Genomic DNA, 72089 nt, shown 5'->3' on the forward strand with positions numbered 1-72089 from the left:
ACCAGTGCTTGAACCATGTTTTCAATCAAGAATTGCTACCTTCAGTACCCCCTGGCTTTCAACAGTGGAGACCCTGACCCAATAATTTCCTAAAAAGGCTTCTCTCTTTATATGGGTCTCTCTTCTTAGCAGAGCTTATTTATTTTGTTTCCAATGTACCAGAAAAGAGATATGTTTTTCTGTTGCTGAATGGATTAATCCAAGTATTTTTATTTGTCTTAGAGCAGAGTTGGCAGCTGGTTCTCACAGGAGAGGGGATTGGCAGGTAAATCGATTTTAAATTAGGCATTTGTCATGATTTAGCCTACTCATAAACCTTTAAAAAATCCCAAAACTTAAAGGTCAAAACTAACAGAACTAAGATCTGCCTGTTTTTTTTGAATTAATAAAAAGAGTTGGTGGTTCTTTGCCTGCTAACCTGTATTACTACCCAAAATAGTTAACCTTTTCTTTATTATTTTATTATCCTACATTTTCCTCTACACTTTTAAATTTTATTTATGTCTTCTCTTTCTTCCCTTGTTTCATACTTTCCCTTGCTCACTGACTCATATCTTTCACTTTCTACATCCTCTGTTTTTTGCTCACTCAATATTGTGTGTTCCAGATTAGCAGTAGGGTGGGAAGCCAGTGGAAGATAATGCACTTTGGAAAGGAGAGTGTTCATTTCCAATCTCTATCTGTAGCATTGTTCACTTCTGTCTTATTCTATTTTGTTTTGCTATAATAAAATATCTGAGAATTGATAATTTGTAAGGAAAAGAGGTCTATTTAGCTCCCTGTTCTGCAGGCTGGCAAGTTCAAGACTGATCGACTACATCTGGTGGCTTCTGATGAGAGCCTCATGCTGCATCATAGCATGGTGGAGAAGTGAAAGGGGAAACAAGCATGTGAAAGAGGACAAACAGGAGAGGCAGCCTGGCCGTATAACAGCCCATTCTCAAGGGAGCTACTCCATTCCCATGAGAACTAACCCAGTCCCAAAATAAAGACATTAATCCAACTTAAGGACCTAATTACCTCTTAAAGGCATCACCTCCCAACACCATGACATTGGGGGCCAAGTCTCAACATGACATTTGGTGAGGACAAATCATATTCACACTGTAGCAACGTCCACATAAGAAATTTCTCAGCAGCCTCCACCTGAGCACTAGCCTTTCTGTTGCTATTGCTTTCCTTCTTTATTTTCATTGTTTTCTTCTTTTTTTCTCTCTCTTTTCTCCTCTTCTATTTTCTCTGCTTCCATTCCAGAGGAAATAAAAATAATGATTATTTATTGATTACTGAACATAAGCTAACTATAATATTGCACACTTTTAAATTATGTCATTTAATAATAACTAGAATCCTAAAAGTTAAGTGATTCTCTTACCATTTTATAGATAACGAATCAATGTCTTGACCAAGCCAGTGAGAAAATGGAATAAGGACCACACCCCAGCTTGCCCCAGTACATGTTGCCTTTAGAGATGAGTTCATTCTCCATTTTTGTGCTGACTTCAGGCCTGAAGGTTCCAGTTGCCATAAGGGTGCTGGGTTCAGGCCCTTTCATTTAAGATCTAGATTCCTGGGGCTTGAGACCTTGACATTTAGGCTCAAGTTTCCTTTAGGTATGTTTTCAGCAAGGATACCCCAAGGCTAATGGGAGTGTAAGAGGAAGAAGGAGTCCTTTGGTTTTCTTTTATCAATTGTTATTCATTTAGATAATTTTTATTTTTTAAATAGAAGAAATAAGATCTAGTATTTGGTAGCATAATAAGGTGACTATAGTTAAAAACAAATTATTTGTATATTTCAAAATAACTGGAAAAGTGGAATTGGAATGGTCCTAACACAAAAAAAATGTAAATGCCTGAGGTGATGGATCAGTTACCCTGATTTGATCATTACATATAGTATGCTTGTATCAATGATTCACATATACCCCATAAATATGTACAACTATTATGTACATACAGAAGTACAACTATTATATACATAACAATAAAAATTTTTAAAAACACCCAAAAATGAAGTTTGCATTTATCACAACATTTTAATTTTGCATTAGGATGTAACTCACTAAAAATGAAAATAAAAATACTTTTCAGTAGGAAAACACATTAATTTTAAAAAAAAGCCTTGTATAAAACATAAGCATTGTGATTATCATTGGAAACCATTTGATTGCCACAAATTCAAATGAAGTAGTGAATAAAAACCAAGTAGCATTTTATACCTTAAATAAATGAAAATACAACCATTTCAGGTTTAAAGGCAATAGGTCAAACATTGTAGAAGATGACAAGAGTTAAATCTTAAGTCTAGGAAATGGTTCAAGAACCTCTCTTCTTTTCACCATGAGAGCTTCAGAGAGAGACAAAAGACATCTGAACAAAGAACTATCTACTCAACCTCCTTTTAGAAAAGTTGCATTGATGATAGCTTTACTTGTAAAGATTTGGTGATGACTTTGCCTATTATAATATGATATTCTGCAAAAATTAGATGGTATTGAGTTTCCTTCCTAGCTTGAAGCAAGTTATGGTTATTGATTTCAGTATCGATAAGCAGACTTAAATAGGAGAATGAATATTCCAGTGACCTAATTGAATCTCAGATATTATTCATTTTTGTCTTTCATTAGTTTGGTGGGCCAACTGAATGTGAGTTAAATAATGATAAATTTATTTTATAAACAAGGAAATATTCATTTGTATATCTTGACTTGGCTCTGAACCTTTTTGCTGCTTCCACCAAAGTCAGCTAAATCAAGCATGGTTCATTTGAAGAGGTTCCATTTGATGCAATATATATTTATCTGTGACCCATATCTCATCCCGTGAGAATTCCCCCATTTGGGGGAAATGCATATTTCCCTCTCCTGGTGTTTCCTCTTATGTAAAGGGTATGCATTAATGCAACACTTGTGGCCTCTCTCCATCTTTTTGCTCACTCCTGGAAGGGTGGCGATAGAGGGGCAGGAAGTAGTAACTCAGTTGATTGGTGCTCTTGAGAAGAATTGGAGATGCTTAGCCCTGTCTCTTCCTTTCTCCTCCTCAGAAGAGCAATGTTCACAGGGTACATGTATTCATCTCTTTATCTCTGGGAACCGGCTTTGTTCCTGCAGAATAGGAAAACTGGTCCCAGTCCAGTGCTACAAATGAATATGTTGGTACAATTTTAGGGTCAAGACCAACTATCTAATTTTCAGGGCCCAGTGAAAGGTGAAAATGTGACTTCCTTTGTTTAAAGATCAGGAAAACTATGCCATTAAAGGAAGACATAAAGCTTTTCCTTTTTTCCACTTTCACTCTCAAGTTGTCATGGTGCTTTCTGTTTGCTATTCATTGTCATTCTAAGTAAACTGAAAATTTTAAATAATTATTACTATGATTTTTTCATTCATCTTCATATTCTGCAATAATAGTTTTAAGCAAAAATATCAGAGCATTTAACTCCTATGCAAAACCACAAAAATTCTCAATTTGTGTTTATTGGCTTATTCTTAGATGGTGCCTCAAGCTGGCCAGATGAGCTAAACATTCCAAATAGCAATAGAGAATGCTAGCAAACTAGAAATAAAGGACATTTTCTCAACCTGATGAAGGTCATCTATTACAAAAACAACAACACAACTAACATCATTCTCAGTGGTGAAAGACTTAATGTTTTACCCTTAAGATCAGAAATAAGCAAAGAATGGCTTCTCTCACCACTCCTTTTAACATTGTAATGGAGGTTTTAGCCAAGATAATTGGGCAATAAAACAAAATAAAAGCCAACCAGACTGGAAAGAAAGAAGTAAAAACATCTCTATTTGCAGATTACATGGCCTTTTATGTAGACAATCCTAAGGAATTCACCAAAAAACAATTAGAACTAATAAATGAGTTCAGCACGGTTTCAGGATATAAGATCAATATACAAAACAATTGTATTTCTATTCAGTAGCAATGAACAAATGGATATGAAATTAAGACAACATTATGTTTGCAATAGGATAGAAAAGAATAAAATATTTAAGAATAAATTTAACAACAAAGTGCATGACTTGTACACTGTACATTGAAAACTACAAAGCATGGTTGAAATAACTTGGAGATATAGTAAGTAGGAAAACAGAAATAGCTTAGGTCTAATGTCTCCCCTTCTCACCAGTCACTAGATTGATACACAAGGCCTTAGACGGGGGGGATGCCTGAGAAAATTGATACAATAATCTCCCCTTTCTACAAATCCACAGCCCTATCTCACAGCAGATGGGTTACTCCCAAAAATCTTTAAACCTCCGCAATGGGTCATGTTCAGTGTTTTGATTGGAGTGGTGGAATGATGGAGAGGGATTTGAGAGGTTCACCCCTCCTGAGATGTGGCCTCCTGCTTGTCACCCACCATGCACCCAAGCTGCTGCCAGCTCAGAGTGGGAACAGCCACTGCCAAGCCTCTCCAAAAGATGCCATGGATATATGCACTCACTCTTGATTCTTCCCAAGCTCACATCTAGGCCCCTGCCTGGGTAGAGGGTGGCAGTGATTATAGAGTGAGGAAGGAGAAGACAGGTGGGCAGGGGCTTGGGAGCAGTCAGCTGAGAACTCATTCTGACAAGGAGGCAGGAGTAAAGGCTGGGTATGAGACAAGGCTCCAAGCCCCAGAGCATGATTCTTTGTCACATTGAACTTCACTTGCAAAACACAAATTCAAAGATAAAATTGTTAAGAATTTTAACAATGTGACCACAGAACATTTAATCCCAACTGTGGGACTCTTAGCATGGGGCCCCATGCCACCTGAATGCATGTCCACAAAGCCAACTCTGTCTATGTTTCAATACTAGGAAGTTCAGTTGCCCATCAATTTAAGTTACTACTTTAATATTTACCTTTATATATTTATATATATATGGCATATATATATATGGTGTATATATATATATATGGTGTGTATATATATATGGTATATATATATGCCATATATATATATGGCATATATATAATATATGCCATATATATATATGGTATATGTATATATGGCATATATATATATGGTATATATATATATGGCATATATATGGTATATATATATATGGCATATATATGGTATATATATATGGTAAATATATATTTACCATAATATTTACCATTAATGGAGGTGATAGTTTGGCCCCCATTTGACCTGCCACTTTGTTTTATTTCTCAATTGTTTCAGGTTTCTGGCAAAGATGGGGACTCCTCAAAGATTCTAACTTCACCTACCCAATTTTTGCTTCTTGAAGGAAATCCAGAGAAAGCAACAATTAGGTCGTATATATCTCGAGGTCATGTTATATGCTTATAAGAGGTAGTATTAACTAGCAGTTAAAAACAAGGGCTTTGGAATCAAACCAAATTTGGTTTCAACTTCAAGTTCTATCCCTTTTAGTTAATGCTTCCTGGCAAATTATCTCCCTTCCTTTGCCGCATATATAAAGTGTACATGACAGTAGTACTTACTTCTAAGTATTGTTGTGAAGATTAATGAGATAATGTAAGTAAAGCATTTGGCATACACAAGCAATCAGCAGTGCTTGTTTTATTATGTAATCAACTTAATATAAACTGTATCTAGCCAGATTGAAGGTCTTTTAAGACATACTGTTGGGTAGGAGCCAAGATGGCCGAATAGGAACAGCTCCGGTCTACAGCTCCCAGCGCGAGCGACGCAGAAGACGGGTGATTTCTGCATTTCCATCTGAGGTACCGTGTTCATCTCACTAGGGAGTGCCAGACAGTGGGCGCAGGTCAGTGGGTGAGCGCACCGTGTGCCAGCCGAAGCAGGGGCGAGGCATTGCCTCACTCGGGAAGCGCAAGGGGTCAGGGAGTTCCCCTTCCAGAGGTGACAGACGGCACCTGGAAAATCGGGCCACTCCCACCCGAATACTGTGCTTTTCCGACGGGCTTAGGAAACGGTGTCCCAGGAGAGTATAGCCCGCACCTGGCTCAGAGGGTCCTACGCCCACGGAGTCTCGCTGATTGCTAGCACAGCAGTCTGAGATCAAGCAGCAAGTCGGCAGCGAGGCTGGGGGAGGGGCGCCCGCCATTGCCCAGGCTCGCTTAGGTAAACAAAGCAGCCTGGAAGCTTGAACTGGGTGGAGCCCACCACAGGAGGCCTGCCTGCCTGCCTCTGTAGGCTCCACCTCTGGGGGCAGGGCACAGACAAACAAAAAGACAGCAGTAACCTCTGCAGACTTAAATGTCCCTGTCTGACAGCTGTGAGGAGAGCAGTGGTTCTCCCAGCACGCAGCTGGAGATCTGAGAACGGGCTGACTGCCTCCTCAAGTGGGTCCCTGACCCCTGACCCCCGAGCAGCCTAACTGGGAGGCACCCCCCAGCAGGGGCAGACTGACACCTCACACGGCCGGCCAGGTACTCCAACAGACCTGCAGCTGAGGGTTCTGTCTGTTAGAAGGAAAACTAACAGAAAGGACATCCACACCAAAAACCCATCTGTACATCACCATCATCAAAGACCAAAAGTAGATAAAACCACAAAGATGGGGAAAAAACAGAGCAGAAAAACTGGAAACTCCAAAAACCAGAGTACCTCTCCTCCTCCAAAGGAACGCAGTTCCTCACCAGCAATGGAACAAAGCTGGACGGAGAATGACTTTGACGAGCTGAGAGAAGAAGGCTTCAGACAATCAAATTACTCCGAGCTACGGGAGGATATTCAATCCAAAGGCAAAGAAGTTCAAAACTTTGAAAAAAATTTAGAAGAATGTATAACTAGAATAACCAATACAGAGAAGTGCTTAAAGGAGCTGATGGAGCTGAAAACCAAGGCTCGAGAACTACGTGAAGAATGCAGAAGCCTCAGGAGCCGATGCGATCAAATGGAAGAAAGGGTATCAGCCCTGGAAGATGAAATGAATGAAATGAAGCGAGAAGGGAAGTTTAGAGAAAAAAGAATAAAAAGAAACGAGCAAAGCCTCCAAGAAATGTGGGACTATGTGAAAAGACCAAATCTACGTCTGATTGGTGTACCTGAAAGTGATGGGGAGAATGGAAACAAGTTGGAAAACGCTCTGCAGGATATTATCCAGGAGAACTTCCCCAATCTAGCAAGGCAGGCCAACATTCAGATTCAGGAAATACAGAGAACGCCACAAAGATACTCTTCGAGAAGAGCAACTCCAAGACACATAATTGTCAGATTCACCAAAGTTGAAATGAAGGAAAAAATGTTAAGGGCAGCCAGAGAGAAAGGACGGGTTACCATCAAAGGGAAGCCCATCAGACTAACAGCGGATCTCTCGGCAGAAACCCTACAAGCCAGAAGAGAGTGGGGGCCAATATTCAACATTCTTAAAGAAAAGAATTTTCAACCTAGAATTTCATATCCTGCCAAACTAAGCTTCATAAGTGAAGGAGAAATAAAATACTTTACAGACAAGCAAATGCTGAGAGATTTTGTCACCACCAGGCCTGCCCTAAAAGAGCTCTTGAAGGAAGCGCTAAACATGGAAAGGCACAACCGGTACCAGCCACTGCAAAATCATACCGAAATGTAAAGACCATTGAGACTAGGAAGAGACTGCATCAACTAACGAGCAAAACATCGAGCTAACATCATAATGACAGGATCAAATTCACACATAACAATATTAACTTTAAATGTAAATGGACTAAATGGTCCAATTAAAAGACACAGACTGGCAAATTGGATAAAGACTCAAGACCCATCAGTGTGCTGTATTCAGGAAACCCATCTCACGTGCAGAGACACACATAGGCTCAAAATAAAAGGATGGAGGAAGATCTACCAAGCAAATGGAAAACAAAAAAAGGCAGGGGTTGCAATCCTAGTCTCTGATAAAACAGACTTTAAACCAACAAAGATCAAAAGAGACAAAGAAGGCCATTACATAATGGTAAAGGGATTAATTCAACAAGAAGAGCTAACTATCCTAAATATATATGCACCCAATACAGGAGCACCCAGATTCATAAAGCAAGTCCTGAGTGACCTACAAAGAGACTTAGACTCCCACACATTAATAATGGGAGACTTTAACACCCCACTGTCAACATTAGACAGATCAACGAGACAGAAAGTCAACAAGGATACCCAGGAATTGAACTCAGCTCTGCACCAAGCAGACCTAATAGACATCTACAGAACTCTCCACCCCAAATCAACAGAATATACATTTTTTTCAGCACCACACCACACCTATTCCAAAATTGACCATATCCTTGGAAGTAAAGCTCTCCTCAATAAATGTAAAAGAACAGAAATTGTAACAAACTGTCTCTCAGATCACAGTGCAATCAAGCTAGAACTCAGGATTAAGAATCTCACTCAAAACCGCTCAACTACATGGAAACTGAACAACCTGCTCCTGAATGACTACTGGGTACATAACGAAATGAAGGCAGAAATAAAGATGTTCTTTGAAACCAACGAGAACCAAGACACAACATACCAGAATCTCTGGGATGCATTCAAAGCAGTGTGTAGAGGGAAATTTATAGCACTAAATGCCCATAAGAGAAAGCAGGAAAGATCCAAAATTGACACCCTAACATCACAATTAAAAGAACTAGAAAAGCAAGAGCAAACACATTCAAAAGCTAGCAGAAGGCAAGAAATAACTAAAATCAGAGCAGAACTGAAGGAAATAGAGACACAAAAAACCCTTCAAAAAATAAATGAATCCAGGAGCTGGTTTTTTGAAAGGATCAACAAAATTGATAGACCGCTAGCAAGATTAATAAAGAAAAAAAGAGAGAAGAATCAAATAGATGCAATAAAAAATGATAAAGGGGATATCACCACCGATCCCACAGAAATACAAACTACCATCAGAGAATATTACAAACACCTCTATGCAAATAAACTAGAAAATCTAGAAGAAATGGATAAATTCCTCAACACATACACCCTCCCAAGACTAAACCAAGAAGAAGTTCAATCTCTGAATAGACCAATAACAGGAGCTGAAATTATGGCAATAATCAATAGCTTACCAACCAAAAAAAGTCCAGGACCAGATGGGTTCACAGCCGAATTCTACCAGAGGTACAAGGAGGAGCTGGTACCATTCCTTCTGAAACTATTCCAATCAATAGAAAAAGAGGGAATCCTCCCTAACTCATTTTATGAGGCCAGCATCATCCTGATACCAAAGCCTGGCAGAGACACAACAAAAAAAGAGAATTTTAGACCAATATCCTTGATGAACATTGATGCAAAAATCCTCAATAAAATACTGGCAAACCGAATCCAGCAGCACATCAAAAAGCTTATCCACCATGATCAAGTGGGCTTCATCCCTGGGATGCAAGGCTGGTTCAATATACGCAAATCAATAAATGTAATCCAGCATATAAACAGAACCAAAGACAAAAACCACATGATTATCTCAATAGATGCAGAAAAGGCCTTTGACAAAATTCAACAACCCTTCATGCTAAAAACTCTCAATAAATTAGGAATTGATGGGACGTATCTCAAAATAATAAGAGCTATTTATGACAAACCCACAGCCAATATCATACTGAATGGGCAAAAACTGAAAGCATTCCCTTTGAAAACTGGCACAAGACAGGGATGCCCTCTCTCACCACTTCTATTCAACATAGTGTTGGAAGTTCTGGCCAGGGCAATTAGGCAGGAGAAGGAAATCAAGGGTATTCAATTAGGAAAAGAGGAAGTCAAATTGTCCCTGTTTGCAGATGACATGATAGTATATCTAGAAAACCCCATTGTCTCAGCCCAAAATCTCCTTAAGCTGATAAGCAACTTCAGCAAAGTCTCAGGATACAAAATCAATGTGCAAAAATCACAAGCATTCTTATACATCAATAACAGACAAACAGAGAGCCAAATCATGAGTGAACTCCCATTCACAATTGCTTCAAAGAGAATAAAATACCTAGGAATCCAACTTACAAGGGATGTCAAAGACCTCTTCAAGGAGAACTACACACCACTGCTCAAGGAAATAAAAGAGGATACAAACAAATGGAAGAACATTCCATGCTCATGGGTAGGAAGAATCAATATCATGAAAATGGCCATCCTTCCCAAGGTAATTTACAGATTCAATGCCATCCCCATCAAGCTACCAATGACTTTCTTCACAGAATTGGAAAAAACTACTTTAAAGTTCATATGGAACCAAAAAAGAGCCCGCATCGCCAAGTCAATCCTAAGCCAAAAGAACAAAGCTGGAGGCATCACGCTACCTGACTTCAAACTATACTACAAGGCTACAGTAACCAAAACAGCATGGTACTGGTACCAAAACAGAGATATAGATCAATGGAACAGAACAGAGCCGTCAGAAATAATGCCACATATCTACAACCATCTGATCTTTGACAAACCTGAGAAAAACAAGAAATGGGGAAAGGATTCCCTATTTAATAAATGGTGCTGGGAAAACTGGCTAGCCATATGTAGAAAGCTGAAACTGGATCCCTTCCTTACACCTTATACAAAAATCAATTCAAGATGGATTAAAGACTTAAATGTTAGACCTAAAACCATAAAAACCCTAGAAGAAAACCTAGGCAATACCATTCAGGACATAGGCATGGGCAAGGACTTCATGTCTAAAACACCAAAAGCAATGGCAACAAAAGCCAAAATTGTCAAATGGGATCTAATTAAACTAAAGAGCTTCTGCACAGCAAAGGAAACTACCATCAGAGTGAACAGGCAACCTGCAAAATGGGAGAAAATTTTCGCAACCTACTCATCTGACAAAGGGCTAATATCCAGAATCTACAATGAACTCCAACAAATTTACAAGAAAAAAACAAACAACCCCATCAAAAAGTGGGCGAAGGACATGAACAGACACTTCTCAAAAGAAGACATTTATGCAGCCAAAAGACACATGAAAAAATGCTCACCATCACTGGCCATCAGAGAAATGCAAATCAAAACCACAATGAGATACCATCTCACACCAGTTAGAATGGCGATCATTAAAAAGTCAGGAAACAACAGGTGCTGGAGAGGATGTGGAGAAATAGGAACACTTTTACACTGTTGGTGGGACTGTAAACTAGTTCAACCCTTGTGGAAGTCAGTGTGGCGATTCCTCAGGGATCTAGAACTAGAAATTCCATTCGACCCAGCCATCCCATTACTGGGTATATACCCAAAGGACTATAAATCATGCTGCTATAAAGACACATGCACACGTATGTTTATTGCGGCATTATTCACAATAGCAAAGACTTGGAACCAACCCAAATGTCCAACAATGATAGACTGGATTAAGAAAATGTGGCACATCTACACCATGGAATACTATGCAGCCGTAAGAAATGATGAGTTCATGTCCTTTGTAGGGACATGGATGAAATTGGAAATCATCATTCTCAGTAAACTATCGCAAGAACAAAAAACCAAACACCGCATATTCTCACTCATAGGTGGGAATTGAACAATGAGAACACATGGACACAGGAAGGGGAACATCACACTTCAGGGACTGTTGTGGGTTGGGGGGAGGGGGGAGGGATAACATTGGGAGATATACCTAATGCTAGATGACGAGTTGGTGGGTGCAGTGCACCAGCATGGCACATGTATACATATGTAACTTACTGCACATTGGGCACATGTACCATAAAACCTAAAGTATTAAAAAAAAAAAAAAAAAGTTATTTCTGAAAAAAAAAAAAAAAAAAAAAAAAAAAAAAAAAAAGACATACTGTTTAATAAAAACCACAGAAGGGTAATATTGACATGTAAGGGAAAGAGTTCCAAAACATTTAATGTCACTAAATAATCAGTACTTCGGATGTTCTCCAAGTCCCTGGGCAGCTCTCTAAATATTCACGATGAAGCATCATGAAGCAGAAAGTGCCTACCTGCAGTTATAACTGTAACTAAATTCAGTCATTAAAGACAATTTTAAAGATGTTCAAGTCTATTGTCCACTTATGTTTAAAATTCTATCCAATTCTATAAAATAGATTAACATTTTAAAAGTTTAAATGACAATGATTTTTGCTAATGAGTTTATTTTCTTTCTTGTTTTTCTTTGTTTAAGCGTCGTCTAGAAGACCCAGCTATTCCCAAAGAATTGTTTCCTCTGGTTCTTCCCAGGAAGCTAAGAAATATGTGTTTTAAGGGAAGAATTATTATGTAGTGATATTGTAGTACAGTGGGCTCTGAGGGCAACATAGTCTGATACCAAGCCCAGCACTACCTCCTAGTTTTCCTGTGATATTAGGCAACTTCTTCAATGTTTCTGAACCTTATTTTCCTCATTCATAAAATGAAATTCATAACAATAACTCATAAAGAGTAAATGAAATTATGTATATGTATATATATCATTATGTATAGTATTATAAATATTTATGTAGTTTCATATATACACACATATGCTATTATTACTGTTCCATTGCTTGTTTTCACTAATGTCTCAAGGTTTCTATGTGCTTTAAAGAAACATCCCTACCAACACAAAATTTTGCCCAAAATATGTACATTGTTGGAACAATAAGATTTGCAAAGTTGCTATCAAACTACTCAGGGATTTGTCATTCAACTGAGAACTTATATTGGAGGAGCCAGGGTATCAAATCTTTGTGCTGATTCTCTTGAGAGTTAACAGTGCCTTTTATGGTCAGGGAAACAAAATTTAAACATGGTCATTTTCCTGTTGTTCTTAAAATTATGATAGTATTTAAAAATTTTACCAAGCAAAAATGTAGCTCAAGAAATAATGAAAATAACTACCATATGTTGTGCAGTTTTAATGTCTGACACCATACTGTGCTCTATACACATTTAAAATGACCCTATAAGAAAATGTTACAATTTCCATTATGAAGGCAATAAAATGGAGTTTTATTGTGGTTACAGAAACTGACGAAGGTTTCATGCCTGATAAGTGGTAGAATTCAGATTTGAACACAGTTGTGTCTGCTTCCAAAGCATGCTGTCTACCCAAGCAACAATTCTGTAAGTAAATTTACCTCAGTTGTGATCTTCTGGCTTCCAGAATTTTCCACTGTTACATCAGAATCCTTCTTAGTATTTGAGGTGTGTAAAATATGTTAATTAACAGAGGTCAGCAAAGCTTATATTTTAAAAAACTTAAGCCAGGTGCAGTGGCTCACGCCTGTAATCCCAGCACTTTGGGAGGCCGAGGCAGGTGGATCATTTGAGGTCAGGAGTTCAAGAAAAGCCTGGCCAACGTGGTGAAACCCCCTCCGTACTAGAAATACAAAAATTAGTCAGGCAGTAGCGGTGTGTGCCTGTAATCCCACCTACTTGGGAGTCTGAGGCAGGAGAATCACTTGAACCTGGGAAGCAGAGGTTGCTGTGAGCCAAGATCACGCTACTGTACTCCAGCCTGGGCAACAGAGTAAGACGCTGTCTCAAACAAAAAAAAAAAACAACTTTAAGAGCCCCTATATTATTAACATATATTTGAACACCTGGGTAAAAAAGGGGAAACTTGTTACCTCCTGAGGCAACAGTATAAATATTGCTGGTATTTATCCTGATGAATATATATATACACATATATAGGCTTTAAAATGTTTATAAATTAATTATAATTCAGGAATTCCACTTGAGAGTCTCTTTCTTAAGGATATAGTCCACAATACCAAAAATATTATATGCACAAAGGTGTTATACAGTGTAATTTAAATTTTTAAAGTACATATACATGCTAGGCATGCAAGGTTGACTTAATAGCTGGAAATAAATCAGTATAAAACACCATAGTAATAAAGGACAAACACTTCATGTTCATTTCAGTAGACTCAGAAAAAGCAGCTGACAAAATCCAAGAAAACATTATGATAAATTCACTCAACAAACTAGGAATGGAAGGTAATTTTTGTTAACTGGATAAAAGGTATTTAAAAAGAACCTATAGCTATCCTCATACCTAATGGTGAGAGACTGAATGCTTTCCCTTCTAAGATCAGGAAGAAGAGGGTATCTATTCTCACTATTTTAACTCAACATTGTGTTGGAGGTTCTAGCCAAGGCAATTATGCAAGAAAAGAAATGAAAGACAATCAGATTAGAAAAAGAAGTAAAACTATCTTTATTTGCAGATGACATAATCTTGTATATAGAAAATCATAAGGAATCCACAAAAAAAATTTGAACAAATAAGCAAGTTCAGCAATGTGGCAGGATACAAGATTGATATTAAAAATCAATTTTATTTCTGTACACTACCAATGAACACTCTGAAAATAAAATTAAGAAAACAATGTCATTTATAATAGGTGCAAAAGAATAAAATACTTAGGTAGACAAAAGGAACACATATATATTATCATATTTAATTCTCTCACTAAGCTCATTAGTTATATATTCTTTGCTTCATTTACAGTCAAAGAAACTAAAGCTCTTCAGAGTTAGAACCTCTGTCCAAGATCACACAGCTGGTAAGAGACAGAGTTGGGCTTTGATCTTGGGAGATCCAGTACCAAAGCCACTGGGCTGTCAACTGCCGTGGAAGCTTTCTTTGGGGAAAAACCCTGTTCATAGAAGCGGAGGATCTCACTAAGTCTACCCCACTTTCAGAACAGTTTACCCATCTGTCAGATGTAGGGAAGGGATGCACTAAATGGTATCTAGTGTTTCTCTTAGTTCTGGGCTTCTATTTATTGTTGTGAATAAACCTCAGGGAAGAAAAATACAAAAATAAGTGAGAATTATGCAGAAAATATTAGACTTTCTTTATTTCTCCCTTTATCTTTAGGACTTTCAACCAGGCTTAATCTTTGCTCTGGATTTTTATCTTGAGTATACTGATGTTTTCTTAATCAAGATTAGCTACTTACCATGCTTGGGTGCTTACGCCTTGAATAAATATATAGTAGTGATTAAATATATAGGATATATATATCAAATGTTGATATATTTATATATCAAAGTTTTTTGTACTATTTTTGAAATTTTTATTCTTGTTTCAAAGTAAGTCACATATTTAAAAGTCTATGTCCAGAAGAGCAGTTTGAAAGATTATGAATGTTTCAAAAATTATATTTACAAGACTAGCATAATAACAGAGGAAAATAATTGTTATATGAGGTTTAAAAAGCAGTATACAAATTTTAATATGCAAGATTACTATAATTATATACAAAAATGCAAAAACTAATGATAAATTTTTTAAAGTGAAAGAAAATAAAGTGTGAACATCTCCAGATGTTATGGCTAATAAATAACTTATTTTATTCTACTTTTTTCTAATTTTCAAGTTTTATGCAATAAGCATGCATTTCCTTTTTCCCTTTTGGGTTCACGTTTTCTTTTAATAAAGTTTACCCTTTAAAATTCTTTCAATAAACATCTATGGGTGGCCAAACAGACTTTATTTTATGTATCTAAACTATTTTTATTTTCCTCCTCATTCAAGAAAAATAGTTCATACATACATATATGTGTGTGTGTGTATATATATATATAAAATTGGAAGGGGATGTTAATACAGTACCTCAAAGTTTGTACTCCTTTGTGTTCTGCATATATTGTTGCAAATGAGAAACTTATTGTTAGATGTTCTGTCATTCCTTGGTAGATAGACTGTCCATTCTACTCAATTTTTTTTCTTTATTTTTTGATGGTCTGAAGTTTTACTACAATATGTTTAGAATGTGAATTTATTTCTAGTTATCTTGCATAGCATTTTGTATTCACTTTAAATCTGGGGACTCTTGTTTAAGGCTAAAAAGTTTTCTACGAATATGAATTCCTTTGAATATTGTTTTTCCATCTTTTCGTTATTCTCTACCTTTAGAAGTTTTAATAATGAGGCATCTAATTTTATCCTTTATTTATTCCTGTGCCACATTGAGAAAATTTCCTGAGTAGTATCTTCCTATACACTAATTTTCTCTTGTACCCTTATATGAGACATTTACTCAACTTTTTGATATTTTTGGTCTAATTATTATATTTTCAATTCCAATAATTCAATTTTCTTATTTTTTCTACCCAGCTGTCTTTCAGTAGTGTCTCTTGGTTTTTATTTCATGATTAATTGTTCTATATTATAAGGTTATTATGTCTTTTGATATATGAGACTCTTAAACATATTATTTAAAAATCATTTTTAGATTGCTCTATTATATTCATTTACAGATGTTTCTAGACTTATGATGGGGTTACATCCCAAATAAACTCATCATAAATTTAAAATATCCTAGGTCAAAAATACATTTAATACACCTAACCTACTGAACATCATAGCTCAGCCTATCCTAACTTAAACGTGCTCAGAACACTTACATTAGCCTACAGTTGGGCAACATCATCTAACACAAAGCCTATTTTATAATAAAATGTTGAATACTTTACATAGATGGGCATTTTGTAGACACAATGGGATGCAAAGATACAAAACACAATATCAAAGCGTGCTGCCAACTAGGTATACTGTAGAGTATTGGTTGTTTACCCTTGTGATGTTGTGGCTGCCTGGAAGCTGTGACTCACTGTCACTGCCCAGCAACACAAGAGAGTATTGTACTGCATATTGCTAGTCCAGGGAAAGATCAAAATTCAAGATTCAAAGTATGATTTCTACTGAATGTGTATTGCTTTCACATCATCATGAAGTCAAAAAATTGTAAGTCAAACCATCGTAAGTCAGACTCTGTCTGCAGTTGAGAGATAATTCATCATTTGATTACTGAATATGTTGGCTGCAAATATGAGTTTTTTCATGTGTTTTAGAATTTTAGTTTGTGCGTTTATCTTGAATAAAAGTTTGAATTTGTTTTGTTTCTTGTGGGCATTTTGGTTTAAGTCTGCCACAAGATTTGTGCAGCCTCCTATTTCTCACAGTGAGCCTGGCTCTCATGCTTTGTCATCCGTGGAACATGTTATGTTCCCCATTACCTCATAGGAGTCCAATTTCTTTCAGACCGTTTCTAGTTCCAGAGCCTGGCAGGCCCTTGTCTTCTTCCCTTGCTTATTGTTTTGCTCCTTATTCCTTATCAGATCAGCAGATATATTTAACATTGTTTTATTGTTTTAACCACGTCTGTGTCTTTTAAATATACACAAATACAAACCTTTCACTGCTAAGTCTTTGGAGTAGAGAAGAAATTTAAAGTGTGACTTCAAAGCTCCACCCTGATTATAAGTGCATTTATTATTTTTCTTTCATTTTTAGTTTGTAATTATGAAATTTTAAAAATACATGAAAGTTCAGAAAATATTGTATTCGCCAGTATACCACCACCAAGATAAAACAGATGTTAACTTTTGGCCATGTTTGCTTTAGATTTTTCTTTTATTTTTTGAAAAGTAAACTATTTCAAATGATTCTGAAATCCACTTGTTCTTTTCCTTTGTTCTCCCAAAGGTAATCGTTATTTTATACATGACATTTATAATTCTTGTGTACTTAATATACATAATGAAACATACATTCCTATATGTACACATACATGTCCCTGTGTCTTTAACAAAGATGTAGTGGTGTCTTCTCATGTTTAAAAAATTTGCAAGAAAAAGTATTTGATGTAAATGTAAAAATCTATCTTATTGTGGCTTGAGTTTTCAGTATCATATGTCAGGTTCATTTATGTTGACATTTATCTAATTAGATAATTTATATTACTGCAATACATTACTCAATTGTATACACAGTTCACATTTCCCTAATGCAGAATAGTTAGGCTGATTTGCTTTGTTGATGTTATAAACTGAGCTAAAACAATCATCCTAGAGCTTGTCTCCTTGCACATGTGTGTGAGAGACTTTCTAGGAGAGACACAAGTTGTAGTCTTTCTGAATATTGATGTGTTCAACTTAAATGAATGTTGCAGTTTCTTCTCAAGGTCATTGTAACAATGTAGAGTTCTACAGTCATGTGCTGGGGTTTCTATTTCTCTACATCTTCACCATCATTTGGCGTTATCATACATTAATTTGGTCAGTATGATGGTCATTAAATATTATCTTCTTATTTGTAATTGTAATTTCCCTGATTTGTAATCAGGTTGAACTTTTCTTAATACGTTTAATGGCCATTTTGGTTTCTTGCTTCTGTGAATTGTTTTTTCAAGCCCTTCACTCATTTTTCTCTTAAATTTTAATTTTTTCTTTTTAATCTATATTAGGTAATTATATATTCTGAATACAAATACTTTGTCAGTGTGACAGTCAGTAGTGCTACTTACTGTTACCCAGTTCTCCTTTCTTTTTTGGCATATAAAGATTTAATGTCCTGGTTCCCTTGGGAATAGACGGATCCATCTGACTAATTCTGCCAAATGAATTATGAATAGAAGTGACATAGGTCAATTCTAGGTTAGAACATTTAACTGCCAGTGTTAATCCTTGAAATTTTTATTTTCCTCTTTTATGGTCTTAGCAATGACCAAGATGTGGGTGCTCCATCAACCTGTGTCTTGGTGTAAATTAAAGTGCCCACTGCTGACTCAGTGGGCATGTAGCATGACCAAGCTATAAGCTTTTATTGTTTTAAGCCACTGAAATTTTTGTGTTACGTCATAACCTAGCCTGTCCTGATGAATACAATTGGTTATATGTGTTGCAAATAACTTCTGTCCATTGGTTTTACACTTCATCTTTTATTTTAATTAATTTATCAATCTTTTATAATTTTTGCCTTTAATGTCTTGTTTTGTAAATTCTTTTCTGTTCAAAGACATGTTTTAATCTAACATTTTTACATTTTTCATGTTTTGGAATATATTTTTGTGTGTAATACAAAGTAAGACTAATTTTATTATTTTATTTTTATACATAGATGACTAATTTTATAAGCTCTATTTATGAAACAGCTAAACTTTCCCCCACTACTTTGTCTATTTGTCAATCCTGCACCATTACCTCACTGTCTTAGACTTTTTTTTTAGTGGAAGTCTCTGAATGATAAATTCTCTCTGTTTTTGACTGAAAATATTTTTATTTTACTTTCACTCTTAGATGGATAATTTAGCTAGTATATAGAATTTTAGATAGACAGTTGTTTTCCATCAGTGCTTTAAAATATTATTGCATTGTTTTTTGACCTCAATTGTTGTTAAGAAATAGTCTTTTCTCATTTCCATGGCTGTTACTTTATAGGTAATCTATCTTCTCAATCTGGTTGCTTCAAAGGTTTGGTCTTTAGTGTTCTGCAAATTCACTACAACATTCACAAGTGTAGATTTATTTTTATTCCCCTGTTAAAATTTTTGTGAATCTTACATAAAAGGATTCATTTTTAAATTAATTCTAGAAAATTTAAAAACACCATCTGTTTTATATTTTCTCTTCACCATTTCCCTACTCTGTACTTCTAGACTCCAACCAATGAGTCTTCTTATTTTTTATACATAATTTTTGTCTCATGATTTTTCATTCTGTGTCAAATTCTTTTGAAATTTTCTTATTTCTAATGTTTACTAATTTCTCTTCAGATACTTCTGATCTACTATTTAAACTATTTAGTGAATATTTAATTATAATAACTTTTAAAAAATTATTGAAGTAAACTATTTTAAAAAAATATTTCATTTTCATATCATATTCACTTATTTGACTTCATTTTGTATGCTTTGAGCGTAATCATTTTAAATTCATATTGTTAACAATTATTATCTCAAATTCTTGGAGATCCCTACCTTGCTTTTTATCATATTTGCTAACTTTCACTCATGGCAGATTATTTTTCTGAATGTTTTGTAATTTTTAACAGAAACTTTCCTTTAAATGGGGTAGATTTTTTTTCCTCTGACAATTTTTTGTACCTATGGGTGAAATTCCAAATTAGTTTAATGTTTGCATCTCCCAATGACCCAGGAGTATTACCAGACACAGGCCAATTTTACTGTTATTTTCTAAGCTTAGGGTTTTCTAGATGAAGTAGGCCATGCAACTTTAAATCTCAAACACTTGCCAAAGAGAGTACCATATTTATAAATTATCAGGAGACATCCTTTTCATTCTCCTCTAAAAACCCAGATAGTGGTATACAAGCTTCCTTGCCATGTCTATATATCATTGGTAGGTAGGGGTTTTTTTTCCATCTCACACTTTAATTAAAGATACAACCTTTTCAGATTCTGGATCTGTGTAGATGGTCTTTGTTCTAACTCTCTGCCTTCCATACTCTCAAGGCATCAACATCTGTGTCTATAAGGCCAAAAGTAACTATGTCCGTAGTTTAATGACAAACACACCTCATATACATGTATTCCACCATTTTTTCCTTCCCCACTTGTTTTCAGTCTCCTTTTTGAGTCTGGAACCTGACACTTGCCCATTCTCAGCTATGACTGCAAAAGAATGTTTGCTATATTTTATCCAGCATTTCTAGATTTTTGTATTAGAAAGGTGTACAGACTATACAGTATATCAGTTTACTAGAACTGTAAGTATATTATCCAACCGTTTAACAGATATATATTTTAAGTTGAGAAAAAGGAGAAGTGTGCATGAATTTCATTTTGTGTTTATTCTAAAAATAAAGCAAAAGGGTAAAGCTTCCCTGGCCTACTTATTTCTGACCATATTTATCTTTCATAAAATTTACACAGACATAGCTAAGTTATTTCATTTCCTACTGTTAAAAGAATTTCCAAAGCTTTGAATTTACCAATGTAAAGACACTTTCTAGAATACAGTCACTGAATATTACTCTATATTGATACCCTAAGGCTGCCTAAGTTAAGACCGGCCTGTTACTAGTTATGTAATCTTAAACCAGTAATTTAATATAGGAATAAATATCATATCTACCCCAAATAGTTGTTGAAAGGGATAAATGAAATAAGAAAGTAATATACTTATTTCAGTGCCTGGTCATAGTAGGCACTATGCTGAGTTATATTATAAATAAATGATGACAATAATAATTGTATTTGGTCACCAAATTCCAGATGACCCTGAAGCACCAACCACATTTGGTTCAAAACAGATCTTTTGTGGCATCTAATTATCTACACATTTTAATAAAAATCCCAGCTGTCATTGTGAGGTATGAGAAGATCAAACTCTGTGCTTTGGCACCCTTTCTAAGGCTAGGCTGAAACACTAAATTCTATCATTATGTATGTAACTCTGGAATTCTTCAAGTGTTTAAATTAATTAATGTAAGGGATAAACACTGAACATGGCACCTGGTGCTTTGTGGGCATATGTCAGTTTTCTTCCTATCATTATTATTTCATGTCTTGCCACAAATCTAGAAGAAAAGAATGGAATGCCAAGGCTTGAGAAATGTCTGCCACGTCAGTGTCAAGATTGCTGGATGACTGTTTATTGAATATGTAAATGCAAACTTCCTTGAACACCCCCGCTCCCACTCCCCTTCCAGTTAATCAAATTTCAGCATTTGTTAACTAGCATTCCTGCACTGGTCTATGTCTTAAATTAAGTGTACAGAAGGAAGTTTATAAATAAATTCAAGCTATTCAAAAGTAATCACTATGAGTTATTTGATCACATAAAGAAATTATGCTGATTTTCCAGAAAATGGTCACCACATTTTCTTGGCCATGCTACATACAGCACGCTTGGAGATTGTTCACATGAAAGCCTTGGCTAGTAGCTTTTTTCATTGGCCTGGAACTGATTCTGACATTGGAAAAATTATAAACCAGGATTGTCCATGCGAGGCCACTCAGCGTAACTAAGCAAAAGTACCTACTTTTCTAGAAAACAAGGCCAAAAATCTTGGTCAATAATCTATGTTGATTTTACATTTTATCTCATGGATGATATTGATTTCAGTATGTTTTATCTCAAAATACTTTGTAACGTTTCCACTTACATATCTGGTAAAACTAGAATGTCTCTCTGCCAATTTTTTTTTTTTTGCAATAGTGATCTCTAGGTACATTTGTGAAGGGAATAATGAAAATTTACATGAGTGTCATGTCCAAAATTAAATCTCATCACTTTTGAAAAACTATGTTGGGATAAAAGAAAGTTGTATAGAGTATGGAACCCAGATCCAACCACAAAATGTTTTGGAATCCTTCTTGCATAGAGTCTGGATAAATCTGTTACCAAAAAGATTTTTTTTCTACCCCCTGGGAAGTAGAGGTTTGACATAAAGTCTGAGTCAGTGCATCACTTTGAGCTGGAATAACCTTCCCAATGAGGATTTCCTTAAGTAGATGAATAGAGAGGTTTGAGTCACTGCAACTGGAATGAATTAAACTGCTTTTCACAATAATGTAAAAGGTTAGAATTAAGAGATGACAATGTATTTCAGGAAATTGTTTCCTTTAGAGGAATATTTCTTTCCTAGGTACCTATTTAGATTACACTGCTCAGTCTTCGACTCACGAATGTCTATTTGTGATGCTAAATTGTCCCTCCCACATTGCTGGTCATGAGCGATCAGGCCTAGAGAAAGTTAATATAGGTTCAGTTTGCACTTTATTACTTGTAAGCTGTCTTGCCTTCCATAGGAACTTAGTATGAGCAGCCACCCCAACTACGTCAAATCTCTAACATATATGACCCTATATTAAAATCTTTGCATAATTTATTCTATCCTTCTCTTTCTTAACACTTCCATTGACTCTTCCTCTGTTTTGTTAACACCAGCTGCTGTAACGCTGAAAGTAATAGAACTATACTACATAAAGTCTACAGTAAGTCTTCCTAATCACTGGCCAGTTCTCCTCTACATTGTGATTTAAGGACCCAAGATGCTGTCATCCTCAACATGTGGCTTCAAGTTACCATGTTCATTTGCATCAAACTGTTCAAGGGAAAAATCACGGAGTTTGAAGCATAGGACATTTTTATAGGGTAGATATTTCAGTAGTACATATTGCTTCTGCTCAGATTACACTGGTTAAAGCTAGTCACATGACATGGATTTAATAGAGGCTGGAAAATACATTCTTACTACATGCCCAGGAAGGAACATAAGTGGGTTTGGCAAAGAGTTGGCCAGTAATAAATCACAGTCTCTTTGTTTCTTCAACAGTCTAATTTTTTTTTTAGTTGAAAGGTTACAGTTTTCCTTGGGAAGCTACAGTTCTACTAATTTCTAACTAATTGCAGCCTGGGGGAAGTGAGAAATTTTTATATTATAGAAGTCAGAGGAGTTAATTTGCATGCAGTAGTTCTTAAACTCCATATGTGTTCTAGTCTTTACAGTCACTTGCTGTGGATCAGGAGGAGCCAAGACCAAAAAATATAAAGAGGGACATGGAAGCACGATCTTCACCATATGTTAGTGGAGGAATAAAGAAGGGACGCAGACCAGGATTGCTAAAGTCCAACATGGACTTGGCTGTTGATCTTCCACCCATGGGTATGATAAATAGATTCAAAAATAGGTCCAATTGAATCAATACAAACAAACCTCAATTATCTCCATATAGACTTAGATGAACACTTCTAATATTTACAAATTAGCAGAAACTTATTCTGGATCTCCGTAAATATCTACTCTAGGACAATTTTTTTTCTGCAAAAGTCAGTTTTCAGAGGGTATGGAGCTGGATCAATGTGACTTCCTGTCAATATAATTGAGTTAATTGAGCCTGGATCATATAAATTTCAAAGCACAGATAGGTTGGTATGACATTGCAGTATTGAAGATTCAAAAAGTCACCCTAATTGAGGACTCATTGACTATAGAGACTAAAGGTGTATCCAATTGGTGCTATCTGACATTGTTTTTTTCAGCTATACCTCCTGACATCTCTCCAGAACTACAAAAATAAAGGTGCAATATGCCCTCACTTTCCTGACACACATTAATTATGTATAGAGACAGATACTAAACATATTAAATGACTGAGAGAGGTTAATTTATATATTTGGGCTGGGACTTAATGTTTAGCTTCTTAAATTCAACAAAACACTTTTCTAGTCTCTTTGGAGATGTGAAGAAGGAATGACAACAAATGACTTAGCCTAGATAATTTTAGTGATGTGGTAGGATGAGATAAGCAATACATACATTTAACTATAATATATGAAATAATAGTAGTGCTGAAGCAGAAATATAAACAAGATATAATGGCAATACAGAAGATGAATGGATTAATTCTATTTGGGCAGTATCTTAAAGGGCTCATAGGAAATATATTTAAGTTGCATTTTGGAGGAAGATTGGATTACAGATGCTAGAATGAAGTGAGAAAATTTATGTGAGCAAAAGTGCAGAAATAAGCAAGGTCATATGGTTAAGGAATAGAGAATAATCTGATTTCACTGGAAGGAATTCATTCATTATTCAATAAATATTTATTGAGCGCCTATTATGTGCCAGATACTATTATAGGCATTTATGATACATCAATGAACAAAAACAGATTAAAACATAGCAAAACAAAAACCCTGGCTCGGATCCTCTTATGGGAAGGAGGAGCACAGAGAATGTAAGAGACCGTAAGATAAGAGGAAAAAGATTGAGGCCATCATATTGAGTACCTTAAATTATTTTCTAATAAGCTAAGGAAGCTGAGTTTAGAATGTGGATTTGGAAGTCCTCGCATACATGTGAGAACAAAAATCTCTGGGGATAAATTGGGTTTCCCAGAGAGAGAGGAGACCTGAGGAGAGAATTCTGAAGAATGGCAACAGTAAACCAGGGAGGCAGAGAAAGAGCTGGTAGAGCAGACTGAAAACGAATTTTCGGAACATAAGGTTTCTGAAGGAAGGGAGAGCACTTTTCTTTGCACCACTGAATCTTCAGTGTCTAACACAGCCCTCTCAACAGAGCAAGTGCTCATTTATCTTTTAAATCCATGCATTATTGAAAGATGTCAGGAGATAGCATTAGGGAGGAAAAACTTTAAAAAGTGAGCAGAAAAATCTTCCCAGTTGTTAAATCAGATAAGTAATTATGCTGCTTATTCTCTTTGCCCCTCACAATCCTTTATCTGTCTCCTGAACCCCCTAGAGGGCTGACCTCTACAAACTGTGTTACTTGAGCTTCCTGCCCTCTGTCTTAAGATTGGGTTAACCAGTGGGAGACACCAACAACAGGACATCATGGGTAAGAGCAAAGATAAGTAAGGGAATTTCTTCTGCTCCCCCTCCCTGATGGTCTATAGTTTTGACAGAAGCCAATTTTCCTCTACTAAGACCACAGCTCATATCAGGCAGCTACAGCTCTTGCTTATTTCTGGTAACACTTCTTTCTCCACTTGCCTTCCTGCTCTTGCTGGTCTCTGGATACCTCATCACCCTGCTTGGCTTCTTTAACCTCCCACCAAGTTATTTCACCTCACCAAAATTCACTTTATAAAATTAAACCCTTTGAATGTGCCATTTCCTACTAGACCATGACTGATGGAGTCATTAAAATCTTTTAAGAGATCATTCATAACACTTTAGGGATACTGTAAAGGATTAATTAGGTGGGGGAATCTAAATTCAGGTAGGATAAGTCAGTTAGTAATTAGTGGGAAAGCAGAGGCTGTGAGTAGAGACTTCTCTTGAGTAATGTAAAAATGAATGGAAGGAGAAATGGCATGATGTAAAGAAGAAAGGGCTAGGGAAGATTTTTCATGTATCTATTTATTTAGGATGAGGAAAACTTCAGCCTATAAACATGTTCAACAGAATGCACCAATAGGAAATGAAAGAGTAGGAATTTAAGGTTCAGAAATAATAACCACTGGAGCCCCATCTCAGAGAAGTCAGGTTTAACACTGGTTAAAACCTGTGAAGGAAGTAGGGACACTTATTCTGGAACAGAAATGAAAAATGTAAGTTTGGTGGAAGACAGAGATAGAACTAGTGATAGAAAACAAGAAAGCTGAGGGAGGTCATATCTGAGGGTCATATCCCTCTTTTCTGGGTAATATATGATGAAGCAGTGTTTGCTAATATAGTCATAGGAAACTACACATGATTTCAAATAAACAGAAAAAGGGAATGAATTTGAGTTGTGAGTTTAACTTTATGAAATGGGTGTTGAGAAAGAGATTTTCAGAACTCTGCAATTTCATCTTTTATTTTGCAACAACGAGTAGGATAGATCAGAAAAGAAGAAAACCACTGTATTTGTAGAAACTGCAATAGTCTAGAGCAAGAGTGAATGAGGGTCTGACCTGAGCAGAGAAGAGTGAGGCTAAATAGGATGCAGCAGAGAGTTTCTTCATACATTCACTATATGCACCATGCCCAGCTTTATATAAGGCACAATGGAGACTCTACAAAGAGCAGAGAATATACTTCCTACCTCAAAGGAGCTCACAAGCTGGCTGGAAAAGCAGAGATATATAGCAAAGACTGGAGTATTGAAAACAGTATCAAACTAGGGGTTAGGCCCAGATTTCTAATCCCTGCCTGCCACTAACACAATATCAGATGATGCATCAGGCGATTTGCTTTGTCATCTGCACCTCAGCTTCTTTATTTGACCAATGAAGCAGTTAAAAATTGATGTTTTCTTTGGTTTTTAAATACCATTCTTGAATAAAAGGAACCAGGGTTCCTTGGAGAAATACCTAATGTGAGGGCTGAGGCAGGTAAAATAGAAGAAACTGGAGGATCTTGTAGTGCCAAAAGGAAGGAAGTGCTCAACACACAAATGGATGGGAGCATGTCAAAGGAAATGAGAAGCCAACCCAAAGGCACTGCCAATGGCCAAAGTTGAAGTAACTTGTTTAACAAAATAAATAACATGGCATTAGATTATAACCCAAAATATGAAATATTAGTTGGCTATCCTTATCTGAAATGCTTGAGACCAGAAGTTCTTCAAATTTCAGACTTTCTCAGATTTTTGGAAATTTGCATATATATAATGAGATATTTTAGGGATGGGACCCAAGTGTAAACATGAAATGCATTTATGCTTTTTATACACATAGCCTAAAGGTAATTTTATGCAATATTTTAAATAATTTTTTTGCATGAAACAAAGTTTTGACTGCGTTTTGACTGCAACCCATCACATGAAGTCAGGTGTAGACTTCTCTACTGGCAGCATCATGTCAGTGCTCCAAAAGTTCGGGATTTTGGAGCATTTTGGATTTTGGATTTTCAGGTTAGGGATGATCAATCTGTGACTCTACATGAGTGCATACCAATATAAATAAATGACTAAATTTAAAAATGAAGAGAAAAGTTAAATCTTTCTTACAGAAGAATTTCAAGTAATATATGTAACTACTCCCCCCACTAAAAAAAAGGTGAAATTTGACACCCCTCTACACATACCCTGAGAGTAGACTAGGCTTAACAACTCCACCCCAAGCAATAGAATAGGGAAAGGGAAAAATAGTAACTTTACACTTTTCTCCTTTACAGGAGAAAGCTGGCCAACATGACATTAACCAAGTGATGAGGGTTAACATCCCCAGAGATGTCATGTGGTTATCATATACCCTCAATAGATTATGATGAGAAGGGCATTTCACCTCTGTGGTCTTCTTCCCAGAAACCCATAATCCCAGTCTAATTATGAGAAAGACATCAGACAAACTCAGATTGGAGAACATTCTACAGGATACCCTGCCAGCACTCCTCAGGACTTCCAAGGTCATTTTTTTTTCTTTTGAAAAAGGAAAGACTGAGAAAAAAGAGGAAAGACTGAGAAACTGTCACAAACCACAGGAGACTGGGGAGAGATGACAACTAAATGCATTGTGCTACCTTGGGTAAAATCCTGGACTAGAAAGAGGACATTAATGAAAAACAAATGAAAACCAAATAAAGCCTGGAATTCAGTTAATTAAAAAAAAATTGATGGTCTCTAAAGTCTCTTCCAGCTGATAGCTATAATAATAGCATTTATTATCTAATTGCTTCAAAACTGTGTTCATATTGCTTACAAAGTGCTAAGAGCACATGAAGTAAGGGAACTATTAAAGTAGAATGCAAGGCTTTAATCAACTTTTTCCTCCCTCTCTCTTCTGACTTCCTGTAGTTGTGTGTTTCAGTGATGTAGTGTATGATTAGTTCATTTTTGAGGCAGTAGCGTAATAGTGAAAGTCTGCTGTGTCTTGTTTGTTACATTCCCAAGTCAGTGCCCATCCTCTTTTCATAGTAAGAATGGCCTCTAATGAACTAGCAGGTTTCCATCCGTTTACAGTCCTGAGCGGTGGGGCTCCGGTGCTGTGCTATCATGCTCTTACGTGGTTGCTATGGTGATGGTCATGGTGGCAGGGCTACCTTTGGCTCATTTGATTTTCCTGGACAGTTTCTTTGCTTTTAAAAAAAAAAAAAATACACACACACACACAGTTTATGAAGCCCCAGTGTGAAATCATGCTGACTCTGATTCATGACATTTTCCTGAGACTTTATAATGTTTCTTTTTTCTAAATAAGCAATTTCAGGTCAGGTAAAAATGTGAGTAAATGATGCCTGGCTCTTGTTCCAGATGTATCAATTTCTGTTCATTCCCCTTTTTCCCTCCTCATGGCTTTGGGACAATAAAAATAAGCAATGCCTCCACTCTGGAGCCTTTCTGAGTATGCAATATATAAATGGTATACCGTGCAGGGAGCAATATTTCCTTACCTTGGTCATTACCGACCTTAGCGTTTTCTCTGGCAATTATCTGAAACAGAGCAATAACGTGGAGTAATGATCTTGGCACACTTGAGACCCTGGGAGGATCAAAGAGGCTGATGTGACAGTTCATGAAACGGGGAGGAAGCAAACCGTCCCCCACTGCCAACACTAACACAGCTCCGTGCTTGAGAGTCTGGGAGAGCCCAGTTGCCAAGTGTCTGCCTGCATTTTCTTTGAGGGGGCCAGCCCCAGAGCAGGTCAGGAAAATTGTGGCTTTTATCAAGCAGACACTGTGGCTCTCTTTGAGGATGGCCAAAGACTCACTCATTGCTAGTAACTACAACACATGTGGTCTTTTAAAGAGAGGACATGAATATTTTCATTAACTGGGAAAGAAGGTGCCCACATGAGACTTCATTTACTTGGGAGACTTAGGGCAAGGCTGAAAGGGGCAGGATGTTTATAAAGAAATTAAGAGTGAGGGCTCTGGAGACAGACTGCCTGGGTTTTAATCCTGGCCCTTTAAGTTACCATTCTGTACAAGTTACCATTCTGTACAACGTAAGCAAATTCTAACCTCTCTGCCTAAGCTCCCTATCAGTAAAATGAAAGTAATGGCAACACCTATGTCACAGGCTGTCCTGACAATTAACATGTGAGAAGTACTTAGAACACTGCTTGGCACAATGGTTAGTCCTCAATAAATGTCAACTGCTATCGTTATTTTCAGGATAGGAGGGTGGTATCCAAATCCTGGGCTTACACAAGGGGTTTTTCATAGAGAGAAGTCCACAAAGGTAGAAAGGGTAGTCCTTGGTGAGCCTTGAATGGACTTGGCCAAAGAAGTCTACATTTTTATGCAGCCTGGGCAACGGAGCGAGATTCCGTCTCAAAAAAAAAAAGAAAAGAAAAGTGCCTCCTGAGGAAGAAACTGGTGGTGCTGTGGATTTTGAATTAGAGGTGCTCTAGAAACTGACCCTGAGAAAATATCCTGCTTTATCTCTAGCTCTTCCCCATATAACACAGAAAGATATTCCTATCATTTATTATTGTGTCCAGCATATAAGTATTAAAAATTAAAACATCTTGGTAATTTAACAAAATTTCTTAACAAAACAGTAATTCCTCAGAGATTGTGTTATGAGTTACAAGTACAGAGTACCTTTATATAGAGCATATTATAATGAAGCTCAGTAATTTTCAGAAGAAATGTGATTTGGAAACTGGGAGGTCTCTTTTAAGAAGATTCTCTTTTCCTAGCTCCATGTACTTTTTTAATGGTAGAGCTGACATTTGGATCTGTGCAACTACAAGTAAAATAGATCTTACACATTTTGGCCAAAAGGCCAAGTTACTTCAATTACACAAATGTATGAGAAGAAAGCCCAGTATAAATAAGTTTTTCAAATACTCCTCGAAATTAAATTCAAAATGTTACTCCAAGTGTAAGTCACAAATTCTACAAATAGAATGAATTGCAGAGGTCCAAATATTCCATTTACATTATATTTGGAACACTAAGCAATTTGAATTTAGGTCCATTTTTTTCTGTGTGTGTGTGTGTGTGTGTGTGTGTGTGTGTGTTTTATACTTTAAGTTCTGGGATACGTGTGCAGAATGTGCAGGTTTGTTACATAGGTATGCACATGACATGGTGGTTTGCTGCACCCACAACCCATCATCTACATTAGGTATTTCTCCTAATGCTATCCCTCCCCCAGCCCCCCACCTCCTGACAGGCCCTGGTGTGTGATGTTCTTCTCCCTGTGTCCATGTGTTCTCATTGTTCAACTCCCACTTATGAGTGAGAACATGCGGTGTTTGGTTTCCTGTTCCTGTGTTAGTTTGCTGAGAATGATGGTTTCCAGCTTCATCCATGTCCCTTCAAAGGACATACTCTCATCTTTTTTATGGCTGCATAGTATTCCATGGTGTGTATGTGCCACATTTTCTTTATCCAGTCTATCATTGATGGGCATTTGGGTTGGTTCCAAGTCTTTGCTATTGTGAACAGTGTGGCAATAAACATATGTGTGCATGTGTCCTTGTAGTGGAATGATTTATAATCCTTCGGGTATATACCCAGTAATGGGGTTGCTGGGTCAAATGGTATTTCTGGTTGTAGATCTTTGAGGAATCACCACACTGTCTTCCACAATGGTTGAAAGAATTTACACTCCCACCAACAGTGTAAAAGTGTTCCTATTTCTCCATATCTTCTCCAGCATCTGTTGTTTCCTGACTTTTTAATGATTGCCATTCTAACTGGCATGAGATGGTATCTCATTGAGGTTTGGATTTGCATTTTTCTAATGACCAGTGATGATCAGCTTTTTTCATAGTTTGTTAGCTGCATAAATGTATTCTTTTGGGAAGTGTCTGTTCATATCTATTGCCCAATTTTTGACGGGGTTGTTTCTTTTTATCTCGTAAATTTGTTGAAGTTCCTTGTAGATTCTGGATATTAGCCCTTTGTCAGATGGATAGATTGCAAAAATTTTCTCCCATTCTGTAGGTTGCCTGTTCAATCTGATGACAGTTTCTTTTGCTGTGCAGAAGCTCTTTAGTTTAATGAGATCCAATTTGTCAATTTTGGCCTTTGTTGCCATTAATTTTGGTGTTTTAGTCATGAAGTCTTGGCCCATGCCTATGTCCTGAATGGTGTTGTCTAAGTTTTCTTCTAGAGTTTTTATGGCTTTAGGTCTTACATTTAAGTCATTAATCCATCTTGAGTTAATTTTTGTATAAGGTGTAAGGAAGGCATCCAGTTTCAGTATTCTGCATATGCCTAGACAGTTTTCCCAACACCATTTATTAAATAGAGAATCCTTTCCCCATTGCTTGTTTTTCTCAGATTTGTCAAAGATCAGACAGTTGTAGATATTTGACATTATTTCTGAGGCCTCTATTCTGTTCCATTGGTCTATATATCTGTCTTGGTACCAGTACCATGCTGTTTTAGTTACGGTAGCTTGTAGTATAGTTTGAAGTCAGGTAGCATGATGCCTCCAGTTTTGTTCTTCTTGCTAAGGATTGTCTTGGTTATAAAGGCCATTTTTTGGTTCCATATGAAATTTAAAGTCGTTTTTTTCTAATTCTGTGAAGAAACTCAATGGTAGCTTGATGGGAATAGCATTGAATCTATAAATTACTTTGGAAGGTATGGCCATTTTCATGATATTGATTCTTCTTATCCATGAGCATGGAATGTTTTTCCACTTGTTTGTGTCCTCTCTTATTTCCTTGAGCAGTGGTTTGTAATTCTCCTTGAAAAGTTCCTTCACTTTTCACCTAGGTACTTTATTCTCTTTGTAGCAGTTGTGAATGGGAGTACACTCATGATCTGGCTCTCTATTATTGGTGTATTAGGATACATGTGATTTTTGCAAATTGATTTTGTATCCTGAGACTTTGCTAAAGTTGCTTATCAGCTTAAGGAGAGTTTAGGCTGAGACGATGGGGTTTTCCAAATATACAATCATGTCATCTGCAAACAGAAACAATTTGACTTCCTCTCTTCCTATTTGAATACCCTTTATTTCTTTCCCTTGCCTGATTGCCCTGGCCAGAATTTCCAATACTATATTGAATAGGAGTCATGAGAGAGGGCATCCTTGTCTTGGGCCATTTTCAAAAGGAATGCTTCCAGCTTTTGCCCATTCAGTATGATATTGGCTGTGTGTTTGTCATAAATATCTCTTATTATTTTGAGATATGTTCCATCAATACCTAGTTTATTGAGAGAGTTTAGCATGAAGGGGCGTTGAATTTTATTGAAGGCCTTTTCTGCATCTATTGAGATAATCATGTGGTTTTTGTCACTGGTTCTGTTTATGTGATGATTACATTTATTAATTTGCATATGTTGAACTGGTCTTGCATCCCAGGTATGAAGCTGACTTGATCGTGGTGGATAAGCTTTTTGATGTGCAGCTGAATTCAGTTTGTCAGTATTTTATTGAAGATGTTTGCATCGATATTCATCAGGGATATTGGCCTGAAATTTTCTTTTTTTGTTGTGTCTCTGCCAGGTTGTGGTAGCAGGATGGTGCTGGCCTCATAAAATGAGTTAGGGAGGAGTCCCTCTTTTTCTATTGTTTGGAATAGTTTCAGAAGGTATGGTACGAGCTCCTCTTTGTACCTCTAGTAGAATTCGGCTGTGAATCTGTCTGTTCCTAGGCTTTTCTTGGTTGGTAAGCTATTAATTACTGCCTCAATTTCAGAACTTGTTATTGGTCTATTCAGGTATTCGACTTCTTCCTGGTTTAGTCTTGGGAGGGTGTATGTTTCCAGGAATGTATCCATTTCTTCCAGATTTTCTAGTTGATTCGCGTAGAGGTGTTTATAGTATTCTCTGATGGTAGTTTGTATTTCTGTAGGATCAGTGATGATATCCCCTTTATCATTTTTTATTGTGTCCATTTGATTTTTCTCTCTTTTCTTCTTTATTAGTCTGGATAGCAGTCTATCTATTTCATTAATCTTTTCAAAAAACCAGCTCCTGGATTCATTGATTTCTTGAAGGGATTTTCATGTCTCTGTCTCCTTCAGTTCTGCTCTGATCTTAGTTATTTCTTGACTTCTTCTAGCTTTTGAATTTGTTTGCTCTTGCTTCTCTAGTTCTTTTAACTGTGATGTTAGGGTGTGGATTTTAGATCTTTCCAGCTTTCTGATGTGGGCATTTAGTGCTATAAATTTCCCTCTAAACACTGCTTTAACTGTGTCCCAGAGATTCTGATATGTTGTGTCCTTGTTCTCATTGGTTTCAAAGAATTTATTTATTTCTGCCTTAATTTCATTATTTACCCAGTAGTCATTCAGGAGCAGGTTGTCCAGTTTCCATGTAGTTGTGCGGTTTTGAGTGAGTTTCTTAATCCTGAGTTCTAATTTGATTGCACTGTGGTCTCAGAGACTGTTTGTTATGATTTCTGTTCTTTTGCAATTACTGAAGAGTGTTTTACTTCCAATTCTGTGGTCAATTTTAGAATATGTGTGATGTGGTGCTGAGAAGAATGTATATTCTGTTGATTTTGGGTGGAGAGTTCTGTAGATGTCTATTAGGTCCACTTGGTCCAGAGCTGGGTTCAAGTCCTGAATATCCTTGTTAATTTTCTGTCTCATTGATCTATCTAACATGGACAGTGGGGTGTTAAAGTCTCCCACTATTATTGTGTCAGAGTCTAAGTTCCTTTGTACATCTCTAAGAACTTGCTTTATGAATCTGGGTGCTCCTGTATTGGGTGCATATATATTTAGGATAGTTAGCTCTTCTTGTTGCATTGATCCCTTTACCATTATGTAATGCCCTTCTTTGTCTCCTTTAATCTTTGTTGGTTTAAAGTCTGTTTTGTCAGAGATTAGGATTACAACCCCTGCTTTTTTTGCTTTCCATTTTCTTGGTAAATGTTCCTCCATCCCTTTATTTTGAGCCTAAATGTGTCTTTGCATGTGAGATGGGTCTCCTGAATACAGCACACTGATGGGTCTTGACACCTTATCCAATTTGCCAGTCTGTGTCTTTTAATTGAGGCATTTAGCCCATTTACATTTAAGGTTAATATTGTTATCTGTGAATTTAATCCTGTCATTATGACGCTAGCTGGTTATTTTGCATGTTAAAAGCTGCTTTAAATTTTGTATTTTTACTTTTTACTGATACATAATATTTTATATTTTAAGGGAGGTGGATGTGATATTTTGTTACATGCATAGGTTGTATAATGATCACGTTGGGATAGTTGAGGTATTTATCACTTTGATTATTTATTATTTCTATGTGTTGGGAACAATTCAAGCTACTCTCTTCTAGCTATTTTGAAATACATAATACATTGTTGTAACTATAGTCACTCTACTCTGCTGTTGAACAATAGAAGTTGTACCTTTTATCTGACTGTATGTTTGTACCTGTTAACCTACCTCTCTTCATCCCTGCTTCACCCACCCACCCTTCTCAGCCTCTAGTGTCTATTATCTGTTTTTAAAAGTCCTTCCCGTCTTTTCTTTCTCTCCTACCCCTTTTTCCTTCCTTCTTTCCATCAATAAAGATGTAATAAGTATCTTCTCTCTGGTAGCTACTGTACCAGATGCTTCCATATTTGTTTTCATCAGCCCAGGTGTTTTTGGTTTGTTTGTTTTCCTATTACAGCTTCACTGTCAATGATGATGGCAAACAGCCCTGAATAAAGCACCATAACAGTCGTTTCATGAAGTTGTCTTATAAAGGCTCACACTTTATAAGAAAATTACTATTGCAACGCTTCTTGGGGGATTCTCCAAGTATTCTTTGAGGCCTTCATGATCTCCCTTTTCAGCGCACCAAGTCCCCTCCAAGGAGAGACCCTGGGTAATGATGATCTTTGGTGTCAACTAAGATTCTTAAGAACTGGATCCTCATTGTGATTCCTATGTGACCTGAAGGTAAGCCAGCAACTCAATTTATCTCACATTTGGTTTCTTAAACTAGTATTTTATGAATACTTGCCACATGCTGCAAAATAAATAAAGCACATATATGGACGAATCATTTTGATTTTGGATTCTTTAATAAAAATAACAGAAATGGCAATAAAGTCATGATTGAAAAAAGTTGTTATTTTAGTGCTGAATTCACTTCTTCCTTCATGGAGTTTTTCCACATCCTTAAGGAGCTTACAGTAACTTTTAAAAAATAAACAACAAAGTGACTGGAAAGTAGATATTAAGCAAGAGTGATGCAAATTCTGTGTATACTATGATTTAATTAAAGAGACCATCTCATAGAAGAGCAGCACTGAAAACTTCTTCAGAGACAATGTGGTGCAGTGGAGACAGCACTGACTTCAGTGCCAGCTGTGAGACCTTGAACTTCTTGGACCTCAGTTTCCACCTCTACAAAACAAGGAAGTTACAGTAAAATATCTATAAGATCTTCTCTAGCACAAAACGCCTAGGATTCTCAGGACCACTGAGCAATAGCCTTCTGTATAAATTTCCAATCATTAATTTGGAAAGTTCTTAGAATTTAAAATAGTCATAATCTCTGCGGTTCTGCTCTAGTCCACTCCAAAACTCACACCTTTTGATGGGTTAGCCAGACAACATAGTGTTTTCTCAGAGTTCTTTGTTCTGAGTAGAGTTATGCTCCAGTTCTACTTCCTCTGGTTTACTTATTCCACATTGTACTAAAATTTGGCATCCAACTGTTTAATAAAACTCATTGCACCACAGTTGAGGGCTCCAGATTATTTACTACCTAGGGTCTTCTTAAATTTATTCCCACATAATAAGAGTGTGATATCAGCTGAAAGAACATTTCTAAAATCTGTATTCTTCTTCCTGGAGGCAGTTGAACTCAACTTTCAGGGTTTGATCATCTTATCAGTCATCAAAGAAATGTATGGCCAGGATCAAGTATATGGCTATTCTTGAACACTGCAATCACTTCCTAGGTGAAATTGAGATGAATGAGTAAAGGAGGCTGAATAATACTTTTTTTCACAGCTTTAAGGTTTAAGATAATGTATATAAAGTATTTGATATGTGGGAGACACACAGTAGGTGGTAGTCATTATTAAGGGGTATGTTGATTTATTAAGCTCAATTCTCATCAAATCTCATTCCCACACAAAGCTCGTGCTAAACAGAAACCTGCACTTTCCCATAACTATCATGCTTTCTTTGCCTCTGAGCCATCCCTTCTGCCTGTTCCAATGCCTCATCCCACTCTTTTTAACTGATGAACTCCTATTCGACATTTTGAATCTCGAGATCCATTCATAAATTCAACAATATTTATTAAGGACCTGCTATGTCCAAGAAACTGCTCTTGATGTTGTGGATATATCAGGGAACAAAACAACCCAAAACTCATTCGTGTTTTCTCCTAACATGTCTTGTAATTACCAGCATGCTCATTTTTATCCCCACTGGATTGTACACTTGCCGGGAGTGAATACAATGCCTTTCTTAAAAATGCAGCACTGAGCAAAAGTCTGGCACAAAATAGCTGCTCAATAAACACTAAGCAAATACAATTAAGAAAAAGAAATGAGAATACATAGAAAGAGGAATGGGACAATACCTTGGTGGTGTTATTGGACCACTAATTACAACAGCAGCATATGAAGAGACTATTTAGGCTGTGATCAATTGAACCCTAGAAACCTTTCTGGTATTCACTATGAAACTTATTCTCAAAAATCACACAAAAAATGTATTAGTCTGTTCTCACACTGCTATAAAGATACTACCCAAGTCTGGATAATTTATCAACAGAGGAGGTTTAATTGATTCACAGTTCCGCCTGGTTGGGAGGCCTCAGGAAACTTAATCATGGCGGAAAGAGAAGCAGATACCTTCTTTACAAGGTGGCAGGAGAGAGAAAAAGTGTATGTAGGAGGAAATGTTAAACACTTATAGAACTATCAGATCTTGTGAGAACTCACTCACTATCACAAGAACAGCATGAGGAAACTGCTCGCGTGATCCAATCGCCTCCCACCAGGTCTTGTCCTTGACACATGGGGATTATGGGATTATAATTCAAGATGAGATTTGGATGGGAACACAAAGCCAAACCATTTCAACAAAGGAGAATTATACATCTATCTCAGTCTAGGTACAAGTTTACATTTCTCTAAAATTTTTATCCTTTTACCACAAGGGGAATTTTTTTTTTTAAACATGCTTTTAAGAAAGCCACTAAGGTGTATACTGAACCAGCCTTGCATCCCAGGGATGAAGTCCACTTGGTCATGGTGGATAAGCTTTTTGATATGCTGCTGGATTCGGTTTGCCAGTATTTTATTGAGTCATATAAACAGAACCAAAGACAAAAACCACATGATTATCTCAATAGATGCAGAAAAGGCCTTTGACAAAATTCAACAACTCTTCATGCTAAAAACTCTCAATTAATTAGGTATTGATGGGACGTATCTCAAAATAATAAGAGCTATCTCTGACAAACCCACAGCCAATATCATACTGAATGGGCAAAAACTAGAAGCATTCCCTTTGAAAACTGGCACAAGACAGGTATGCCCTCTCTCACCACTCCTATTCAACATAGTCTTGGAAGTTCTGGCCAGGGCAATTAGGCAGGAGAAGGAAATAATGTGTATTCAATTAGGAAAAGAGGAAGTCAAATTGTCCCTGTTTGCAGATGACATGATTGTATATCTAGAAAATCCCATTGTCTCAGCCCAAATACTCCTTAAGCTGATAAGCAACTTCAACAAAGTCTCAGGATACAAAATCAATGTACAAAAATCACAAGCATTCTTATACACCAATAACAGACAAACAGAGAGCCAAATCATGAGTGAACTCCCATTCACAATTGCTTCAAAGAGAATAAAATACCTAGGAATACAACTTACAAGGGACGTGAAGGACCTCTTCAAGGAGAACTACAAACCACTGCTCAAGGAGATAGAGGATACAAACAAATGGAAGAACAGTCCATGCTCACGGGTAGGAAGAATCAATATCGTGAAAATGGCCATACTGCCCAAGGTAATTTACAGATTCAATGCCATCCCCATCAAGCTACCAATGACTTTCTTCACAGAATTGGAAAAAACTACTTTAAAGTTCATATGGAACCAAAAAAGAGCCTGCATCGCCAAGTCAATCCTAAGCCAAAAGAACAAAGCTGGAGGCATCGCACTACCTGACTTCAAACTATACTACAAGGCTACAGTAACCAAAACAGCATGGTACTGGTACCAAAACAGAGATATAGATCAATGGAACAGAACAGAGCCCTCAGAAATAATGCTGCATATCTACAACTATCTGATCTTTGATAAACCTGAGAAAAACAGGAACTGGGGAAAGGATTCCCTATTTAATAAATGGTGCTGGGAAAACTGGCTAGCCATAGGTAGAAAGCTGAAACTGGATTCCTTCCTTACACCTTATACAAAAATCAATCCAAGATGGATTAAAGACTTAAACGTTAGACCTAAAACCATAAAAACCCTAGAAGAAAACCTAGGCAATACCATTCAGGACATAGGCATGGGCAAGGACTTCATGTCTAAAACACCAAAAGCAATGGCAACAAAAGCCAAAATTGACAAATGGGATCTAATTAAACTCAAGAGCTTCTGCACAGCAAAAGAAAGTATCATCAGAGTGAACAGGCAACCTACAAAATGGGAGAAAATTTTCGCAACCTACTCATCTGACAAAGGGCTAATATCCAGAATCTACAATGAACTCCAACAAATTTACAAGAAAAAAACAAACAACCCCATCAAAAAGTGGGCAAAGGACATGAACAGACACTTCTCAAAAGAAGACATTATGCAGCCAAAAAACACATGAAAAAATGCTCACCATCACTGGCCATCAGAGAAATGCAAATCAAAACCACAATGAGATACCATCTCACACCAGTTAGAATGACAATCATTAAAAAGTCGGGAAACAACAGGTGCTGGAGAGGATGTGGAGAAATAGGAACACTTTTACACTGTTGGTGGGACTGTAAACTAGTTCAACCATTGTGGAAGTCAGTGTGGCGATTCCTCAGGGATCTAGAACTAGAAATTCCATTTGACCCAGCCATCCCATTACTGGGTATATACCCAAAGGACTATAAATCATGCTGCTATAAGGACACATGCACACGTATGTTTATTGCAGCAGTATTCACAATAACAAAGACTTGGAACCAACCCAAATGTCCAACAACGATAGACTGGATTAAGAAAATGTGGCACATATACACCATGGAATACTATGCAGCCATAAAAAATGATGAGTTCATGTCCTTTGTAGGGACATGGATGAAATTGGAAATCATCATTCTCAGTAAACTGTCGCAAGAACAAAAAACCAAACACCGCATATTCTCACTTATAGGTGGGAATTGAACAATGAGAACACATGGACACAGGAAGGGGAACATCACACTCTGGGGACTGTTGTGGGGTGGGGGGAGGCGGGAGGGATAGCACTGGGAGATATACCTAATGCTAGATGACGAGTTAGTGGGTGCAGTGCACCAGCATGGCACATGTATACATATGTAACTAACCTGCACATTGCGCACATGAACCCTAAAACCTAAAGTATAATAATAATAAATAAAAAATAAAATAAAATAAAATGATTATGTCATATTTATAATCTAGGATTATATTTTCAATGAAAATGGTAAAGAATTTCAAAATATAAAAATTCTAAGTGATCATTCAGTACCATCTTAGCAGTAAACAAACTAAAAATATGCTTTGGGCACCAGCAAATACATATGCATGCCAGAAGAAATTATACATATTCTTAAAAAATGTTTTGACATATTAATTTTTAAAATAACTTTTTATCTTGGGAAAAATAAAAACACCTCTGCAATTGTTTACACTAAGTTTATATTTTAATATTTGGGTATCGAATTACTAGTAGGAGTACCATAATCTTTTATGTGAATAATGCTTTTGAAGTCCTAAGCTAGCCTTCATATGTTGAATCGTGAGAAAATTTTGTTCCAAGTAGCTCAAAGAAATATTGGACCACTCTTTAAATAGCATTATTTTTTATTTTAGTTACTATGTTATGATTGTTCTCTTTTTTGACCATATATGTTTGCATGTATGTGTATAAAATAATAGATGTTCAGAGAAAATTTCCTAGTGTTCATTAAATAAATAATTATAAAGAAGTAGAATAATGCAGCACTAAAAAAAAAGAAAAAAGAAAGCCACTAAGGCTAGAGAGAAAAAGGAATAGGACAGTCCCAACGGAGCTGAGGTATAGACTAATGGATCTTCCAGGGTATTTTCAAAAGACTAGTGAAGAGGGTGGCACTTGTGGAAGAGGAGCATGAAAGGAGTATCACGGAAAGGAAAGAAAACCTAAAACAGCAGAAAGAAAAAACTTTTATTAAAAAAAAAAGAAGCACTATGGAGGAAATACATCAATAATTAAAAACATGAAAATAGCAAAAACAACAAAAGTAGTAAATGTGATTATGGATTGTACATACAATTGTTTTATTTGATTTACTCAGCTGCTCTGTGGGTTCTGTAGGAGAGGTATTATCCTCCCTATTTCATAGATAAGGAAACCAAGGTGTAGAGACTTGCCCAATTAGATAGCCAGTAGTTGAAGTTCTCTGACTTATCATCTAAGAATATTCTCACATAGAAAAGGGGAAAGATAAAAAAATCAAAGATAAGAATGAAGAGAAAGCAGTGATTAATAAAAGTTTGTTGCGTGAGTGGGACAGAGATATATAACAGGAAAGACTGAAAATACAAATTTCAAATTCAATGGAGAATATTTCTCTGGGGTCCCCAAACATTTTCAAGACTTTGGCTCCTGACTCCTACAGATATCATTGTAGATATGATGTAACTAAGTGGAAGAAATCCCCATTCTTGTTTATAAATTAAGAGATTAATTAATAAGTAGTAAGTCAATTATTATTTGTTGACCACAGTATCAGTCAGGGTTGAGGCAGGAAAGAGATGGCTCACTCAAAGGGTAAAGAGCATTTAATGAAGGGACTATTTACACATTTGGAGGGAGGGAGAATAACCAAGGGATTGCTCATAGTGGGAAGTGGTCTTTACTCGTGGGCCCCAACGGCAATGAATGAGAGGGAACACAGACCCCAGTGAGCGCTGCAGCCATGAGAGGGCTGCTTGACAAGAGCTGAGGTCTCTGGCTCTCTGATAGGAGAATGCAGCCATGATGGTGACAGTAGAGAGAAGGACGCTGTGCCAAATGCCTTCTTTTCCAAAAAAAGATAAAATCAAGAAATAAAGATGGGAATAAGGGGAAGAGATGAAAGACCGTACTACTTCAACAAAATGTGAAAAAGGAGGAAAAAGCATCTTTCTTAAGGTGTGGGAATTTAGAAAATGGGGAAATATATATAAACTTTAGTTACATTTTCCAGTTTTGCCCATTCATTCTGCAACAGTGTAATGAATCTACTACACTGCAGTCATTCAGAAACCTTGGGGTTAATGCGACAATAACACAAAATCCCTGTCCCCAAAGAAATCAGTCCACAAGGACAGACATGCAAGTGAACAACAGCAACAAAACCAGTATAATATAATGTTATAAAAGAGATACACACACAATTCCATGGTGCAAAGACAGCAAGTGCTATTCTTGGTAGAGTTGGAGAAGATTTGCAAATGAGAGGGACATCTGAACGGCATTTTAAATCAGCGGTTTTGAAAGACCAGGGAAATAAAGGCATCTCAAGTATGGGGAGTGGCTTGTGTCCAGGTGTGGAAACTCTAAAGGACCTGATGATTTAAGGAACTGCAATAATTCAGCATGGCTTGAGTTTGGGGTGGTTATGGGGAAGTATTATACTAAAGACCATTAACTTGACTCTGAATAACAGTTGCAGATTTTAAAGCAAGAAAGAGATATGGTTACATTTATGTATTAGAAAGACCATTACTGAAGTATCGTTTCCAGTTTAAGGAATGGAAGGGATGGGGAGGAGGAACAGTCATGTATAAATTTATTTCCTCTAAATTTCTTTCTGTCAGTCACTTTTTTCATCTTTATTGTATTTGCTTGATTTTTTTTAAAAGGGGGGGCATTTTAATCTGAGATAAGAAGAAGTGCAGAGTGAAAGATGGGGATTATTTTCACATCGGTGTCATTGCCTTGCAGACATTCTGGTGAGGGGCTGCAGGTAAAGGAGCTCCTCTGCTCAAGGACTGACCTTGGTAGGACCTTGGCCACTGATCTGCATTCTGGGAATTTCACTTCTCTTTCCTTTCTAGATGTGGCCAGTCCACCACCAAAGCAAGGAAAGAGATATGAGAAGGAAGCTTTGTCTCCTACCCAGTGCATCATTATTGGCAACAGTGAAAAGCAGAGCTGGGAATTTGAGAAGCAAACCAATGCCTTCTGCTTCTCTTCATTATTCCTGACAACAGATGGAAAAGAGGCAAACCTTCACCTTCTGTGGTCGCTTCTGATACTCAACCGGGAACCTCATTCTCAGTAGCTACAGATTTCCCTAATCACTCATCTTAACTTGACACTGCGTTCTAGTGCCTTTCATGAGAAGGGTCTTGGGAGGCCATAAACCTATGTTGCTGGGAAAAGAATGTACTGCAATACAGAGAGCAGGAGAGGAGCTGCAGATGTCCAGCTCTCACGGCTTGTTCGCTTGTGGAGACTAGGCTGCAATGTGCCCTTGAAATCATTGGGGTGGGCCTTGATATAAAGAGGAAATAAAGAGGCCCCAGAAGCTCCCAAGTGAGCGAAAAAATGATTTCCAGATACTCAAATGGAGTGGCCTTCTGGCTACATGAGCTGGATGTGCTTGGCAGTCTTTCCATCTGGCTGGCCAGTATCCTGAGGTTAGCAAAGCAGAAGGCAAATCTTTGGGGAGCTAAAAGACATGTGCACGTGCCAGTATTTTTGACCAATGCTCAGTTAATTGTTTTCTATGATTCTTCTCCCGAGACACAAACTGTGTGCACCAGGCACGAAGAACTATCCCCATCCCACCACCCCAGATCCCAAAGGAAACTTCATAATTACACACGTTTGGGCCAAACATCTACCCCACAGGAAATGGACAGATCAGCCCCTAGGGATGAAAAAATGATGCAGAGCATGGGAAAGCAGAGAAATTTCCTGAGTGAGAAAGAAGACAAATTCACATAAGCCTGAGAGCCTATATACCAGTAGAAGAAACTCAGAATTTCTTTTCAGGATACTAAGGAAATGGTGGTCAGAAGAGGCCTGGGTAAGTTGATGAAAAATCTGTATTGTTCTATATCTGGTAAACAATTTAGTATTTGGAAACCACAACATTCCAGGATGGAACTCAATTTTGGATCAGTTACTGGAAATAGTGGCATATACAATGGGTTCCAAAACAGATTATGCATAAGTAAAGATGATTCAGGGGTCTAAACTTTAAAATCCATGATCTTCATGAATGTTTTTTTCCAGATCTAGCCCTTTTACGATTTTGTCTCTTTTTTTGTTCTACAGCTTTTTCTAGTTATATTTAGCTCCTGCCATTTATTCATCAAATATTTGTAGTTGCACACTGTGTAGGATTCTTACATACTCTGCTTTTGTTGAGTTAGAAAGCTTTAGAAGATATAGCCCTCTGAATGAATGTTAACTGGATGAAAATCTCACCTGTACACACCCATGTTGCTTACTAGAGCAACAGACTGGAATAGTAAAGAACCCCAGTTCAACTACCGACACTGCTGGAGAACTGGCTTCAGCAGAAGATAACTCAATTTCAACATATGGTATTTTTGTCAAATGTTTTGAATCAAGAGATTTGTGCACTAGGTATAAAATCTAACCTCTCTATATATGTTTTTAAAGTAATTCTTGTTTGTTTCCACTAAAGGTAGATTTTACAAGCAATGACAACATAACATGCTAAGTCAATTTAAAGATCTGCAATCTAAAGTTTCTTTAAGAAAACTAAGATAATGAGTTGCTTATTTAAGGATTAATTATCCATTCTCTTTGGAATTCAAAATTTTCAGAGAGAATAGATACTCCTCAAAAAAAAGTTGAATTTAAAAGGCATTGAAATCGTAAAGGTGAAACAGATATGTAGTTGGTTAATAGATTTTACATGCCTGAGAAAATCTGTAAATAACTTCAATAAAATGTTTACTGAAAGAACAAGAGTACAAGAGAAGCAAGTATCAACAACAATGGCAAAGCAAAAAAAAAAAAAAAAAAACAACTTGAACAAAAAATTTGTCGTCAGGAAATAAATGAGTCAGACGAGAAGCAGTATTGGTAAATTCAAGTTTAAAAATTTGACCAACACATTCAATATAAGAAGTAGAAGTCGAATAAAATGAAATAATGGCAAGGAAAAAAAAGTCTGAGGCAAAGGGAAATAAAGGAAAGAGATTGAACTAATTTTTGCTTTACAAAAATATTTTAAAAATAAAACACCTTATGATTGTTTAAAATCATATTAGCTTATTTTAGGAAAAAAATGCTTTATTTTGTTTTGGCTTGTTTTTCAATGAGGAGATAGCCCAGTCTCTGTGAAATAGAAATACCAACAAGAAGCATTTGTTGGATTAAAAATATATCACTACAGCTCTGAAATTAGTATAAGGCTAATTAGTATAAGGCTATTTGCATAGAGAGTGCACTTTAATAAGCAACAGTAAAACAGTTTAGAATGCTTTGTTTGAAAAATAAAAAAATCCCTCAATGAAGCCTCTTCCAGACATGTGTCATGGGTTTTTTGTTGCTGAATTCTTCCATATTAACAAACTAAGTTGCTCTTCCATTCCTTTGGCCACAGGACGTATGAAATTCACCAAAGTCTCTACCACAGACATTCTCAGATGGTCCTAATAAAAAGAAGAAACCCAAACCAGAACTGGTGGTCCACATTGTGAGAGTTGCTGAATATCATCACAAAGCAATAATTATCCAACAGCATGCTTTGTGGCTCAACATTCTGAAAGGCAAATGTCAAGGGCATATAGTCTCAACCATGTTGCTGATGGGAGCTCATGTTTTTTGTGTTGGGTGGTCTTGTGTTCTGCCTGGTGGTCTTTCTTCTGCCTGCTATGACAGCACTAATGATTTCATGTACACAGTATTCACTTGTCTCCCTTTAGTAGTGCATGACAAGTCATAAAAGACAGACTGCCCAGAAATGACACTGCAGTATTCCAGACATTTTCTCTCTTGGTGGTGACAGTTCCAAATCAAGCTGGCTCAGTGCTTTTAAGTCAAAGCATTTGTCGAAGTGGCAGTTCAAAACACAGCCTTAGATCTGGAAAATCAAACTAGGCTCTTCTTACCTCTCCCATCATTGCTGGTAATAAATATTCAACTGCTGGACCACAGCTAGCAGATTATGATAGATGACACAGAATAGAATCCAACTGTTTCTTTCTTAACTGTGAAGAACTCATCTTTTGGTTAGAGAGATTTCACTACCTTTTAATAAGCATAAGTAGGTCATTTTACAGACTTTTTTCCACACTCATTCAGGATTTCTTTCCCAAATTCCCACAAAGGGTAGCAAGGGAAGCTTCATAGCTGCATAGAATATTAATATAATTTCTGTTCAGAGGATCGACGTATCACATACTCAAAAATCAATCCAGGCAGTTATCAAGGTTTTAACTCTAAAGAATGTATTAGAACATTCTTCATCAGAAGCTGACCTATAATTCTGTATAGGGCAATCAGACCAAGAATTTACTCTCAATAGACTTGGGGCCATCATTTAGATTAGGTTTGGGGAATTCAGTGTTACTCCCCATAAACCACCCATCCCAAATGATCTTCCTGCAAAGTCCTACACTCACTGCCTCTACTATTCACTGGCCATTTTATTACTTTTGGCCTTTTATTGTGGTTAAATTTTCATAATCATTCTTTTGTTAAACGAACATAAATTGAGTCTCTGTTAAACCTTTTTAAGACCTAGAAAAAGCTTCTAAACAGGAGTGATACTTGAGCTGGCCATTCTAAGTGCTTCTATCACATCCTTAAGAAATATTTGATGCAGAACCTGCCATGCTATATTGTAATCATTTTGCTTCATTGACTGTTTCTCCTCCTTTATTATAGGTTCCTTGAAAGCAGATACCAGACATATTTATCTTCCCATACCAGTGCCTAAACACTGTGCCTGGTTCATAGCACAGGGTCAATACATGTTTTAATGAGTAGATTAAACTTGGCCTGTTGGAGGGGAGAGAGTGATTACAAGGACAAATAAGATTTAGTTTTATCCCTTAAGGTCTTTCTAAGTTAGCACATGGCTGGGTACAGAGTAGATGCTCAATAAGTGCTGGTTGGTTAGTCAATTCTCAGTTATTTTTCTTCAGATGGAAAGACAAGGCTACCAAAATGAATATATACCAGCAAAGCCAGTTACTGTTTTATTTTGAAATATCAACACCTTTCCTTGCTTCACTCAGGACCCCAAGTACTAATGAACAAGAAAGAAACAAAGCATAGGGATTGCTTATCATACCAAACACAATATCTGAAGCCAAAACTGAGACACATAGTCTTGCACCAGTAGAGTATTTTTCTTTTTTTTTTTTTTGAGACAGAGTTTCTCTGTTGTTGCCCAGGCATGATCTCGGCTCACTGCAAACTCTGCCTCCCGGGTTCAAGCGATTCTCCTGCCTCATTCTCCTGCCTCAGCCTCCCAAGTAGCTGGGATTATAGGCATGCGCCACCAAGCCCGGCTAATTTTGTATTTTTAGTAGAGATGAGGTTTCTCCATGTTTGTCAGGCTGGTCTCGAACTCTTGACCTCAGGTGATCCACCCGCCTTGGGCTCCCAAAGTGCTGGGATTACAGGCGTGAGCCACCGCGCCCGGCCCAGGAGAGGATGTTTTAAAATAGAACCATTCTGGATCAACCAAGGTGTTTGGTTCTTAGTACTTTTGGTCTCTAATATGCCTCAAGAATTTCCAGTTAGACCTTGACAATTATGTGAGAAAATAAATATAAAAACACTTTAAAACTGTATAACACAATGAAAAGATAAGTGCTATAAATAGAACCTGTATTTCTGCATTAAAAATACATGGACCAATTTGGTAAGTGTACACATGAAGAAATAGTGATTTGAGACATTTCCTAATTCACTTATACTCCTTTTTTATTAGTAACTTAAAGCACAAGATCTATTGTAAAGTCAGAACTAAAAAGGACCAGAGAAGAAGAGGAAGTAGGTGACAGAAGAGTAGAATATTGTAAGAGGAAAGGACTTAGTACAGAATTACACAGCCCAATAGAGAAAATTAGAAACTGATTCAACATCTATTAAACAGACTTTAACTGAGTATCACTGAGTCTCTCTGAGGTCCCAGGCATGAAGCTAAGAGCTGTGAAGCACATCAAGATGAATAAAATTCAGCCTTGTGAAAGAAAACTTATAGTCTGTGGGTTCGGGTGGTGGGGTGGGTGGGTGCGGGAACGGAAAAAAAGACAAGTATGTATACAAATATATCAGAAGGCAGAAGTAATTATAGCTGGAAGAGAAGTTCAGATAGAGTGCTGTTGTAATTTAAAGAAAGAAAATGTGTCTTCATTAAAGGATGCTTCAGGGTAATTTCATAGAAGGGATGTTATGTAAGCTCAGTCTGAGATAGAAGAAATTCAAGAGCTAGATAAAGGATGAAGAACACTACATTTGGAATTAATACTATAAGAAAAGCATAGAGGTAGGAAACTTTTTTTTTTTTTTTTTTTTTTTTTTTTTTTACAAATCTCAATTTTAATGTTTATTAGTTTCTCTGAGCCAATTGGGAAAAAAAACCTCCTTCACCTCGAAGGTTTAAGTGACACCCAAGGGTAGCCACCAGTGTCTCGGCCACTGAAGCCTCATGCATGCTCCCACTACCAGTTTGATTTGCAGCCTCATAGTTGTGTTGTACTAAATATTCTTTCCTCTGGCCTTGTCCAGTGAACACGGTTCACATGGCTAACACCACTTCTTGAGATGCGAGCACCATGCAAACCTGAGAATGGATTGGGTTTTTTTTTTTTTCAATTTATTTATTATTATTATACATTAGGTTTTAGGGTACATGTGCGCAATGTGCAGGTTAGTTACATATGTATACATGTGCCATGCTGGTGCACTGCACCCACTAACTCGTCATCTAGCATTAGGTATATCTCCCAGTGCTATCCCTCCCCGCTCCCCCCACCCCACAACAGTCCCCAGAGTGTGATGTTCCCCTTCCTGTGTCCATGTGTTCTCATTGTTCAATTCCCACCTATGAGTGAGAATATGCGGTGTTTGGTTTTTTGTTCTTGCGATAGTTTACTGAGAATAATGATTTCCAATTTCATCCATGTCCCTACAAAGGACATGAACTCATCATTTTTTATGGCTGCATAGTATTCCATGGTGTATATGTGCCACATTTTCTTAATCCAGTCTATCATTGTTGGACATTTGGGTTGGTTCCAAGTCTTTGCTATTGTGAATAATGCCGCAGTAAACATACGTGTGCATGTGTCTTTATAGCAGCATGATATAAGAAATAACGCCGCATATCTACAACTATCTGATCTTTGACAAACCTGAGAAAAACAAGCAATGGGGAAAGGATTCCCTATTTAATAAATGGTGCTGGGAAAACTGGCTAGCCATATGTAGAAAGCTGAAACTGGATCCCTTCCTTATACCTTATACAAAAATTAATTCAAGATGGATTAAAGACTTAAACGTTAGACCTAAAACCATAAAAACCCTAGAAGAAAACCTAGGCATTACCATTCAGGACATAGGCATGGGCAAGGACTTCATGTCTAAAACACCAAAAGCAATGGCAACAAAAGCCAAAATTGACAAATGGGATCTAATTAAACTCAAGAGCTTCTGCACAGCAAAAGAAACTACCATCAGAGTGAACAGGCAACCTATAAAATGGGAGAAAATTTTCGCAACCTACTCATCTGACAAAGGGCTAATATCTAGAATCTACAATGAACTCCAACAAATTTACAAGAAAAAAACAAACAACCCCATCAAAAAGTGGGCAAAGGACATGAACAGACACTTCTCAAAAGAAGACATTTATGCAGCCAAAAAACACATGAAAAAATGCTCACCATCACTGGCCATCAGAGAAATGCAAATCAAAACCACAATGAGATACCATCTCACACCAGTTAGAATGGCAATCATTAAAAAGTCAGGAAACAACAGGTGCTGGAGAGGATGTGGAGAAATAGGAACACTTTTACACTGTTGGTGGGACTGTAAACTAGTTCAACCATTGTGGAAGTCAGTGTGGCGATCCCTCAGGGATCTAGAACTAGAAATTCCATTTGACCCAGCCATCCCATTACTGGGTATATACCCAAAGGACTATAAATCATGCTGCTATAGAGGTAGGAAACTTACTAGCTATGTTTAATAAGCATCAAGTACTCCATTTCATCTAAAGTTCAAGGTATGAATGAGGACATTGTGAGAAATGACTCTGAAGAGTAGACTGTGGCTAGGTTATAGACAGCAGCCTGCAATACTAAGCCAAAGTATTTGGGCTTTATTCAGCCATTTTTGGGAGCTACTCAAGGTATGATAGGATCATAGCTGTATTTTTGAAGCTTAATCTAGACACAATAAAAGTAAGGTAAAAAAAGATTGGAAGTGGGAGATAAATTTAGATGTCATTATAAATACCAGTTCAAAACTTAATAAACATCTTCAAGAAGGAGGTGACTGCTATAATGTTCTGATATTTGCCATGGTCTACTCAGGCTGCTGTAACAAAATACCATAAACTGAGTGACTTACAAACAATGTAAATGTATTTCTCACAGATCTGAAGGCTGAGATGTTCAAGATCAAGATGCTGTCAGATTTGGTGTCTAGTGAGGCCTGCCTTCTTGTTCATAGATAGTGCCTTCTCACTGTGTCTTCACATGATGGAAGGGACAAGGCAGCTCTCTAGAACCTCTTTTATGAGGGCACTAATCTCGTTCATGAGGGCAGAGCCTAATCATCCCCCAGTTAGGCCAACCTCCTACTACCATCACCTTGGGGGTTAAGATTTCAACATAGAAATTTTGAGGGGACATGAATATCCAGACCACAGCAGTAATATTAAATAAATTAAATATTAAACAAGGCAGCAAATACTGCTGTCTTGTTTAGTCAATGTAGGAATGAGCCATGAAAGATTAGAAGGGAGGCTGCTTTGAATTGGGACTGAGGTGAGGAATGACACCTCAAGGAATTTAGTGTCACGTATGAACAAACAGCATAGGAGCAAGATGCTTGCATGCTTAAGTCATACATAGGGTCTCATGACAGAATTAGGAAGGAGGGAGGTGAAACAAGATGGCCAAATAGAAGCCTTCAGCAATCATCCTTCCCATGGGAACACAAAATTGAATAACTGTCCACACAAGAAAGTACCTTCATAAGAACCAAAAATCAGGCGAGTGATCATGGTACCTGATTTTAACATCATAGCAAGCAAGGAGACACTGAAGAGAGTAGGCAAGAGTCTTGAATTGCTGACACCACCCCTCCCCCATTCTCCTGCAGCAGACCTGTGGCACAGATTGAGAATCTGTGTGCTTGCAGGAGGGAGAGTGCAGTGATTGTTGTACTTTGCATTGGAACTCAGTGCTGTCCTGTCACAGAAAGCAACATTGGGCAGAATTCAGCCAGCACTCATGAAGAGAGCATTTAGATCAACCTTAGCCAGAGGGGAATCACCCATCCCAGCAGTGGGAACCTGATATCTGGCAAGCCCCACCACTGAGGGCTAAAGTGTGCTGGGGTTTTAAATAGACTTAAAAGGCTGTCTGGGCCACAAGTACTGCAATTCCTGGGTAAGTCCTTGTGCTGTGCTGGGCTTAGAACCAGTGGACTGAGGATGCATGCAGTCCTACTGAGACACCAGCCAAGATGGCTAAGTTTTCTTGCGTCACCCCTTCCCAATCCCAGGCAGCACAGCTTGCAGCTCCAGGAGGAGCTCCTTCTCTCTGCTTAAATAGAGAAGTACTAGTACAAGGAAACACTGGGGAAGCTCATCAGGACATTGGTCTGGGGAAAAATTTTCTTGAGTAATATCTCCAAAGCACAGGCAATAAAAGCAAAAATGGGCATATAGGATCACATCGAGTTAAAAGTTTCTGCATAGCAAGGGTGCAATCAACAAAGTTAAGAGACAACCTACAGAATGGGAGAAAATATTTATAAACTACTCATCTGACAAGGAATTCATAACCAGAATATATAAGGACCTCAAACAACTCAATAGGAAAAAATGTAATAATGCGATAAAAAAATGAGCAAAAGATCTGAATAGACTTTTTCAAAAGAAAACATACAAATGGCAAACAGGTATATAAAAAGGTGCTCAACATCACTGATCATCAGAGAAATGCAACTCAAAACTATAATGAGATATTATTTCACTCAAGTTAAAATGGATTTTATCCAAAAGACAAGCAATAACAAATACTGGTGAGTATCTGAAGAAAGGGGAACCCTCATACAACAATGGTGGCATTGTAACTTAATAGAGCCAGTATGGAGAACAGTAAGGAGGTTCCTTAAAAAACTAAAACTAGAACTACCATGTGACCCAGCAATTTTACTACTATTTATCCAAAAGAAATGAAATCAATAAGTCAAAGAGATATCTGCAGTCGCATATTTATTGCAGCACTATTGACAATAGCCAAGATTTGGAAGCAATTTAAATGTCCACCAACAGATGAATGGACAAAGAAAATGTGGTATATATATATATATATATACACACACAAAGGAATACATTTCGGCCATCCAAAAGAATGAGATCCTGTCATTTACAGCAATATGGATGGAACTGGAGGATATTTTGTTAAGTGAAAAAAGCCAGGTACAGAAGGACAAAATGTGCATGTTCTCACTGATTTGTGGGATCTAAAAATTAAAACAATTGAAATGATGGAGATAGAGAGTAGAAGGATGGTTACCAGACACTGGGAAGGGTAGTTAGGGGGTGATATGGTTTGGCTGTGTCCTCACCAAAACCTCATCTTGAATTGTGGTTCCCATAATCCCCATATGTGGTGGGAGGGACCCACTGAGAGGTAATTGAAACATGGGGCCAGTTATCTCCACGCTTTTCTTGTGTTAGTGAGTGAGTTCTCACGAGATCTGATGGTTTTACAAGAGGCTTTTCCTCTTTTGCTTGGTACTTCTCCTTGCTGCCACAATGTAAAGAAGGAGGTGTTTACTTCCCCTTCTGCCATGATTGTAAGTTTCCTAAGGCCTCCCCAGCCCTGTGGAACTGTGGGTCAATTAAACCACCTTCCTTATTAAATTATCCAGTGTCAGGTATTTCTTCATAGCAGCGTGACAATGGACTAATACATTAAATTGATACCAGGTAATGGGGTGCTGCTCTAAAGATACCCAAAAATGTGGAAGCAACTTTGGAACCGGCTAATGAGCAGAGGTAGAAACAACTTGTAGGACTTCGAAGAAGACAGCAAAATGTGGGGAAGTTTAAAACTTCCTAGAGACTTGGAGGGCTCAGAAGACAGGAAGATGTGGAAAAGTTTGGATGTTCCTAGGGACTTTTTGAATGGCTTTGACCAAAATGCTGATAATAATATGGACAAGGAAGTCCAGGCTGAGGTGGTCTCAGATGGAGATGAGGGACTTCTTGGGAACTGGAGTAAAGGTCACACTTGTTATGCAAAGAGTCTGTCAAGATTTTGCCCCTGCCCTAGAGATCTGTGGAACATTGAACTTGAGAGAGATGATTTAGGGTACCTGATGGAAGAAATTTCTAAGTGGCAAAGCATTCAAGAGGAAGCAGAGCATAAAAGTTTGAAAAATTTGCAGCCTGACAATGCAGTTCAAAAGAAAAACCCATTTTTCTGGGAAGAAATTGAAGCCAGCAGCAGAAATTTACATAAGTAATGAAAAGCCAAATGCTAATGCCAAGACAATGGGAAAAATGCCTTCAGGGCATTTCAGAGAACTTTGCAGCAGTCCCTCCCATCATAGGCCTGGAGGCCTAGGAGGAAAAATGATTTCCTGGGCTGGCTCCAGGGCCCCCCTGCTATATGCAGCCTGGGGACATGGTGCCCTTCATCCTGGGCACTCCAGCCATGCCTAAAACTGCCAAGGTACAGCTCAGGCCATGTTCTCAGAGGGTACAAGCCCCAAGCCTTGACGGCATGAGAAGAGACTAATACAGGGGGTCAGTGGAATAGAGAAGGTTAGTGGCTACAAAAATATAGTTAGATATAATGAATAAGATCTAGTATTTGATAGCACAAAAGGGTGACTACAGTCAACAATAATTATTGTACATTTTAAAATAACTGAAAGAGTATAATTGAGTACAATTGGACTGTAACATGAAGAGATGATAAGTGCTTAAGGTGACAGACATCCTATTTACCCTGATGTAATCATTACACATTGTATGCCTGTATTATACACTTAAGCACATTGTATCTTATATTAGAAGGTAATAAGTTCTATTTAATAGATAAAATAGAACAGTCAGAGGGACCACATAAATGGAGTTGGGTTTGAGGCAATTTACAATTTTAAACAGAAGATCAGAGTAGGCCTGGTTGAAAAGATGTAATTTGAGCAAAGGCTTGAGAGAGAGGACTAGCTATCCATACAGGTATTTGAGAAACAAATGCCTCAGATGAAAATGCTAGTCCAAAGGCCTTAAGGTAGAATGTTCTTGCTGTATTGTAGAAAAAAAAATGAGACCAATATGGCTAATGAAGTAAATGAGGGGCATAATATTAGAAGATGAGATCAAAGAGTGGGATCATGAAGGGTCTTTTGGCCATTGTAAAGACAGACTTTTTCATTGAGTAGTATGTGAAGCAACTGGAGGATTCCAGGTCAAAAAGTAACATGATCTGACTTGTATTTTAAGAGAATCACTCTAGTTGCTAAATATGAAATCACAGAGATTTTGGAGTCAAGTGTAGTAATCCAAGTGAGGGAAGATACTGTCTTGGCTCAAATTAGTAGTAACAGAGATAGTGAGAAGTGACCTGATTCTAAATCAATTCTGACCCTAGAGCCAACAGGATTTCGTGGTGAATAAGATATGGAATGAAAGAAGAGAGGAGTCAAGGATGACTCAATATTGTTAGTCTAAGCAACCAGAAAGATAGAGCTGCCAAAAATTCAGGTGGAGAAGATTACAAATGGGGCAGGTTTGGGGAGGGTGATTAGGAATTCAATTTTATACATACTATGAGCATATGGAAATAATACATAGACATTTTAAATTTAAGAGAGAAAGCTAGTGAGATAAATTTTGGAGTCTAGTATATCCATAATAGTTAAAATTACGAGACTGGATAAGTTCACCAAGGGAACGAATGTGGATAGAAAAGAGAGTCCAGATTGTTACAATATTAATAGTTCTGGAAAAAAAGGAGGAACTAGCAAAAGAGACTGAGTGTAACCAGGAAGGCAAAAGGAGGATCAACTGAGTATGTTGTTCTGGAAGCCAAGGGAGCAGGGGGTATTGAGGAAGAAGGATAATCAACTGTGTCAAATGTTATTGCTATATCAAATAAAATGAGCACTGAGAATGACCATTGGGTTTATCAGTAAGGTCATCAGTGACTTTGGCCACTGGAGTAGTTTTCATGGAGTCGTGAAAGCAAAAAGCTGAATGGAGTGAAATTATGACAGAATGAGAGGGAAAATACTAGAGGCAGCAAGAATATACAACTCTTTTGAGAAGTTGTTTTTGTAAAGGGGAGCAGGAAATTACGTGGCAGTAGGAGAGAAAAGTCGAGTAAAAAGTGAATTTTAGGATTTTTTTTGTTGTTGTTGCTTTGTATTATGGACTGAACTGTCTTCCCTCAAAATTCACAGGAGGTACATATGGCAACCTAGTATCTAGGAATATGACTGTATTTAGAGATATGGCCTTTAAGGGGAAATTAAGTTAAAATGAGGTTGTTAGGGTGGGCCTAATCCAATCTGACTGGTGTCCTTATTAGAAGAGGAGATTAGGGCATACAGAGATGTACACACAGAGAGGAAAGACTAAAACACAGTAAGAATACAGCCATCTACAAGCCAAGGAGACAGACCTCAGGGGAAACTGAACCTGTCAACTCTTTGATCTAGGACTTCTAGCCTCCAGAACTGTAAGTAGTAAATTTTTGTTGTTTAAGCCATCCAGTCTGTGACATTTTGCTTTGGCAGTCCAAGTAAACTCACACAGTCTTTTTTTTCAGATAGAAGAAATAAAAGTGTGTGCGTGTGTGTGTGTGTGTGTGTGTGTGTGTGTGTGTGTGTGTGTTTAGGAAAAAAAAAACAGAGGGAAAATTATAATTTAGAAGAGAGAGGAGAGACCAAATGGAAAAAATGTTTGTTGAGAAGGAGAAAATGGCTGGGATCTGTCTCTACTATTCATTTTTTCAGAGCTCCTCTTTGCCTGAGGCCTCAGTCAAACTCTAAAATAAATCTTCTCAGATTTTTTTAAACAGATATTGTAGTAGAATCAGTAAACTTAATAAGGAAGAAGAAGAGATTCTACCAAATCTGAATTTCTAGAAGACTTGTGGATCCTTTAAGATGAATGCATCAGAAAAAGAGAAATTGCTTTTAAGTAAAGGAGAATCAAGGAGACAGGAAAAAAGAAATAAGATGAATTTCACTTTCTCAATGAGTAGTCTGAGTTTGGTAAGACAGCTAGAGAGAGATGTTCTTGTGGGTGCTGAAACTCTTGAGAAAAATTTAGCAAAATGCAATGAAAGAGATGAAGTAAGTCTACAAGCAAGTCTTCTCTTAAAGATTACATTTTTCATAAACAGTTTGCTTACTATAAATAGTTCCCTCTGGCACCATCACCACTGACTTTTCCTAAGGGCATGCAGTAGTTATCAAAATAAAGTCATTAAGCTGAAAAACAATGGTTTAATAAATAGAAAGGTGGTCAAGAAGAATTTCCAGGAAAAGGGATGGGGAGACAAAAATGAGTATTCAGTCTCAGCATCTTCAAGATGTTTAACTATGGGCTTAGGATGACATATGAGATAAAGGTATCAACACTGGGATTAAAGAGCTGGGGTGAAGAAACACAGATCATCTTACTATCAAATCGCATAGGATTCCTGGAAATTAGAAAATCTACAAAAACTAGCCCCATTGTTTGATGGTGGGAGAATCTTGGCATAATGAAGCTAAGAGACTGGATTCACACTAAATGTATTTTGAATTGGTTCAGCCTGTCGCAATGAGTTAATACCAAAAGAAGGACTGGCACCCAGGACTCCCGGTTCCTAGCCAGGACTCTACCCACATAACTATATTTCCCATGTTTTTATTTTTTATCTTGAGTTTATTCTCAATCTCTTTTGCATGCACCCTCTCCCTCTTTTCTCCTCCCCCTCCTGTTTTCTCTCACATTCCATAGATGACCCTTGTCCATGTCCTCCATAAATCACTCTATAATGGTGCCCCTTTGTTGGTCTCTTCTCTAAGTACTCAAAGAAAGATTATGGCAGAGAACCAGGTCTAAACGTTAAGGGAGATAACTGTAGGTCATTCAGCTGAAAATAATTCATATTTATCCATGGCTTTCTTTACCAGAGCATCTGGTTTCCGTTAGCCAGCATGGTGTCCTCTAGTTCTGACTGTGGTGGCCAACAGTAACCACATTTCTTGCTAAAAACAAAAAGAGTTCCTTTACATCTGTTCCCGAGATGTTTTAAACTCTTCCGTGTACAAAACTGTGCTCTGAAGTTACATCAACACAGACTAAAACTTCACGGTGTTAGGTACTGGTTACTTTGAGCCTGCTCCTGGGTATCCTGTCTGTTACTTTCTTTTTCTATCAAAATCAATCATAGAATTAGATTAGGAAAGCTAAAGTCAACTAGTTCATCTTACTAACTCCTGCCAGAACTTCACACTTCTAAGCAGGTTTGGATTTATTCTATTGTAAATATATTTTCTGTTCTTATCTCCATGGATGGATTAAGCTATCAGAGATAGGCAGGTAATCTTTTTTTATTTTTATTTGTGTGTGTGTGTGTGTGTGTGTATGTGTGTGTGTGTGTGTGTGACTGTTACATTAGCAATAGGAACTTAATATCTATGTAATCCATAACCTCTCTCAGCCTGTCTATTAATAAATGCTCCTCTATTATTACCTACTAGTCATCTTTCAAAAAAGTATTGATTAGTTAAAAGGTCAAGACATGAAAAAGAAAAAAAATGAGAAATAAACATTTCTTACCACAGGCTAATTCAGGAAAAAACCAAAGTGCATAAATGTTGGAAAAACAGAATTCTGAAGTAATCAGAATCAATAGTAGATTAATTTTGACCTTATCTTAAGATGAATGATGTTGCAACTATTTATTTATTAATTTTTTTGTTATACTTTAAGGTCTAGGGTTTGTGTGCACAACGTGCAGGTTTGTTACATATGTATACATGTGCCATGTTGGTGTGCTGCACCCATTAGCTCATCATTTACATTAGGTATTTCTACTAATGCTACCCCTCCCCCCTCCCCCCACCCCACAACTGGCCCCCGTGTGTGATGTTCCCCATCCTGTGTCCAAGTGTTCTCATTCTTCAGTTCCCACCTATGAGTGAGAACATGCGGTGCTTGGTTTTCTGTCCTTGCAATAATTTGCTGAGAATGATGGTTTCCAGCTTCATCCATGTCCCCACAAAGAACATGAACTCATCCTTTTTTATGGCTGCATAGTATTCCATGGTGTATATGTGCCACATTTTCTTTATCCAGTCTATCATTGATGGACATTAGGGTTGGTTCCAAGCCTTTGCTATTGTGAATAGTGCCACAATAAACATACATGTGCATGTGTCTTGATAGCAGCATGATTTATAATCCTTTGGGTATATACCCAGTAATGGGATGGCTGGGTCAAATGGTATTTCTAGTTCCTTGAGGAATCACCACACTGTCTTCCACAATGGTTGAGCTAGTTTACAGTCCCACCAACAGTGTAAAAGTGTTTCTATTTCTCCATATCCTCTCCAGCACCTGTTGTTCCCTGACTTTTTAATGATCGCCATTCTAACTGGTGTTGGATGGTATCTCATTGTGGTTTTGATTTGCATTTCTCTGATTAACAGTGATGATGAGCATTTTTTCATGTGTCTGTTGGCTGCATAAATGTCTTCTTTTGAGAAGTGTCTGTTCATATCTTTTGCCCACTTTTTGATGGGGTTGTTTGATTTTTTCTTGTAAATTTGTTTAAGTTCTTTCTAGATTCTGGATATTAGACCTTTACCAGGTGAGTAGATTGTCATGGGCAAGGACTTCATGACTAAAACACAAAAAGCAATGACAACAAAAGCCAAAATTGACAAATGGTATCTAATTAAACTAAAGAGCTTCTGCACAGCAAAAGAAACTACCATCAGAGTGAACAGGCAACCTACAGAATGGGAGAAAACTGATGTTGCAACTATTAATAGTAACCACTGAAACTTATCGAGTGCTTTCTATGTACTATGCCTAATGCTTTAGGTCCATTATCCCATTTAATCCTCACAACAAATCTATGAGGTAAATAATATTCTTATGCCCACTTTATAGAAAAGAAAATTGAGACTTATAATGATATATTTGTGGGGTTCCAAAAGGAAATAGATGGCTTCCTAAAAGTAGGTTAATTAGAGGAAAGTTTATTAAAATGACTATTTACCAAAATATAGGCAGGGTGTAACTAAATCATAAGGAATAGTGCAGTACCTTTTTATAAGCACTGCTCATTCTATGGCCTGCTGACAACAAATATATGATAATAGCAATGCTTATAAAAGGGTGCTTCATTATTCCTTCTTATTTTGTTGAGGCCATTGTCATCCCCAAACCTGGAAGAAGGAAAGGAATAATTACCGGAAGCCAGAAAGAGAGCTAAGTCAGGAGGGCACCCGGCAGGATCCCTCTTTGTAGACGGATGCAGGCAGCCTACAGAAAATGGAAGGGAAGAGTGGAGGAATAAGCATCTCCATTCTCATTCTCTTCCCATGCTCTAATTTCTTGCTGAGCCTTCCTATTAGCTAAAATCAACCAGAAGCCCCAGATGAAGGGAGCATGTGCATAAAATGCACAGAGGTCAGACTACTGGGACAGAGAGCAAGGTGGAAAGAGTGGAGAATGGATCTAGATGGTTACAATCATTTTGCAAGGTCACAGTGATGGATTAGGTCACTAACTGGATCAAAGTTGCTAAGTAATGGGGCAAAAGTTCGAATCCATGGTTGTCTGACTTTAGAGCCCAGACTTTTAATCACTATGCCCTACTGCTAGGGCCCTCAAATGGCAAAAAGAAGGTAGATTATTTCAGGGAGCATAAAGATTATGAGAGGTAGAGAGGCAGGAGTGTGCAAGGCAATGACATTTACTAGATGTGCAACTTCCAGCAAAGACTTCTCTGAGTCTGTTTTCTCATCTATACAATGTGTCTACATCATAAGATGTGGACTTTTTCTCTCAATGAAGCTAATATAGTCAATTTCATTATAACTATTCTGACACAGCCTTGAATGGATATAAATTACCCAACCTCATGCTCAGAGACAGGATCTCTGCTCTGTCAGAGCTTAGTACATAGTGAAAACCTGGGTACTCTGTAAGCTACATATTATTAACCCGGGATCAGAAAGAAAGTGGCCATGAAAATTTCCAGTATTTTCTCTTACTCTTTTTACTTCACATAATAGAGGTACCCACTCATTTCTCCAAACACTACTTAAGAAAATCTGTTCCCGTAGCGATAGAAAAATTAGGAAACCTGATTTGATTTACTAAAAGTTTCTTCATTCTGTAAAAGGAGTCACTTTAACACAAAGATCAATAGCAGTAACTTTACAGAGGATTATTTCTGCTGACAACAAATGTGTATGATAGTAGCAGTGCTTATAAAAATACACATGGTTCCAAGTCCCTGTTGGAGCTAAAGAGAAGTCTTATAGTAGCTCACAAAATTTTCAGGAATTTCCTGTGACAAAAACAAAGGTGATAAAAAGGACTGCAAATTGAAGAGAAAGCCAAGAGAGCAGGGGTCAAATAGAAAATGTAGATCAGGAGAAGTTTGGAAAGAAGTCCAAGGTTGTAGCAGGGCCTTTGGTTTCATTGACATATGATGTGAGAGAGCATCAGACTGAGTGAAAAACCAAATTACCAACATTTCAATAGAAGGACAGGAAGATATCATCTAGTTTGTTTCCTGGAAATTGGAATAAAAAGAAAGAGAAATGGAAAACATGGAAAAATAAGAGATTTAAAAGATCAATTCAGAAGATCCAACATCCAAAAAATAATAGATTTGGGAAGAGAGAATAGAAGAAGCAGAAAAATAATCAGACCAATAAAACAATACACTTTGCCCATACCAAAGAACAAATACAAAATTGATGGTTCTGTAAAATGCAAAGTAATATAAATGAACAAAGACCCAAACTTAGGAAAATCATTATAAAAATTTAAAACATAAAAAATAAAAAGCAGATCATAAAAGTCTCCAGAGAGAAATACAGACATCTTGTCAGTAAAACTATATAGTACTAGAGAACAAGCTCTTTGAGTTCAAGGATCAAATATTTAAATCTAGAATCTCATAGCTAGCCAAATTATGTATCAGTATGAGGAGCAGAATAAATATATTTTAAGAAAGGAAAAGACTCCAAAATTGGATCTCACATTCACCCTTTCCTAGATCATCACTTACTGGAATAAACCAAGAAAGAGGAAGACATGGAATCCAATCAACTGTGTATCCAACGCAGGAAGACATAAAAGGGAGCCCTGTGAGATAGCAATGTAACTAGTCCAGCCAATTAAACAAGAATTCCCTGGGGAAGTTTTCTGGTCGAAGAGGGGGATGGCAGGTAGTAAGAAGCATTGATTGATAGCTTAAAAAAAAAAAAAATAGGTGATGAAAATTAAATAGAATAAATACTAAAATGTAAGTCTCAGAAAACCTTAAGACTATGATCAGTACAAAACACACACATACAAAGCAAACAAGAAACTTCAAAATAAATGTTAAATGAGAACTATATAAGAAAGGCATAATCCAAATAGAAATGCAACCAAGGCCGGACGCAGTGGTTCACGCCTGTAATCCCAGCACTTTGGGAGGCCGAGGTGGGTGGATCACGAGGTCAGGAGATCGAGACCATCCTGATTAGCACGGTGAAACCCTGTCTCTACTAAAAATACACAAAATTCACCAGGCGTGGTGGCGGGTGCCTGTAGTCCCAGCTCTTCGGGAGGCTGAGGCAGGAGAATGGCATGAACCCGGGAGGCAGAGCTTGCAGTGAGCTGAGATCATGCCACTGCACTCCAGCCTGGGCGACAGGGCAAGACTCTGTCTCAAAACAAAAAAAAAAGAAAAAGAAAAAAAAAAGAAAAGAAATGCAACCAAATAGAGGCATGATTTTCATCTGGAGGTATGGGTCAGGGAATATCTGGAGATAGGGAAGCCAGTTACGGAGCTGTATCAGTTATCCAAGTAAGAGGTAATGGTGGTCTGATCCAAGGTCATGGCAGTGGGATAGAGATAAGTGGGCAGATTTTAGAAATATTTAGACAAATTGGGAGGTCGATATCAGGGAAGGAAGTGTTAAGAAGTCGCCATGGTTTTGATTTAGAAATCTGAGCATAAAATAGTACCATTCACTGAAATTGGGAACACTAAAGGAGAGAAAGGGCTGGAAAGTGCAATGCTAAGAACACATGAGTCTGAAATGCTGAAGGAACATCCACAAGAAATGACCCATTAATAGCTGGGTATATTCTCTGGGGCTCTGGAGAACAGTCTGATTTGACATGTGATATCCTAACGAACGAGAAAGATTGGGTTAATAGTTAATGACTGAAGCTTCTCTGAGCCAGACAAGCAAAATATCAATTTTAAAACTTCTAGGGCAAATAATTTAGAATAAGAAGGAATAAAACATACGCAGAACCTTCCTAGAGCTATGTTCCATGTAGTCTTGATCCATACAGGTGCTGAATTTAAAAGAATGCATTTCATCCAACCACAATAATTTCAGAATAACAAGTATTTTACTTGTGTTTTCAAAAATTCCATGAAGTTGACACATATTCTTTTAAGAATAATTACTTATTTTTCAACCCAATCCATATTTCTCACAGATTACAGCTAATCTCCTGAAACATCCCTATAAAACTCATCCAGTTTTTATCTTGTACCTCTTGTTTCCCCCCACACCACCTCCCCACTGCCCCCAACCCACCACTTTTTTCTCAACCCTCCATCACAAAATCCCAAAAATTATTCAAGCAAATCAGGACTATAGTTGCAGAGTGGCGAAAATAGCCAGAAGTCAGCCAAGCTTGAGTCCTTTTTAGTGTTAGGAACAAAAATCTCATTCTATATGCATTATTTCTAAATAATGTCCCAGCACTATTAAGCATTCAATGTGGTTCATAGAAAAGTGCTTTCCAAAAGAGATCCAGCTTCCTGTCCACCACAGGCCTCACAGGTGATACAATTCTAAATTTGGCCTTTACCTTGTCAATGTGTCTCCATTGTCATCTGTCCTGAGAAGCCTGTCTCAAACTCACAGGAGACTGAAGTTTAACAATCCAATTAGACTGCTTCTCCTCCCACCCATCTTGAGAGATACTCCTTCCAGGGTATTGAATAATGATGTTTCCTCATTCAGGGTACCACCTTCTCATTAGCAGAACAGTTCATAATAAAAATGCTACTGACTGGCCGGGTGCAGTGGCTCATGCCTATAATCTCAGCACATTGGGAGGCCAAAGACAGAGGATTGCTTGAGGCCTGGAGTTTTTGACCAGCCTGGGCAACATAGCAAAATCCTGTCTCTACAAAATATTTTTTAAATGAATAAGGTAGGTATGGTGTCATACACCTATAGTCCTAGGTATTCGGGAGGCTGAGGTGGAAGGATTGCCTGACCCGGGCGTTTGAGGCTACAGTGAGCTATGATCATGCTGCTGTACTCCAGCCCAGGTGACAGAGTGAGACCTTTTTAAAAAAATGCTATTTGGCAGCCAGGCACGGTGACTCACGCCTGTAATCCCAGCACTTTGGGAGGCCGAGGAGGGCAGATCACGAGATCAGGAGATGGATACCATCCAAGCTAACACAGTGAAACCCCGTCTTTACTAAAAATACAAAAAATTAGCCGGGAGTGGTGGCGGGCGCCTGTGGTCCCAGCTACTCGGGAGGATGAGGCAGGAGAACAGCATGAACTCGGGAGGCGGAGCCTGCAATGAGCCAAGGTGGCGCCACTGCACTCCAGCCTGGGCGACAGAGCGAGACTCCGCCTCAAAAAAAAAAAGATCAAGACCATCCTGGCCAACATGATGAAACCCTGTTTCTACTAAAAACACCAAAAATTAGCCGGGAGTAGTGGCGGGCGCCTGTAGTCCCAGCTACTCGGAGCCTGAGGCAGGAGAATGGCCTGAACCCGGGAGGCGGAGCCTGCAATAAGCCGAGATCGCGCCATTGCCCTCCAGCCTGGGCGACAGAGCGAGACTCCGTCTCAAAAAAAAAAAAAGAAAAGAAAAAAATGCTATTTGGCAAGCAGAGAATAAAAACAAATGGAAATACATACGATCTTAAGTAAAATTTCATATTTATGCTACAGGTGGTGCTGTGGATGGAGGATCACTGCCCCACAATACCCTGAAGTGAGTGGTGTCTTTGGGTGCCCTACTTCCCAGTCTTCAGGCTGCTCAATTGTAGTTCCCTCTTCTGTTTATCCAGACTGACTGTCTTCTGTGTCCTCAACTTTTTCTCCATGTAAAGTACAATACAATTGGGTTCCAATTACTAAATTAAAATCACATTCTGGAACTGCCTGCTTGAAATTACACCCAGGTGACCTTTACTGGGGTTTTGTATGTTCCAAAACACTTCAGCCACATATTTACAGTCTCCAGACTTACTCCCACAGATGGTGAACTTTATTTCCGCCATTTCCAATGTAAGAGGAAACATCTCACTGCTGTCCCCATTGCATTGCTGCCATTCAACAGAAGAACAAAAATCTATTAATATCTCTCAGGCATGTTGAATTAATCTCCCCCCTCTCATTTTGTCTCAGATCTACACTTCTCGTTACCCCAAAGTCGTGGAAATGTAAAAATAAAGAACTTTTCATTTGTATGTATCAGGGTCACCAGTCAAAGCAGATACTAGTTAAAATGTTTGGAGAAGGGCAAAGTCTGATTTGGGTATTAGTTGGAGCTCTCTACTAGACACTTTCATAGATTTTCCCCTTATTTTGCAAATATTACTTTGATACAGCACAAATCGAATTTATGTTTCACAATTCACACAGCTGATTGACTTGTTTCATGTTCTATAATAATTCCAGCTGCTATTTTACCTTTTATCCCCTCTCTCACAGTGTTAGCCTATCACTTGAGCATTTAGGAGGAGTGAGACTGTGTTAGAACACACCTGGCATGCAGTCAACCTGATGATTCAATATGGCGGGAGAAGCATTGGCTTCCTGTGCCCTCTGGCTGGACACTTCCTGCCAGTCTTCTCCAGGTCTCACAGCTCTCCCTCCTTGTCAATGGCAGAGACACAGATGTGTTTAGAGGCAGAAACACAGATATAACCATTTAGTTTGATGACACACAGGCTGCGTGAAAAATAATTCACCTGGACAGATAAGAGATGAGGTAGAAATGGGGAGAAGATTTTTTAAGACTAAGAAGAGAAGAGGAAAGGGTTATATAATAGATTCTTCATTTCATTTTCCAGCTCTTTCATGCCTCCCATTTAAGATATCAGCAGCAAATTTCACTTATGCTTCTGGCATCATTTTTGCTTAGAATCTTGGGTCCTGGATGGAAGTCTGGAAAAGCTATTTAGACATTAGCTCTTCCTCCAGCACTCCCACATACACACAGAGAAACCCATACCCAGACATGATGGCACACCCACAGAGAAGCCGCATGTGCACCTAAGAACACATGGACAGGCAGACAATAAAAACGCCCAGTTGCAGCAAAACCACTGAAGCTACAGATGCCTCATTCTGCAGACACCACATGTGCTTGCATTCTCACACCCACACAGACACAAAGACCCATACACAGATGCCACAGCCACACCCACAACCCTTACTTACTCAGCTATGACTTTCCCCTGCATGCCTTATTTGAACATAAAACTGTCTCCAATTAGAATTTCCCAAATCCATCTTTGACTAATTGAACTGTCTATGCAGCATCATGAAAACTCAATTTCTGAATTGCTCAAAATAACTGAGTGAAAGAGAAATAAGACACTGCTCACTAGGCAGCTGGGGAAACTAAACTTTGGGAAGCTAGGTGGAAGGGCTGTCAGGACTAATAGTGCCCCACTTAGATTTCCAGTAGACAAACATCTGGATGATCTGGAAATAGTGACAATGCAGTAGTTACTAAGGAGATGATCACTGACACTAAACAGAGAAATAAAGTGTGACCTATTGTGGAAAGAAAATGAACTTTAGAATCAAACAGATTCAGATTCAAATCTAGCAATGCTGTTTACTAAGTGTAAACTTGAGCAAGTTATTATATTTAATCTCCGAGTATCAATTTACATAACAATAAAATCTACTTTCCAGTATTCTTGTCAGAGTTAAATGTAATGATATACATAATGTGGCTCTTGCAGTGTTTAGCTTCATAAACATGTTTTATTTTTGTTATTAAAATTGTTCACGGCCAGGCACGGCGGCTCACGCCTGTAATCCCAGCACTTTGGGAGGCCGAGGCAGGTGAATCACGAGGTCAGGAGATCGAGACTATCCTGGCTAACACGGTGAAACCCATCTCTACTAAAAATACAAAAACTTAGCCAGGCGTGGTGGCAGGTACCTGTAGTCCCAGCTACTCGGGAGGCTGAGGCAGGAGAATGGCGTGAACCCAGGGGGCGGAGCTTGCAGTGATTTGAGATAGCGCCACTGCACTCCAGCCTGGGCAAAAGAGTGAGACTCCATCTCAAAAAAAAAAGTTGTTCACAAAATTTCCTATGCGCTGTCTAGGCAAAGGCAAGGCTTTAGTTTTCAGACTCTCTAAACCAAAATAAGAAAGATGATATGCTCACTCTTTCCTCGGAGTAAAGTACCACTGGTAGGTAATATTTGATAGGGAAATAAATGAATAAATAAATAGCTGAATGTATAGAAGGATAGAACAATGAATGGGTGGATAGATAATGGATAGATGATGGTGACTATAGTACATTGTTCTTAAAATCACCAATATTGAGCACTGGATCTAGATTCAGTGGTCCTAGTGCTACAAATTTCTCAGTCTAATGGGAAAGATGCCTAGACAGAAATAATTCTAATAAAATGAGAGAAGTATTGCAAGGTTTTATTATAGGAGAGAAAAAAAGGTAACTTCTGGGGAGCAAGGGAATAATCCGAGAAAGTTCTTCAAAGCAGTGATATGTAATCTAGTTCTTGATGAATATGTAAGAGTTTATTGGACAGCAAATGTGGATAAATGCATTTTATGAAGAAGAAAGAACATGAGCAAAGGTAGAGGAGCCTGGAAGGTACTTACCTGGGACAAAATGAGGAGGGGGCATGGGGTATAAGCCAGGTGACAAAGCTGGAAAAGTAGTTTGGGGAACTAGACTACAGAGGACCTCATGTGAAGAGTATCTTTTCATACATCATTAACACAGAAGGTAGCAGGCAGGGAAGGGGCACAGCTCAGATGTGTATTTTTAAAAGATCACTCCACATAAGCTTGAGGATGGATTCGAGCAGGAAGAGATTGAACTCTGGACAGTTTAACTTCTTATCCTCTTTTATATGCATATCTTAATGGTTTCCAAAAGGCAGGGAAACAGAGAATATAAGAAAGGGGATATATTCAACATAAAATTATGAGATAGAATTGGTAGGAATTTGAGAATTGATTGAATTTGTGGAGTAAGAAGGAAGAGTCACAGATGACTAAGAATACAAACATATGTGACTTGGTAAATGTTTCATTAATTAAAATAGAAGACAGTTCCAGTTATTTATTGCTGGATAATGATTTACCCCAAAACTTAGTGGCTTAAAATAACACAATCATTTTATTATCATCTGTTATCGTTTGAAAGCTGATTGTGCTTATGAGAGGCGACAACGTGTCAGCAGCCCTCGCTTGCTCTGGGCACCTCCTCGGCCTCGGCATCCACTCTGGCTACGCTTGAGAAGCCCTTCAGCCTGCTGCTGCACTGTGGGAGGCCCTCTCTGGGCTGGCCAAGGTGGCCGGAGATGGCTCCCTCTGCTTGCCGGGAGGTGTGGAGGGAGAGGCGCCGCAAACTGGGGCTGCAGGTGGTCCTCGCAGGCCAGTGCGAGTTCTGGGTGGGCGCAGGCCCCGCAGCCCACACTTGGAGCAGCCAGCCAGCCTGCCAGCCCCCTGCAGAGAGGGACTTAGCAGCGGGCCAGCAGCTGCGGAGGGTGCACAGGATCCCCCAGCACTGCCAGCCGGCCCAGGACGCACTCGAATTCTTGCCCGGCCTCAGCCACCTCCCCGCGGAGCAGGAGTCGGGACCTGCAGACCACTATGCCCGAGTTCCTCCTTAAGTTCCCCCTCCTGCCCCCCCCTCCCCGTTGGCCTCCCCACGCCAGAGCCTCCGCTATGGGCTCCGCCCCCTGCTCCATAGCACCGGGTCCCATCTTGCCCAAGGGCTGAGGGGTGCGGGTGCGCAACATGGGACTGGCAGGCAGTTCCGCCCATGGTCCCTGCATGGGATCCACTAGGTGAAGCCAGCTGGGTTCCTGAGTCTAGTGGGGACTTGGAGAACTTTTATGTCTAGCTGGAGGATTGTATATGCACCAGTCAGCACTCTGTGTTTAGTTCTGGGTTCGTGGATGCACCAATCAGCACTCTGTATCTAGCTAATCTGGTGGGGACTTGGAGAACTTTTATATCTAGCTGGAGGATTGTAAATGCACCAATCAGCACTTTGTGTCTAGCTCAGGGATTGTAAATGCACCAGTCAGCACCCTGTCAAAATGGACCAATCAGCTCTGTGTAAAATGCACCAATCAGCAGGATGTGGGTGGGGTCAGATAAGGGAATAAAAGCAGGCTGCCCAAGCCAGCAGCAGCAACGTGCTCTGGTACTCTTCCGCGGTGTGGAAGTCTTGTTCTTTTGTTCTTTGCAATAAATCTTGCCGCTCTTCACTCTTTGGGTTCGCGCCGCCTTTATGAGCTGTAACACTCACCGTGAAGGTCTGCAGCCTCACTCCTGAGGCCAGTGAGACCCCCGAACCCACCTGAAGGAATGAACAACTCCAGACATGCCGTCTTTAAGAGCTGTAACACTCACCATGAAGGTCTGTAGCTTCACTTCTGAAGTCAGCGAGACCACGAACCCACCAGTAAGAAGAAACTCTGGACACACCATCTTCAAGAACTGTAACACTCACCATGAGGGTCCGCAGCTTCATTCTTGACGTCAGCAAGACTAAGAACCCACCAATTCTGGACACACTTAGCTATATCTGTTTTGCTTGGAATCTCGCATGTGTTGCAATCACATGGTGGCTGAAGCTGGAGTCATCCCTAGGCTTCCTCACTCATATGCCTGGACGTTCATATTGGCTTTCAACTGGGGCTTTACCTAGAACTTATGACCATTGCACCTACATGTGGCTTCTCCTTGTTAGTCTAGGCTTTCTCATAGCATGGTGGCTGGATGCCAATAGCAAGTGTGCCAAGAGAACCAGGTGGAAGTGAACGGAAATTTTATGACCTAAGCTTGGAAATTACATAAATTATTCATTTGTAATTCCAGCTACTTTACTGGTGAGGATAGTCACAAAGGTCCACCCAGGTCCATGGAGTGGACACATACTCCTAGCTCTCGGTGGGAGGAGTTACAAGGGTAAACTACAAAAAGGATGAGCCATATGTTGTGGCAGTCATCATAGGAAAACACAATCTGCCAGAGCACATAGATTGAAGAGCACATTTGAGTTCTGTTTTGGGTGTGTTGTATTTCAAATGCTGGCAGGACACTCAGATGAAGAAGATAAATGGAAAATAATAAATTTGGTTTTGGAGTTTAGGAGATTTGAGGGCTATTGGGGTATCTATGGTAATGGAAGTCATGGGAATAGATGTTATGGTTATCTAGAGAATAGAGAAGGAAAGAGAAAAGAAGGACTAGAAGGAAAGAAAAGGAAAATCGAGGGAGGGAAGGAGTGGAGAGGGAAGAGGAAGGAATGCGGGGGAGGGAGGAGAGGCCTGTTAAGTTTCCTAGTGCTGCTAAAACAGAGTACCACAAACTAGGATTAAAACAACAGAAAAATATTGTTTCACAGTTCTGGAGCCTAGAAGTCTGAAAACAAGGTGTTGGCAGGGCTGTGGTCCCTCCAAAGCCTCTAGTAGAGGAAACCTCTTTGCCTCTTCCAGCTTCTGGTAGCCCCAGGTGTTCCTTGGTGTGTGGCAGCATAACTCCAGTGTCTGTCTCTGTTTTCACATGGCTGACTTCTCTCTGTAAGTGTCTATGTCTACATTTTCCTTGTCTTTTAAGGACACCAGTCATATCGGATTTAGGGCTCACCTTACTCCAGTATGATCTCATGTTAACTTAGCTAATTACAGCTGCAGTGACCCTATTTCCAAACAGGGTCATATTGTGAGGTACTAGGGATTAGGCCTTCAACATTTTGGGTGTTGGGTGTGGGGAGATGGGGGGACGACACAATCAACCAATAAAAAAAGGGGAGGATAAGAAAGGAAAGGAGTGGACAGAACCAAAACTCTGGGGATGCCGTAATGTAAGGATGAGACAGAGAAAAAGGGACCACTGGGAAAAAATTAGAAGGAACAATCGGAGAGGGAGACATGCATGGAGGGTTTGCAGATGGAAGAAAAAAAATGTTGTCAAAAAAAATGTTGTCAAACAGTATTCATTTTTAAAAAGGACTGAACAGCTTCCATTTGAGTCATGATCTGGGAGGTTATTAGAAACTTTTGTGGGATCAGACTTAGTAGAGTAGTGGGGGAAGGAGCCAATTTGTGAGACACTCAGGAGTGAAAAGAAGATGAAATGGCAATAGTCAGGCTACATAACGGGCTAGTGAGATTTCACAGCAACTCCATTATGAAACCTTCCCCAGAGTTAGCGCTAGTAATCTGGTCTTCCTATTAGCCCAATTCCAAGTACAAAACTAAAAGAAAAACTTGAAAGTAAAAGGGAGAGAAAAATGACATAATTGTGGAGAGCAAGCTGGGACTTCCATTTTTGGAGCTTTCTTGTGGTTTCCCTATAGCTGGAAAAGTGGCTTCCTGGGTATGGCCTGGTTCAGAATAAATGCATAATGGAGAGCTGTTCACAACAGAGAGAATTACAGAGGCAGGGATGGGACACTGCCCAGAGAAAACGAGTGATTAACTTAAGGAATAATATCAAAGGTTTGGAGAATAGAAGGAGGCTACAAATGCCAGAAGAAAAAGGATGTGGCCAGAGCTGGGCTTAATTGTTTATTTCCTAGATGCCTAAGCAGCATCCAAGCAGAGAGGCAGTTCTGGGCAGCTTCCTTTAAAACTGTAGTTTCTACAAGAGACTGGGTGAAGCACACTTTTTAATTTTCCAACACTCTTCAAATAAGTGTTCCACCCACCAGACCCAAGCTCCTCAACTTTCTTGTTCATCTCTGAATCTCCTGCTCCTCTTCCACATTTTATTCTCACACTTCTCTGCTTTCTTTCATTAAATACTTCTAACTTTTGCTTTTCTCTATTCCTCTTCTTCACCTCAGAGTTGGCCTAATCATGGCACAAATAAAAGAGTACTCTGTTCCACATCTTTTATGAAACTTTTGTTCCATTTACAAAATAGAGGTTATTAGTCCTGACTCTTGATTCTTAAGGCAGATAAGAATTTTGGTTTAGGATTTGCTTCAGGGGGAGTTTTGTTCTAATTGTTGTTTGAGTGCACATGGTACTAGTGATCCACCTCCCAATTTGTTAGCTTACTGGGAGGAAGAGGGTAAGGCTGGTTGGTAAGCCCATTTTTTCCAACCTGTATGGGATAATAAGCAGAAAGATATCTTCAAATACTTAGATAAAAGAACAAACAGTAAATGTGTTAAGAAATGTAGCTCACCACACATTATATAAGTACTGTAACTCACATGAAATATAATGAGTGATATAACTTGGGAGGCCGCAGAGCACAGTGAATGAGAGGGCACATGCTGGAGCCAGACTCCCTTGGTTCAAATTTTACCTCTCCTGGAGCTTATTATTCAATGTCTCTGTAAATCAGGACCCACAGTCATAAAGTGGAGATGACAGTAATAATAACACCAAACCCATAGAGTTAATAACACTAAATGACTTAAGATTTTAGGACAATATCTGGCACATTGTAATACTATGTAAATGTCATTTATTATTATGCAAATTAAGTTAACTAAGCACCTGAAATTAGTTTTGTTTTTTTTTTAATTGACAGATAAAACTGCATGTACAGTCATGTGTCACTTAACAGGTCTAAGAAATGTGTTTTTAGGCAATTTTGTGATTGTGTCAACATCATAGCGTGTACTTACACAAACCTAAATGGTATAGCCTACTACACACCTGGGCTATTGGAGGAAGCCTATTGCTCCTAAGCTACAAACCTGAGCAGCATGTTACTGTACTGAATACTGTAGGCAATTATAACACAATGGTATTTGTGTATCTAAACATATCTAAACATGGAAAAGGTAAAGTATTATAATCTTATGGGACCATCATCTATGTGGTCTGTCATTGGCTGAAATATCATTTTGTGGAACATGACTGTATTTATCATGTACAACATGACTTTTGAACTATATATACATAGTAGAATGACTAAGTTTAGCTAATTAACATATACATTACCTCACACAGCTATCATTTTTGTGGTGAGAACATTTTATATCCACTCTCGTAGCATTTTTCAAGAAAACAATATATTGTTAACTATAGTCACCCTGTTGTACAATATATCTCTTAAACTTATTCCTCGTACCTAACTGAAATTTTTTATCCTTTGACCAACATTTTCCCACCACCCTCCAACCACCCCAGCCCCTGGTAACTACCATTCCTCTCTCTACTTTTATGAGCTCCACTTTTTTAGATTCCATATGAGTGAGATTATGTGGTATTTATCTTTCTGTGCCTTGCTTATTTCACTT

The 72089-nt window shown here is 38.1% G+C and overlaps 1 long non-coding RNA gene across 1 annotated transcript; it reads left to right on the top strand.

The window, feature by feature from the left end:
- The first annotated feature begins 29047 nt into the window (after window positions 1-29047).
- LOC129011944 (uncharacterized) lies at window positions 29048-45284 on the top strand. Its single transcript, XR_008493476.1, has 4 exons — window positions 29048-29117; window positions 34743-34848; window positions 42177-43153; window positions 44708-45284. It is a non-coding gene; the product is annotated as an uncharacterized LOC129011944 (long non-coding RNA).
- Window positions 45285-72089: the final 26805 nt, after the last annotated feature.

This window comes from Pongo pygmaeus, chromosome 1 (assembly GCF_028885625.2).
Source record: "Pongo pygmaeus isolate AG05252 chromosome 1, NHGRI_mPonPyg2-v2.0_pri, whole genome shotgun sequence".
NCBI lineage: Eukaryota > Metazoa > Chordata > Mammalia > Primates > Hominidae > Pongo > Pongo pygmaeus.